The sequence below is a fragment of the Macaca mulatta genome, chromosome X (assembly GCF_049350105.2).
Source record: "Macaca mulatta isolate MMU2019108-1 chromosome X, T2T-MMU8v2.0, whole genome shotgun sequence".
NCBI classification, from domain to species: Eukaryota; Metazoa; Chordata; class Mammalia; order Primates; family Cercopithecidae; genus Macaca; species Macaca mulatta.
Genome location: NC_133426.1, coordinates 146,575,178 through 146,647,266, shown reverse-complemented (window position 1 = coordinate 146,647,266; position 72,089 = coordinate 146,575,178).

Sequence of the window (72,089 nt, the reverse complement as noted above, 5' to 3'; positions counted from 1 at the left end):
CAGAGAACAATATAAGTAATCATGAAAAGAAAAAAATATATATGGTGATGGAATGCTTAGAAGGGCTAATAAGAGAAGCTCAAAGTGAAGGAAGTGAGATGCTGTGCCTTGCTGCCATGACTTTTAATTCCCTCCTGCCCACCATACACACATAACACCATGACCACTGCCCACTTTTTGTTCAATTCAGTACTCATCTGAGTCATGTGGGAAAAGTAACCATCTTTTCAACCTCTTCATATTAGAATCAACCACTAGCAAGCAAAAGCTTGCAGATTTTGATACATCAATTAAAAAGCTAGGTCTTTCTGCATTCCTATAAGGACCATTACAACGAACACCCATACAAATCTATGTCCTTCAGTTGGAGTTGTTTCAAGTAAGAGTTAAAATGTAATATTTCAAGACAAATTCCTTATGGTAGGTAGATATTCCTCCCCTCTTATAGGTCTTGCTTTGGCAGAGCAGCCGAGCACTAGTTCTTTTTTTTTTTTTTTTTTATACTTTAAGTTCTAGGGTACATGTGCATAACGTGCAGGTTTGTTACATATGTATACTTGTGCCATGTTGCTGTGCTACACCCATCAACTTGTCAGCACCCATCAACTTGTCATTTACATCAGGTATAACTCCCAATGCAATCCCTCCCCCCTCCCCCCTCCCCATGATAGGCCCCGGTGTGTGATGTTCCCCTTCCCGAGTCCAAGTGATCTCATTGTTCAGTTCCCACCTATGAGTGAGAACATGCGGTGTTTGGTTTTCTGTTCTTGTGATAGTTTGCTGAGAATGATGGTTTCCAGCTGCATCCATATCCCTACAAAGGACACAAACTCATCCTTTTTTATGGCTGCATAGTATTCCATGGTGTATATGTGCCACATTTTCTTAATCCAGTCTGTCACTGATGGACATTTGGGTTGATTCCAAGTCTTTGCTATTGTGAATAGTGCCGCAATAAACATACGTGTGCATGTGTCTTTATAGCGGCATGATTTATAATCCTTTGGGTATATACCCAGTAATGGGATGGCTGGGTCATATGGTACATCTAGTTCTAGATCCTTGAGGAATCGCCATACTGTTTCCCATAATTCTTTACTAACAATTCACCGGCATTCTCAAAATCTTGCTGATTTTGGTACATAATTTACAAATCTGTAAACCCTTCAGAAGGGAGTTCTCTTGATTCTACTAAAAATAAGCATAAAATGATTCTTGCTCATTGATACTGTTAATTCCTACATAGTGATCTTCTGTCACCAGTTCTCACAAAGGAAGGTCTACACAGAGAGCCGTTAGAGCAAAATCTATTGGTATCATCTGATGGCTACAAGTCTTTTGTATTATAAATTGGTCACATGAAAAAAACAAAAGATTAAACTCTTCTTTAAAAAACAGGTTTTCACTAAATAACTTACCCATGTAAACAAATACCACCTGTTCCCCCGAAACCCATGGAAATTAAAAAGATAAAAATTGAAACAGGTTTTCAAAATACTCTTCTCAATATTATTAGAATTTTATATCATCCTAGAGATATAAGCACCGGAGTTAAAATAGCTTCAATATGTTTTGATTTGAAAAAAATATCATCATGCAAAGTTAACTTGAGGGGGAATTCATGCTAGCATGTTAAGAGAGGATTACTGCCCAATGTTGTGATAAAGCAGGCAGGTACCAAAATTCCTGACCCAGCTCAGCCCTAGGCTTGTCATTAAAGTAAATAATTGCACAGCCATCTTCACCTTGATGATGGAGACTCAGATTAAGATTTTTCCAACTAAAAATGACTGGGCACAGCTGTCCCCTATTTTGTCTAGTCAACATTAAGCATGGCAGATAAGTGAATATTACTGCATTAATTGGAATTAATCTTTGCAGAACTTAAAGAAAAAAGGCTAAGCTCTATTTCTATGAAGATGAAAGCACAAGGCAAGGACAAAGTGGGACCACTTGGAAGGCCAAAATCTGAGAGTTTGTGGAAAAAGGGCAGGATCTATATTTTTAATTAATAGCTTTTAGGCAAAGGCCTCTCAAAGACCTTGCATAGGAGAGGGTGGTATTTGGAGTTCACTACTGAGGTCAGTAAGCAATTGGGTTTTTTTGTTGTTGTTTGTCTATTAACTAGGTGTGTAGCAGGACATAATGAGGAGGGAAAATGGAATACCATCCAACAAATTCCCTTTCCTTTGAGACTAACTTTAATTTCCCATTGCCTCTACTTATATTGAAAGTCCCAATTATCCAACTAAATTCCAGTTAAGCCATGCCAAAACAACCCTCCAGCTCAGTTATTAAATATAGTAAATATTCAATAGAAAGTAATAGAATTCCTCATTTGAAGAAGTTGATTCATTAACAAATTCTAGTTGTACTTGTACAGTGTATATTCACCTTCCTTTGTGAAAGATGGTGAACATATACACCCTGAGACAAGTACTGATTGTATCATAATTGATAAGACCCAGTCCTTTCACACAAGGAACTCATATTCTATTGAGGAGAGAGACAAAGTGTCATTCAAATATTCCACAATAGTGCAGTGATAAAGAAATGAACCTGTGCCATGGAAGCACAGATAAAGGTCACATAACACAGACTAGAGATGACAGGGAAAGCTTCCTGGAGGAGGCAAAGCAGGGTAACAGCATAAACAAGGGTCCAGAGGTGATAACCAGCAGGATAAGATTAAGGCGAGATTAGGGCATTTTGATTTGCTAGACTACAAAATGGAAGCAAGAAGTGGCAAGTCATTAATATATATAAAAACATTTATAAATATATGTATATATACATTATTATATACACATACATTTCCTGGCTCTATCAGGTGAGAAGGCCTAGAAATAATGACACCCCAGTAGCAAAGAACACTTCCTGCATGCATATTTTGGATTCTATTACCATTCTCCAATAAAAAGAATCAGGGATCCTTGGAGAAATGGCTGATTCTAGGACTGGGGCAGGAAATACTGAAGATGAGCACAGAGTATCCTATAGTGCCTGAAAGTAAGGAATTACTCAAAAGAACAAAGGAAGGAAGCAAAGAGGGAAAGAAAGAGGGGAGGGGAGGGGAGGGGAGGGGAGGGGAAGGGAGGGGAGGGGAGGGGAGGGAAGGGAAGGGAAGGGAAGGGAAGGGAAGGGAAGGGAAGGGAAGGGAAGGGAAGGGAAGGGAAGGGAAGGGAAGGGAAGGGAAGGGAAGGGAAGGGAAAAGGGAAGGAGGACCAATAATGATGGGATGTGTTAAAGGGATACAAAGACAACTGAAAAAGAGCTCCCAATGGCCAAAGCTGGAATGCTTTGAGCAACAAAATAAAGTAATATCAGATTATATTCTAAAGTATAAAAAGTTATCCATGAGTCCATATTGGTATAACTCAATGAATGAATGAATGAATGAATGAATGAATGAATGAATGAAGAAAAAGAAATAAATATCCCAGGCAGAGAATTCCAAATAGTTTATATAGATATTTCACCCTAAATGAAGTGGAATATAACTGTCTGACTCCATAAGTGTGACCTTCGTGTGGTGACTTTCTTCTGAGTAAAGTATAGAAAGGGGGAAGAGTAACTTTACGGAGGAGAAACCTAACAAACACTGTCTTAGCCAGGTTCAAGGTCAACATCAACAGTGCTCTCGTATTGATAGTAGGTATCTTTGATATGATGTGATGAAAGAGCACTTTACCTCTATGGTCTTCCTCCCAGAAACCCATGTGTGTTAGTCCATTTTGTGTTGCTATAATAGAATACTTAAGGCTTGGTAATTTATGAAGAAAAGAAGTCTATTTAGTTCACAATTCCACAGGCTTGGAAGCTCAAGAAGCATAGTGCTGGTGTCTACTCAGCTTCTAGTGAAAGTCTCATGCTACTTCCACTCATCATAGTGGAAAACAGAAGGGGAGTGGACAGGTACAAGGAGATCACATGGTAAGAGAAAAAACAAGAGAGAGAGAAGCCAAGGCAGCCAGACTGTTTTAACAACCTGCTTTCATGGGATCTAATCCATTCCCATGAGAGGGAGAACTCACTCACCACTATGGGAGGGCATTAATCCATTCATAAGGTATCCACCCCTATGACCAAAACTCCTCCCACTGGGCCCCACCACCCAACAGTGCTACACTGGGGAATCAAATTTCAGCATGAGTTTTGGCAGGGATAAACCACATCAAAACTACAGCACCATAACTCCAGTCTAATTACAAGAAAACAATTAGATGAATCTCAGTTGAAGGACATTTTGGAAAATACCTGACCAGTGCTCCTCAAAACTGCCAAAGTCATCAAAAACAAGTGAGAAATTGTCAAAATCAAGAAGAGCCTAAGGAAGCATGATAACTAAATGGAATATAGTATTCTGGATGACTTCCCAGGTTAGAAATAAACATTTGGTAAAAACTTTAAAAATTTGAATTAAGTGCGCACTTTCGTTAATAATATTAATATTTGTTCATCAATTGTAACAAATGTGCTATACTCATCTAAAGTGTCAATAAGAGGGGAAACTGGTTGCAGATTATATGAAAACTCTGTAATATCTTCACAATTTTTTTATAAATCTAGAAATTTGTTATATAATTTTATTAATAGTTTATTATATTTATGTTGCTATTCATATTTTATTACTATTTTAAAATTAGTTGGCTGAACTTGTGTGGTGCTATATTTGGGTTCTCTATTGTCTTCCACTGATATATAAGTCTATCCTTCAGTCAACACCATACAGTCTTGATGACTGTACCTATATAAGAAGTTTTGAAATAGAGTTACTCCTTTTACTTTCTTCTTCTTTTTCAAAATTGTTTTAGCTATTCTCATTTACTTGCCATTTCATAAAAATCTTTTCTATATTTAGATAAAACATTGCAGGGATTTTGATAAGAATTGGGCAAATTTTTATAACAATTTGGGGAGAAATGACGTCTTTACTATATTGAAACTTCCAATCCATGAACACATATGCCTCTCCATTTAGATATTCTATTATTTTTATTACTATTGTGTACTTTTAAACATACATGTTCTGTATGTCATTTTTGAGTAGTTTCATATGATCTTGTACTTTTAAAATTTAACTTAAACATCTTCATTGCTGGTATATACAGTATATAAAAATGTAACTTCTTTTTGTAAGTTTATTTTGTATCCTGTGACTTTCTGAACTCACTTGTTAATTTTATCCATTTTGTGTAGATTCCTTTGGATTTCTTATGTAGATCGTCACGTCAACTGCAAACAGAGATGGCTGATTTTTCTTTTCCGATTTGCATGTCTTATTTTTATTTCCTCTGGCATTATTGAACTAGGTACATCTTCCAGTCTTACGTTGAATAAGAGTTGCGAGAGCAGACATTCCTGCCTTATTGACAATCTTTGGGGGAAAACATTCTGCCTTTCACTATTAAGTGTAATGTTAGTTGTAGATTTTTATAGATATCCTTTATCAAATTGAGGAAGTGGTACCCTATTTCTTGTTTGCTGAGAGATTTTATCACAAGTAAGTTGAATTCCGGGAAACTTGTCCTGCATCAGTTGATATCATCATATAATTTTTCATCTTTAACCTGTTGATTATATTAATTGATTTTTTAATGTTGAACTAGCCTTACATTCCTGGAATAAACCCCACTTGGTAATGGTGTACAATTCTTTTTATATATTTCTGAATTCTATTTGCCAATGTTTTGTTAGGGATTTTTGCATCTATATTTAGAAGGAATCTTAGTCTGTAGACTTTTTTTGTACGGTCTTTGCCTGGTTTTGATATCAGAGTGATACCAGTTTCATATGAGGAATTGAGAAGTGTTCTCTACTCTTCTATTTCTGAAAGAGATTGTGAAGAATTGCCATTGATTATTCTTTAAACACAAGGTAGAATTCTCAAGTGAAGCCATCTTACTCTGGCGATTTATTTGAGTTTTAAATTATGAATTCCATTTTTAAAATAATTATAAGGCTTTTAAAATTATTTCATATTGGGTGGCTTGTGAAAATTTGCATTTTTCTAGGAATTAGTCCACATTATCTATGTTGTCAAATGTATGTGTTCGTACTTCTTTGTAATATTCCCTTATTATCCTTTTGATGACTGCAGGTCCTGTAGTGAAGTTCCCTATTCCATTCCTGACTTTTGTGATTTTTTTTTTTTTTTTGCCTTCTCTCTTTTTTCCTTGGTCAGTATTGCTAAAGAAACTTTATCTGTAGGGATAGAGTGGTAGAGAATCAAGAACAGAAAGCTCAGATTTTAGAGTCATACAGACTGTGTAAGACAGATGTGAAGTGCCTAGCTCATAACAGGCCTCTGATAAATGGAAACTGTTGTTATTATGAATGTCTAATGATGCTTAGATGCAACTGCCCAAAAAAATAAGATAGCTCCAAAATCCTGAGCAGGCTCAGGGGGATGGAGTCAAGGAGGTTAAGGAAGGCTGAGACACTCCTGATTTGTAGTCTCAGCTCCCACCAGTTACTCACAATATTGTCTCAGACAGAAAGCCACCGACCTCCCCCAGCCTCAACTGGCTCATCTGCAAAATGGACATGGTAATGGCTACCTACCTCTTTAGGGTTGTGGTGAAGATAAAAATGAGAAAATGTATGCAAATCACCTGTCATTTACTGAGTGCTCAATAAACTGTAGTTATTTTGATTACCCTATCAAGGTGAAACCATTTCCAGCCAAAGCATTAATATCAGTGATTTTCTTTATTTGATGAACCAATCTACATCTGATTTTCTTTATAAGTATCTCTTGGGGTAGAATTGCAATGTGTCCTTCACTTTCTCTCACAAGGAATATTTGGCTGGAATTCTGTGCGGAGGAAATTAATTACCTCCACAAATCCATTTAAATAAGCACTTCTATCACAGTGATATTAAAGAATGCATCATGGTCTGGTCCTTTCAGCACAGAAACAGAACTGCAGGGATGAAAGCAGACTCAAGACCTGGCCATCAGTTGTTCTGAGCCTTTTTTCTCCAGAAGTCCTTTTACCTGCCTTATTTTGCTGAGATAGGCTAGAAAGCTTTTGGAAGCGAAGTGGCTGTGGAGAAAGAGCACTTAAGGAAAGACTTCCCGTTCCTGAATGACAGAAATTCTGCCTGGGGACAGGAGACAAAAATCCAGCATCTCACTGAACACTGCACAAACAGACTCCAGCCTCCCTTCTTGGGACTGTGATTTCCCTTGGCTAAGTGGACACCCTTGCTCCTCAGGAGGGATTTGACCTTCTCAAGAGCTGCAAGACACAGCTGCCCACATCCAGTTGGCCAGGTCCAAACACAGGGCACTTAGGACCTTGACTGTATTCCCAGTTCATTTTCCACTGTCTGCAGAAAGCAAATGCACACCTTTACAAAGGTCAGGCCTAGCCTTAACCTCCAGTAGCCCAAAGGTATACAGGCTAATCAAAGTCTAGTGGCACTGTAGATAAGAGTCCCATGCTGAACGTAAACGACCCATTCTGCCACATCCTGGCTGTGTGACCTTTGGTAAATCTCTCAACTTCTCCGTACTTAAATTTCTTCATTTGTAAAATGGAAGGAGTAAGAGTGTCTGCTAATAGCTCTTAAAAGTTTAAATGAGACAATGTTTAGCAAATACTGAATGCAACAGATGTTCTTAGCAATTAGTAGCTATCATGTTGATTATTAACCCAAGTTGTGTTAAAGTCAAATGCATAAAGTCAAAGCATTTTCTTAGTCAGGTCTCTGGCCTTGAAGGAGAATCTACTCAAGTATTTTCAGTGCTCAAAATATTTCCCAATTTGGGTCAACAAAGAGCTGACAAAAAATTGAAGGGTTATCCTAATTTTGTTTTTTTTACAAAAGTGAATGTGAACATGCTGGAGAAAGTATACTCTCATATATTGGTGGTAAAAATATAAATTGTTATAGCCTGTCTGGAACGGAATCTGGTATTATCTGCTAAATTAAATATATAGCTACACTTTATCCTAGCAATGCCACTCTTGGGAATCTACTCCACAGAAATAAAAGCACTGGAAATGGAAGGTATGTTTGTGAGAAGGGGTATGGCCGAGTGAACTGCATATCCAAACCATGGCCTTTCATGCCAGCACTTAAAGGAATGAGGTGGTTTCCATGGTGCATTATTAAGTGAAAAAAGCAAGATGTAGTAGCATATATATGATACTTGGATGCCACTGTTGTAAAATCAAATAACCAAAACCTCCCTTTTGTATATATAATATAAATGCTCTCTATAATTATGCAAATATGGAAGAAGACATGAAAAGATACTTACCAGGTTATTCACATTGGTTACCTTTTGGGAGCAATATAAAGGGTAGGAAAAAAAGGCTTCACATTTTTTTAAAAAGGTATCCACAGTGAAAACTTGTATTCTGTAGTACTCTTTAGGTAAAATAGCATGTGTGTGCGCACAGGCACACATGCGCAGGAAGATGTGATAAAGGATGGTTGCCAAGATGTTACTGGTGTATATTTCAAGAAAGTGAAAAATAGGAAAATACTGATTTACTTATTAGTTTACTGATTTATGTATTCATTTATTTCACACAAACAGAACCCCCAAACTTTCCTTAGTGTAAATTTTCCCTTAAGAACTGACAATAGTGGTCCTTTTAGGAAGGAAACCGGACTGGCAGCTGCAGGGCTGACTGGATGGAAGAAAAATGCACTTTTCACTGTCCTTCGTTGCTTTTGAATTTCACACAATATGCATGTGCTACTGACTCAAAATAAGAAATAAAACTTAATTTGTGTTGTATCCCAAGAACCACAGACTCTCTTAGAGGCCAGTGATTTACCATCAGTTTCTTCAGTGGGCACCACCAGTCTTCTCTTGTTCCTTTAGCACATCCTTTTCTTTTCCACTGTAGGGTCTGGGTTCCTGCAGTCCACTCTGTCCAGATAACTTCCTTCATACATGGAGGGAGGAAAGGAAACATATTTAGTTGCCTTCTTACCTGCCCTTTTGATCTTGGCTCGAACACTATCTTCTCACCCATGCAACTAAAATAAATCTGCTGTTCTATCTCCCTGTTGTGCACTGTATATGTATGATTTGGTTTGGCTCTGTGTCCCTACCCAAATCTCATCTTGAATTGTATTCCCATAATTCCCATGTATTGTGGGAGGGGCCCAGTGGGAGATGACTGAATCATGGGGGCAGTTTCCCCCATACTGTTCTCCTGGTAGTGAATAAGTCTCACAAGATCTGATGGTTTGATAAGAGGAAATTTGTTTCACTTGGCCCTCATTCTCTCTTGCCACCGCCATGTAAAAAGTGCCTTTTGCCTTCCACCATGATTGTGAGGTCTCACCAGATATGTGGAGCTGTAAATCCAATAAACCCCTTTCTTTTGTAAGTTGCCCAGTCTCGGGTGTGTGTTTATCAGCACTGTGAAAATGAACTAATACAATGTATATTTTAATAAAGTTCCGACAATGCTCAACACTCACATGATTTCTCTCACTCTAGATCATATGTGTGCAGTTTCCCCTATAAGAGTATTGCCCTTTGCCTTGGGGTGGACTTAGGAAAGCTCAATTCTGATTGGTTTCAGCAGAACCATACAAAAGCCCAGAAGCTGCATAAGCAGCTTTACCATTCATCCCCTCATTTAGCAGAAATGTAATAAGCCGGGCACAGTGGCTCATGCCTGTAATCCCAGCACTTTGGAAGGCCTAGGTGGGCGGATCACCTGAGTTCAGGAGTTTGAGACCAGCCTGACCCACATGGAGAAACCCCATCTCTACTAAAACTATAAAATTAGCTGGACTTGGTGCCACATGCCTATAATCCCAGCTACTTGGGAAGGCTGAGGCAGGAGAATCGCTTGAGCCTGGGAGGTGGAGGTTGTGGTGAGCCAAGATCATGCCATTGCACTCCAGCCTATGCAACAAGAGCAAAAAACTCTGTTTCAAAAAAAAAAAAAAGCATCTAGAAGGGCCCTGGCTTCATGCTGTGTCTTAGAACAAGAGTGAGCACAAATTAAGTTACTCCTTGATATGGTGGCCACAGTTCAGTGGGAGAGACAGGCATTAAAATTAGTTAACAAGTAAATAAATAATTATTTAAGTTGTGCAACTGCAAAGAGAAAGGAGTGCAGGCCGGGCGCGGTGGCTCACACCTGTTATTCCAGCACCCTAGGAAGCCAAGGCGGGCAGACCACGAGGTCAAGAGATGGAGATCATCCTGGCCAACATGATGAAACCCCGTCTCTACCAAAAAAAAAAAATACAAAAATTAGCTGGGCGTGGTGGCGTGTGCCTGTAGTCCCAGCTTCTTGGGAGGCTGAGGCAGGAGAATCACTTGAACCCCGGAGGCGGAGGTTGCAGTGAGCCGAGATCGTGCCACTGCACTCCAGCCTGGCTACAGAGTGAGACTCCGTCTCAAAAAAAGAAAAAAAAAGAAAGGAGAGGAGAGGAGAATGCAGGGAGCTATCACAGCAATATACTAAAATATGTCTTGCTCATATGTGTGCTATATTTTTAATATACATGTAGCTATGATTGATTCACTTAAAGTGCAGTTGAATTCATAGGTTTATTCACCCATGTACTTTTTCCTCAGTCGCTATATTCTAATAGCACAACTATTATTGATGTGGCAGTTGGGAGGGTGGGACAGGAAGAGGTACCTCATGAAAACTGCAAACATTAAAAAGGGGTCTCTACACATGTCCGTACTTTGAGAGAAACCTTGGGCTAAGTGAATGTTGGATTGCTATGCCACAGATCCCAAATGAATTTGAAAATTATTGTTGATATTTAAATGTCTTTATCAAGCTCTCCCAAGATCAGCTGTTTGATTTGCTCAGTAAAAAAATGATGGTTATTTTTAAAGGAATCTTCATACTCCAAAGAATTCTGAACCAACAGCCTAATAATGCTCTGGAGCCATAAGATGCATTCATTCATTCATTCATTCATTCATTCATTCATTCATTCTCTCTCACACACACACACGAGCACCTGGCAAGTATTAGTAAGCAGCAACAGTCTATGAAAGGAGATTGCAAGCTCTGCTGCTGCTCCCATCTCTCATCTCGCAAAGACAGCTAGGAGCAAGATGAAGGGAAGACCACCACCCGTCCACGCTCAGTGCTGGGCTAGTACCTGATACAGTTGGCAGACGTGTTCTGTACTGGGGACAGGGGGAACTGCCCCCGGATTTTAACCTGGGGAATGATGACCCTAGGACTAACAGTTGTGTGCTTGGCCCCAAACTGACTCTGCAGGAGATACAGAAGAAATAAAACATTCTGTCTGTGCCCTCAGAGAACCTGCAACCTACATGAGAGTCAAGATTTGCTTGCAGGAAATATTTCGGACTGGAGTACCTCGTTTAACTGGACTTGCAGAACCAAAACTTCCATTTAAATTAATTTATCCAATTAACTGATAATTTCTGTTAAGTGTTCAGATTCTTTTTATTTAGATTCTTTTTATTGGAAAGCCTTCTAAATGTATTACAAATTTGTCTTATTCGACAGAACATCCTGGGTATAATTTAACCTTTTTCTGATGACTCAGGGTCATTTTTTGAATATCCTTTATTGTACCTCATCTGCTTTCGCATTATTGTGAATTCTCTTTCTTTCCACATCTGGCTGTCACCTGTCACTGCTCATCCACAGTTAATGAGCCTGTCTCTTCCAACCCCCTCAGCTCTCGGCTAATCACTGATAATAACAGCAAAAACCGCATTGATCCACTGTTATATGCCAGGCCTTGTGCTAAGTGCTTTGCATGGATTAATTAATTAAATCCTCAGAATAACCCTGGAGGCAGGTACAATTATTACCCCCAAATTGCAGATGGGGTAACCAAGGCCCAGAAGGGTCAAGTAATTTGCCTAAGGTTACAAGCAAGCGTGTATCAGAACTAGGATTTGGACTCTGATGTGCTGGTCTCAACATTTTAAGTTCTTTAGCACCACATCAGTGCTTTTCAAACCTTTTTGACAGTGAGACACAAACAGAAATATATTTTTATTACCATCCAGTAGACAGACACATATGAAACTGAATAGAAACTCCCAACGACAACACATTTATTACGTAGAACACACTCTGATATTCTATTCCATTCTATTCCATCATTATCATCACTAATGTTGGTCGTGACCCACTAAAATGATTTCCCAGCCCATCAATGAGCTACAATCCACGGTTTGAAAAATGCTGCAGCACATTTTATGCTAATCTACAATGAGTACAGGGTAACCACTATCCATGACACCTTGATGTGAACTAGAAAAAGGTGCCCCTTCCTCAAGATGCTTAATTCTATCTGCCAAAAATTATCATAATGTGCTGACTTTGTTTGAGTAAGACACTACTGTTGTAAGGCAGAGAATGGTTAAAAATAAATCAGTAAATCTTGGTGTCAACATTATGAATGGTGTCCCAAATAAACAATGATGTTGTAAGCACCCTATACACAACTGTACATATATGCCCTGGTGGACCGAGAAGCCAGATGACAAAATCGTTTAGGAGGTATTTCTTCAATTGATAGATGATGTCAGAGTACCTGTGTACCGGGGATTTGTGACAGCCCTTTTGCCTTCTTAGGGCCTTTCTGCTCATTTCCCAATTAGAGTAGCCAGATAAAATATAGAACACCCATTTTAATTGGAATTTCAACTAAATAACAACAAAAAGGTTAGTGTAAGTATATTTGGAATATTTGGAATATACTCATGCTTTAAAAAATGTATTATTTTTGGAAAATAATATTTGGAATATACTCATGCTTTAAAAAATGTATTATATATTTCAAAATTGCTAAATAGTATATCTTAAATATTCTTAACACAAAAAACAAGTATGTCAAGTGATGGATATATTAATTAGCTTAATATAATTATTTCACAATGTTTGATACATGTAAATATATCAAAACATTACATTGTACTCTATAAATATATACAATTATTATTTGTCAATAACATTTAAAAATTAAAGAAAATTCAAAAACATTCACTGTTTATCTGAAATTTAAATGTATCTGGGCACCCTGTATTTTTATTTGCTAAATTTGGCAAACCTATTCTCAATGCGTAGTTGAATTGATGTAGTTCTTGCTGCTCTCTCTCATGCATCTGGAGCAGTCATCAAATGACACAGGGGTTTGATGGTAATTCTGCTGTAAGAGCTCTAGACCAGTCACATGGTATGACATGGTTCAGGGTCAAGTGGGTAATCCTGAGAGGAAGAGGAAGGACTGGAATTGATGAAGGGTATCAGTTATACAAGCACACACAAGCATTGACTGCTGGAGTGATCAAGAGAGGCTCCCTGGAGGAGACAGACTTAGAAGGATGGGAATAACAGGGAATACATTCGAGAGCTGTTTGTTTCATGAGAAAAAAAAATCCTGAAGCTGAGATGGATTACAAAGTACGTATCATGCTCATGGAGAGATAATTTTGTGTACAGCAGTGTTTTGATTAAAGATCGTTTAGAAAGGGGCACGTGAGGGCAGTCAGGAGTACTTTAGCTAGCATTTCTGTAAAATGTACAGAGAGTACTAGACCATTACAGGAAAATCACAATAGTACTGAACTTATACTAAATACTGGGCATCATACGAAGCGTTTTATATGCATCATCTAGGTTGATTTGCACAAGAAAACTACAAGACAGACACCACTAGCATCCTCATTTAATAGCTGAAGAAACTGAGGCTCAGAATGGATGTTAAGTAACATACCCAGAGTCACACAGTTTATACATTGCAGACCTGGGATTTGAACCTAGATCTTTCAGACTCTGGAACCTGCACTCCTCACCACCACACTACGCTATTAGAAATAACACAGAACAATATACAGGAATGTTGTGGAACAGTTTCTGAGGTGCTCAAGGTACTTTTATGTTAGTGACAGAGGGACATGACTCAGATTAACAAGGTGTCCTTTAACCCTGTGTCCCTCCTACTTTGACAAGGGAAAAAGCAAAACATGTTGTGAAGTGACAAGTCTATGCCATCCCTAAGGGTAAGCACATTTCCTTGGCCTTCTTTCCCACTCTTTCCAAAAACTACAACCTGATAAGAGAAGAAGAAAACCTGACTGAAAAAAGAAGAATCCGGAAGTGCTGTTCCTAATATATGGTGTTGCCCCCACAGGTTTAAAGTCCCACAGTAAACAGAGCAAACACTTGAGGATCACAGGAGCCATTCTCCTGGTGAACATTCTTTCTCTGACAGAAACAAAAATCCTTGGAAAGCCAAAATGCCAGTTGTGTTCTTTTAGACTCTTCTTGCTAGCTTTGCTACCCATCTGCAATCCATTCAATCTGAACCTTGTTACTAGGTTAACAGATAACACAGCTTTAATTTATTTGCCAAGACACTTGGCCTCCAAAACCTTCTTATTATTTACTTACACATGATTGTTAAGATACAATGCGTGCAGTTTGCAATAGGAGCATTAGCCACGAATGGATCTATGTTAGCAAAGTTTGAGAACCGGTTGTTACTGTGATTATTTGTTGTCAGTTCCTTTTCTCCCATCCATCCACCCTCATCAGACCAGCTGTGCTAGGCAAAGTGAAGCCAGGGAATGAGCTGAGGGGCTCTGTATAATGTGCTAGTATACCAGTTCCTTGGGAGAAAAAACTAAATCCCCTATTTGGAGCATTTGCCAATTTCCACAGTGTAAATGCACTCACCACGGCCAATTTCAAGCTTCCAATGTGACCTCACTGAATGTGAAGACGGGAAAAGATGCTAACAATAGCTTTCCAGAGCCAGTGCAAGCCAAGTAGGCTCTAGCAACACACAGTCTGTGCACAGCATCAAAAAGGAGTCGGGACTTTCAATAAGGGAGAGGGCAAACAAATGACAGTTTATCCAGACTATAGGCTACTAAGCAGTTGCTAAAAATCTGATGTGGATCTATATTTATTTATTTATACATTTCTTTTCTAAAATAAATATATCTATATTTATTGACATGAAAAAATCTTCAATATACTATTATTAAGATTTTCTTAAAGTCACCAATCAACATCAGTATATCATTGTAATTTTTTTAAATGTGTGTGTGTCCTCATAAACAGAAAAAATGATTTAAGCATATATACCAAGATATTAACAGTTATCTGTAGGTGGCAGAATTATGTACATATTTTAATTTTCCTTTTTCAATTTTTCTATGTCACAGTTTACAATGGGCATATATTATGTGTATATGCATTTTTTTAATTTAAAAAAACAGGAACTTGAACACCTTATTTCATGAGTTCTCTTCCATTCCTTCAACGCTTCTCCAGGTTGAAGTGGTAGGGCTAGGCTAGGGCAGGACTCAAGCAAACCAGGAGAACAACCCCACCATGGGTCTTACTCCACTTTCCCGAATGCCACTCAAGTAAGGGTGGGGGTCACACGTCCAATATTACAAAGCAAATGAGTGTCAGTATCCTGATCATAGAATTATCAAAGCTGGCTGTTCAGGGCAGGTCTCCCTACAGCAGCTGCCTCATGGACAGAACTGTACCAGGTTATTCCAGTTTAGACCTTTACAAATGAAGAATAATATGGGGCAAATTGAATTTGGGGGATTTGCTAGCAGGTTCTGCAATCTAAATCGCAGCACTAACATAGATTCCTTACCACTGTCTTCTGAGAAATATGGGTCTTACTTCTCTATTTCGTTTTTTAGGCTAATTGGCCAACACCGTTGTCCTTCAATTACACCATGATTTAAATAGACTTGTAAGCTAATTCATGGTATAATTGAAAGGCAATAGTGTTTGCCAGTTAGCCTAAGAAACTAATCATCATAAATAATATTGCTTCTATGGTGAAGCATGCCCCAGGTTTCCAACTGACTTACATACTAACGTCTGGAACATGACATGATTCATTTGTAAATTGGGGGCTGCCAATTGGGGACCAGGTGGTCTGATCTAAACAGATCAGAGCCTTATGCTTCTCATATGGAAATGTCTTTACAGATGTGCTATTGTGATCAATGAATAATTTTAAGGCATTTGGGAAATGTTAATTATTGATCCTTGCTTGCCTGACCAAAGGAGGATCTACAAAATATCACACAAATTCAGTTCAGTTTATGCGTTACATTACCAAATAACTGTTCTGGTTGTCTTTTTCTCTGTGTGGCTGTTTTCAAACTGTTATAGTTACAGTTTCAGATTCATTCAAGGACAGCTTAGATAAAATCAGAGATTGATTACTATCTCCAGAAAATGTATATGAAAAACTCAATTAAAGAGAAACACAGCTTCCTCTTAGGCAACAGAAGGGACTGAGTTATTATAGTTTCCCAGTCATAATCTACATTCTGCAATACCATTTCTTGTACCTAGTTATTACTGTGCCTCCCCCTCCTCAGCTCTCTGGTTTATTCTTGCAAAGAACTTCAAAAAACATTTTCAGGGTATTTCCACAGGAATAATAACAAACCACTAACTGTTTTGGTGGGAAAGTGTTATTTTAACTTATGCTTCAAATGTTTATCTTTCGGTACGAAAGCTCTCTAACCTGAAGATAACATAGTTGATTTCTAGACCCTCACTAGACATGCTTCTGTTCTTGGTAAATGATGGCTATACTCTACTAGAGACCCTATTGAATACAGTTCTAGACCAAAGAGGAGACTGTGAGGACCCAAACTAAGTCTGAAGGCAGGAAGAAGCTTCACAGTATGAAACCAAAACTTTTAGCCTAGGAATCAGAAGACACAGGGGCCAGTTTTGCTTCTGTGACTAACTGGGTATATTTCCTACAGCAAGTCCCTTCTTTTCTCTGAGCCTCAATCAAACTCCTCATCTAGAAAGTTGGCGGGATTTCAAACTGAGTTTAGGAGGAAAGGCAGGAGCCAGCACACCTTGAAGGTAATCTAATGGGAGGGCCATCTGGTTGAGCAAGATTATCCATCAAGAGGTTCATCTTCCCACCTGAGGGCAGGCCATCAGATTCGCTCTTGGAGGAGTAGTCATCAAAAATTCACAATTCCTTTTTGTCCTAGATGGCTGACAAAAGCAAAAGGGGCAGCTGACAAAGTGCAGCCAGTTCTTCCTTGAAGGGAGGGAAGCCCAGAGGGTGCTAACACCCTGAGCTCAGAGGTAAAAAGTGGAAAACAAGGAAGAGATCACTGCCCCCATCTTGCAAAAGGCTAAACTTCTGAATTGGGGCAAAGGATGGAGGAAAATTGAATATTTTATATTGTTTTTCTTCTTTTTTCAGGTTGTATTGGAAGAGATTTAATCTCTGGATTATTTTCAAGGTTTTTTTTTTTGTTTTTTTTTTTTTTTTTGAGACGGAGTTTTGTTCTGTCACCTAGGCTGGAATGCAGTGGTGTGATTTCAGTTCACTGCAACCTCCGCCTCCCGAGTTCAAGCAATTCTCCTGCTTCAGTCACCTGAGTAGCTGGGATTACAGGCGCCCGCCACCATGCCTAGCTAATTTTTGTGTTTTTAATAGAGACAGGGTTTCACCATGCTGGCCATGCTGGTCTCAAACTCCTGACCTCAGGTGATCCACCTGCCTCAGTCTCCCAAAATGCTGGGATTACAGGTGTGAGCCACCTCGCCCAGCCTATTTTCAAGTCTTTGAGAGGAAAACTTGGTGGTAATTTTGTCTTACCTGTCTCGAATTTTGTTTTACCTTGGCTCCTTGAAAGCAGGAGCCAAGCACAGAGATGCTCTAGAAGGGTTTGCTAAATAGTAGCACAGTTCCAGCAAAATTGCAAAAACATGATCTTAACAGAATATAAATTAGCACTAAAGTGAATGAATTGCCTTAAATACTTTCTGAAATGAGGTAGAGAATAAAATAGTCAAACCAGATTAATTTCTTCACAACGGTTTCTTGACTTTTTAAAGCGCAATGTCCCTAAACTAGTATTACCCTTTGAGTGAGTTCTGGAAACCCAAAGCACTCTCTTTCTTCCATTAATCCACACCACAGATATATAAGTAGCCTGTGAGAGCACGGCCCATGTTTTAAATTGATATATTTCTGTATAAAGTCAGTAATTTATTAAAGGAATTCAGCAGAGTGGCTAAAACTTATACCTGAGTTAGATGCCAGAATTAGCCAGAGTCCAACAGGAAGTCAGGAGCTGACCACAGTGCCTGGCCCATAGTAGACCTTCAACAAATAGCAACTGCTGCTGCTGCTGCTATGACTGTTCTCATTATTAATTACTCCTCTCAGAAAATAATCCTAAAATCTTCTTTACATAAAGGCAGTTCAAGGAACACTATAAATGTTTTTGATCCTGACTGAAACCGTGGAGTATTCTGGACTAATCACCTTTAAAGTTCTGTAGTCTTTTCTAGTCGCAGCAAAAGAAATCCAAACATGCCTGGTAAGCTCTTGCAATCCTTCCTAATTGCTGCCTGGCTCTCTGCCACAGCTGGAGGACACACTGTTCCAAGACTCCGTCTGCTGCTGTATGATTGATCACAATATGTAATCATCAAACTCAGAGAATGAAAAAAACCATATACCTCTTTATGCAGGATTCTGATATGATTTGTAAAATAGACTAATAGAGATTCTGCTGAAACATACTCCTTTCCAGTCAGTTGCCCATTAGTAACAGGCTTACTTCAATTGATCTGTGTGTTAAGAACAATTGCTATTTGATCTGGTGGCTTCATGTCATGGGAAAATAGGAGTTATTTACTAGGCTTGCTGGATTTAGAAAATAAAACTATAGGATGCCCAGTTAAATCTGAATTACAGATAACGATTTTTGTTTTTAGTGTAAATGGATCCCAAATATTGCAAGGGGAAACTTACACCAAAAAGTTATTTTTTGTTGATCTGAAATTCAATTTAACAGAGCATCCTGTATTTTATCTGGCAATCCAATTTTTATACAACTATTCATCTTTACTTGTAACATGCCAAATATATGAATTTGATGACATTTTATTTATTATCTAAAAGGTATCAATTTAGCTGTCAGTACTATTTTCCATCACAAACACCGATTACATCTTTGAATGTTATAGGAGTTGACTCCTTGTTTTAAGAAATTTTAACAAAATTTCTATAAATCCATGTGATACGGCTTTTATTAGCATCAGGCATAATTGCATCACCAAATCACCAGAAACTACCAACAAATCCACGGTTAAGTATAAACTCTGGGTAGGCCACTTTGAAATGAATCTCATGTCAGAAACCAGAGCTCCAAGCCATCCCACTGAGGAAGGCTTCTGCCAGTTCACAAAGGTCATATTTACCTGTAGCTAGTGGCATTTCCTTGTTCCTAGATAAGATACAACAAAGGGAAGTGTTTGGTTCCAGGTGAGTGGGAAAGGGTGTAAGAAATAAGAAGATAACAGTGTTTGGTTCAGGTGGGAATGTATCAACCAAACTACTCTGCTACATGCTCAAGAGGCCACTGACTGACTATAATGCTGCTATTATCACCCATTAAAATCTAGTCATTTTCAATTCACATTTATGTATAGAAAATTCTGACTGCACAAGCACCATAACTTTCCTTTTCCAGAGGGGGAGGGGGCAAAGTGAGGTTGGTATTTATCTTTAATGTTTACAACAACTAGAGAAGTTCAATAGCATATCCTGGCTGTGTCCTGGGTGGAGTCTCTAGTTAAGAATCTGCAAGGCAGGAGTTAAAATGGGTATGTGCCACTAATGTACTCCTGCTCATTATTAAAAATCAGACAGACAGCTTTGTGGCACCATCCACAAGGCAGAGAATAACTGAGAAAGGCAAACATAAACTTGTAAGAAAAACATTGAAGAGCTACAGGCTTATCCCTCTTCACACTATCACAGTGCTCCTAAAGAAAACTGTCAAGTGTTTGTGAATCAAATCGTTTTAAAACCAATAAAATGGAGCCTGGTTTTTAAAAGTGGAAATGTGAAGTTTCTCAAACCTAGATCTGCTGTTCCTTGATCTGCTGTTTAGATACATCTGGAAAAAAAAAAATCTGTATTAAAGAAGATTTTAACCTCCCAATGTCCTTCCCACTTTTTTGTTGGGGGAGGAAGGACAGGAAGATGAGCTAAGTAAGTCAATACTAATGAAGGTCTTCAAACATCTTATGTGAATAGGCTCTATTTTTTTCTGCATGTCACTTCTTAAAAGCCCCAAAGTGTGTGTGTGTGTGTGTGTGTGTGTGTGTGTGTGTGTGTGTGTGTTTTAATGTAATTGTGAGGAAACTGAACGATCATTAACTGTGGTCACTCGTTTACCAAATTAAACTTTGGGCTGTGAGGTATCAACTTCTTCATCCCTACTTTTCACAACTGTCTTTAAACCTTTTCTCCAGTTCCCTTGAGACAGGAAGACATGGTATCCTTTAGCTTGGAGATTTGTCAACAACACACACCCATTGGAGAAGTAACGTGTGTATGCTGGGGAAAGAAAAGGATTTGGGGCCAAAATCCTAGATTTCAGTTCTGGCTTCATGACTTACTGGCTCTGCAATCACTGACAGGTTACTTATTCTCAGATAGACTAAATAGCCTTATCTGTAAAAATGGATTGTTCAGTTCTAATGATAAAATGCATGTGGAAGTGATTTGTAAATGGTAAATCAGTATAAAAATGTCGTTGATCATTCTTATTACAGGACTCAAAATAGAATTTCCACCTTGTGTTAACAGGGTGGGAACAGGGCAAAGGTGACCTTTGAAGAGGCTCCTGGTGCTTTGCTGAAGGCCATGGTCTGGAATGTTAAGCATCATTCTGGCTTTGAAACTGAAGGACTGACCCTGCAACCCTTATTTACATGCGTCCCATCAATGACTTTTCATGAGTCTAAACTAAAAAGTCAGCGCCTTTTTGCACACAACTCCTTCCTGTGCAGTTGAACCTCCCCCTCTTCTGACAAAAGATGCGTCTTTCCCAAAAGAGGACAAGGAAACACAGACAGCCTGTTCAATTTTATGTAGACTGCATCTTAACTGCCACCAGATCCCACTGGCCAAATATTCGAGGCCATCAATGGCCTATGCCAGTTTCAAGAACACATTGTTGTAACTGCTTACATCTCACTGGTGAAAAACTGTTTTAAATAGATGAAAATCACCATCATATCTAGGGAATGAGATTTTCTCCCAGTTTAAACAAACAACATGATTACAGGCAAAGAAGGAGTATATTGTATGTCGTACTATCTTTTTTTTTTTTTTTTTTTGAGATGCAGTCTCACTCTGTCACCCAGGCTGGAGTGCATTGGTGTTACCTTGGCTCACTGCAATCTCCGCCTCCCAGGTTCAAGCGATTCTCCTGCCTCAACCTCCCCAGTAGCTGGGACTACAGGTGCCTGCCACCATGCCTGGATAATTTTTGTATTTTTAGTAGAGACGGGGTTTCACCATGTTAGCCAGGCTGGTCCTCATATCCTGACCCCAGGTGATCTGCCTGCCTCAGCATCCCAAAGTGCTGGGATTACAGGTGTGAGCCATTGTGCCTGGTGGTGTGCGGTATTATTTCTGAAGTATAATAAAAAAAAATAGCTAATGCTAAAAAGTGAAACACACTAATTGCATGAATGCAGTGCATATTTGGGAGCTATTACTAGAACAAGTCTGAATATAATTTGGAGCTAGAATTTTATTTTTGAAATCACAATTAGCAGTGCTAAGGGATAAATACATGTATCTGTTTGTGTGAAAGGCATTCATTGTATTCCCCTAGTTGCAGAAAGCAAAGAGCTCATTGCTTTTGCAGTCTCGAGAACTTGATCATGTAGCAAATCTACACATGTACTTCCTGAATCTAAAATAAAAGTTGAAAATATTTTTTAAAAAAGAAGAACTTGGTTAAGCATAAGGCTTACAAATTTCCTCTCCTATTCAGGGACTTGTAAGCACCTAAAATAAAAGAAGGCACAATTGACCACGGGATATATGCAGTGAGAATATTTTAGATTTTGTAATCTAATATTGGATTGCAAAAGTCAATATTGGATTGACATTAATCCAACATTAACTTCAAATGTTTCTATCTAGGCAAAAGACAAGGCATTTGAAACTATGACATGTATGTTGTATAATAATTGCCATGATTGTACCTGTCAACCCCTTGCAGATATTTGAGTAATATTTTATTTGGCTTCTTAATTTTCATCCCAGAAGGAAGTATAAGAAACTTGAATGCATGTAATTTAATGTGCTTCTATAGTACTTGTTACCAGTTCCTTCACTGAATGCCTATTAGTTTGTCTTCATAGCCTCCCCTTTCCCTTCCTTTCCTTGGAATTGTCCCCTCCCTCTTCAATCCTCTTGCAGCCATGTTTGTACAACACGGCTGCCTTCTTGACCACATCCAACTGGTCTAGAAGTGGGCAGCTGTCCGTGAATTTGGAATTGAGACTAAGGGAGATTTGGTTTCACTCTGGGTAGCTGGGCCTATAATACGAATACAGACACGAGGTGAAAATTCCATTTTGAGTCCTGTAATAAGAATGATCAACAACATTTTTATACTCATTTACCACTTACAAATCATTTCCACATGCATTTTATCATTGGAATTGAACAATCTATTTTACAGATAAGGCTATTTAGTCTATCAGAGAATGAGTAATCTGTATTCATAGAGATAATAGAGATAGCCATCTGCCGTCATATAGCCTGGGGAGCAGAGAAAGAAAGAATCAAGCTGACATGCAGAAAGGGGCACAGATGAGATGGAGTGAGACACGGAAAAGTCCTGACCAATAACACAGTGTCTGGTTCCAGGTCAAGCCTAGCTGCATTCTTACCCCTGGGTTCCTTGAGAACCCCAGAGTCTTTAGAATAAAATTTTCCTTTTTGCCTAAGCTAGCTAAAGTAGGTCTCTGTTATTTACAAGCAAAAGTCCAGGTGACTGCACGTTCCAACTTTGACAGTCTTCATTTTAAAACAGATACACTCACCCTAAAGCGAAAAGAGTTTGCATTCAATAATCCACTTAGGTAGGAGAGATCCTGGTGTACTGCAGTGTCTAGCATATACTTGAGTGGTAGGTGCTCATATAATGTTTGCTGAATGGATGAGTGAATCAATGAATGAACGAATAGAGGCATGTGTTCCAAATAACCTGGAATGAACTTAAGCTGACATTCAGATAAGTCTCAGTGCCCATAAGTGTATGACTATTCAAATTTTAAATCTTATTGACCATTAACCTATGACTTTCAAAGCTGGTTGAAAGGCAGGGCTACATAGTGGTTACAAGTAACGGCACTGGAGTCAAACTGATTACATCCCAATCATTGCTTTGCCCTCAGGTCTCTCCAGACCTCAGTTTCCTCATCTGTAAAATGGGGATAACTTCAATATATATCACAGATATTTTGAAGATTACAAGAGATAATCCATGAACTGCACATGGTACATAGTAAGTGCTCAAATGTTAATGACTATTATCATGATCTGGGGGCAACTTTTAAAGACAAAGCAGCAACATGTTCAAATCTCACTTGATACACTCTTTTTGATGAGTTGCTCTTCTTATCATTTATCCAACTTTTCTTTTTGACTTCTTCTCAGCTGTAGGCTGCAGGACAACTTAGTGGTAGACTTCTTCCAGAATATTCACCTGGGTGCCAGTACCTTTGCTTCATCTAGTGACAGTCCTCTGAAGACCCCTAAACATTCTGCTCCCTTCTGACCCCTCCAGTCACTTCTTTAGATTTTAAAAGTTTCTGTAACCCAAAAGTGTGATACCAGGAGAGCTGACACTACTCAGGATGAGATTTCTCTCTCATCACAGTATTTTCTGCCATACTACACATCTACTTAAAGTGTTTTTGAAGTGTTAATGTTGTAGGAATATCTATTAAAGTATTCATGCATGGAATGACACATCTTAGGTTTGTTTCAAAATAGTCAAGAAGCAGGGAGGTGAGTTGAGAAAGCGATGAAACAGAGAAGGTGTGAAAACTGAATGAGAGGAACCTGAGGGCTCGTGATATCAATCTAGTTTTTTACATGTCAGAAATTTTTCTTAATAAAAAGCTATGTCTAGAAATATTCTTGAGCACTCATTAGCCCTTCCTTCTGACACTTCCTTAGCCTGAGCTGTGTATAATTTTATTCATAAGGGGTATAGTTCTGCTTTTCTTACATCTCTTGCTTCAGGCAATGCCTTGAAATCATAAATGGCCGCCAAAAGAAGCAGAAGGTCCATATCCTGTGCACACAGAAGACATTTGAGCACAATTTAGATATTTTTTTTGAAAAGTTTTAAACTGGTTTCATTTCTGTTTTGATACTAATGAATGAAATAGGTAAGAAGTCCTAGCAGAAACTGTCTCTTTACTGGGGACCTTGGCTGATAATTTTCTGTTTACAACCAAAATGATAAAACGTGTGCTGCTCCGTGATACAGGTGTAGTGTGTTAGCAAATACCCTTTAAAAGACACATGCAACAGAAGCTAAATCAAAAGCCGGATGAAAAACTGTCTCCACCTTGGACGACAGAGGGTTTTTGTTAATGCCTTGCCATCAATACACCAAATGTATCATAGCAACAGTAACCGGATGCTACTAACAAGAACCTCTTCCCAACGTTTAACCTTGTTGCAACCTTCACAGAAGGTTCTTGCCATGGCATTGCTGACAACAGCAGGCATCAGTTATGTTGTCCTAAACAACCAAGGACCATGGTAGAGTATCAGGAAGTGGCTGCCACTCTCTGACGGGGTCAGTCAGGGAAAAGGGGATACATTAGAAAGAAAATAATTATAATCTGTACCGTGATCATTGCCTTTATATGACCATCAGTGCCAATCATCTGTCTTCAAGGCCCAGTGGAATTGGGGATTGGTTTTCATGTGCCACCTTTTTCATACAAAGACCCAGGCTTTCAGCTGTTGCTAGTAGCGAGGGTCCACCGCCACACTCCTTCCTTCTCACCCCCCTGCTTTAAAACAAACACGTGGTGGAAAGCCAGCTGGTAGGGTTAGGGAAACAGGGTATGGCCAAAGAAGGGAGCCTAGCTAACTGCTCCCCACGGGGATGCAGCCCTGACCTTGGCCTCATTAGCTTTGGGCTCTGACTGAGCTAAACCAGCCCAGATGGCTTTAGGAGTAAGGTGAAGACCCACTTCAGAAAAAAACTGGAGAAACAAATTAACAGCTTGCTAGCCTTAAAACGATGGGGAGGCATGGGAGGAAAGATGTTCTAGTGGATTTTCATAGCGAAAACTTCAAAGAACTTTTCAAGTTGCATGTGTTTTACTATTATTAATATTATTATTTTCAGTGAAAGATGATGAAATCTAGTTTATTTTCCCCAAATAGAAGTGAGTTTTAGATTTCTAAAATATCAGAACAACACAGCTTTTACTTTTTCCTAATACACTTTTCAAGGGAAAGAGAGACCTACTATTGCTTTTAAATCTCACACCAACGCTACACCCTGTTAGGTAATATTATCATCGCCATGCCTTGAAAATTGTGACCTGGAGATGTTAACTAATTTGCCCAAGGTCATACATCTAGCAAATAGTGGAAGCAGCTTGAATTTAGGTCAGTCCACCCTTGAGGCCCTCCAGCTTTCCACAGCACCCCATTGCTTACTAATTCTGAGTAGCAGCAAGCAAGCACAGGAGTGTTTTATAAGAATATCTGTGAGGTTTAAAACCAAGTTGACACTCCTTATCAAATCATTAACTCACGTCAGAAAAGATACGCTGGAACACTTGATTTGCAACAACTGATTGTGTCTTCCGGCAGCTCCAAAAGTTATGTCAGTGGCAGTCTTCAGCAAAATGGCTCCCAAATGTATTAGGCTGATTTTCTTCAAGGAGATTTAAAACATATTTTTGTTGTTGGAGGAAACAAAACCCATTCTACACTTATAGTTGGAGCAATATGGTGCACTGTTTTCTGTGACCCGATGCAAGTGCAGTTCAATGACCTAATTAATGGTTAGTGGACAACTCTGATGCTAGAGGGCAGAGCAGCCTAGTGGCTCCCAGGGTGGGTATGACAAAAGACAGATCAACACGAACACATGCGCAGCAGTCTGTAGATTAGAGTAATAGTTTAGTAAACGGCGGCTATTATTATGGTTTGTATTATGTGCTTCCCTTTTATTCTCCCTTTGCCCATCCATGGGGAAACTTCTTCCAGTACTTCAGGCCAGGGTTTCTCAACCTCAGCACTATTGACATTCTGGACTGGACAATTCTTAGTTTCAGGGGCTATCTTATGCACTGTAGGCCATTCAGCAGTAGTGTTACAACTAGGGTGAAGTGAATGAAGCACTTGCCCTGGGCATGAAATTTAAGAGGACACCAAAAAAACTCATTAATCAAGATAAGTAATATCTTTAAGTATTTTGAAAACATCTAAATTAGTGCCCCATGATGAACAAAATATCAAAATTTTAAATATAGGTAAGATCAATATTCCTAAATGTTCCTTTTGTTTCAGGCTCCAAAATGACTCAGCATGGCACTGTAACTGATCCTCTGTTTAGCAGCTTCAGGGACTTCTACTATAATTGATCCTCTGTTTAGCAGCTTCTGGGACTTCTACTGTAATTGATCCTCTGCTTTAGCAGCATCTAGTAGCATTCCCCACCCCCACCTCCGTCCCCACCCCCACCCCCAGTTATGACCAGCAAAAATGTCTCTAGACATTTTCAAATGTCTGCTGGGTGGCAAAATTGCCCCTAGCTGAGAACCACTACTAAAGGCATAGAGGATTAGGGACACTCTCCCACATTTAAAAAAAAAAAAAAAAAAAAACCATAAAAAAGCTAATGGGGTACGACGACAGTATGACTAAGGACAGGACTCTGTATCACACAGACTTGGGTTCAAATCTCAGGTTTGACACTTGGTAGATGTGTGACCTTATGCGCTACAGTCCTGTGCTTCAGTTCACCATCTGTAAAGTAGAGATGATCATAAAATCTATGCCATAGGGTTGAGAACATTAAATAATGATTTGTGTAAATCGTTCAGGACAGTACATGATGCATGGCAAGACCTCAAAAACATTAGTCACTGTTATTACTGAGAAGTAATCAGTGGGCTGGGCACGCCTCTGCCATCAGTTTTTGTGCCAGAGTGACAGGACTGCTCATTTTTCTGAGCAAATGGAGACTGGTTCCAGAGGAAAGGACGTGGTGTTTCCAATGGCTTCAACTTCAGGTATACGAGTGCAGGTGATTATTCTCCTTACGGAAGAAAATATTCAGTTTGTTTCATGATTAAACATGTTCGTATGCTAATCTTAGTGTCTCTCATTGCCAATCTAGAGCTTTGAAAAACTTGACTGCCATTCAGTGAAACTGTTTGTTGTTAAGGCTGAAAAGTTCAACCCACCAACATATCCTTATACCATTACTTTAACCGATAACAGGAAAACTTACAAATCCGAGATACAACTAGAATTCAGCAGCATCACAAATACTATTTTGAGCATAACTTAAAAACGAATATGGGCTGAGTTGTTTTCATCTAAATGCAGACTAAAGGAAAATAACAAAAATATCGAGCCACATTCAAATGCTTTGGCCCTTTAATGCCCATTTCAAGGAAAATCGTACATGGCTCTCTTGCTTTTAGCTTATTTTAGTTTTTCTTATGGTTTTGAATGTGGTAGATAAAATATTGCTTCTCTAAGTCCAAAGTCATAGTTTTAATTTCTTAACCACTTCTTTGAAATATAATTCACACACAATACAATTTGCCTATTTAAAGTATGCAACTCAATGGCTTTTAGTATATTTGCAATTGTGCATCCATCACCACAACTAATTCTAGGATATTTTCAGAAAAGAAACTCTACATCACTTAGCCATCACTCACGATAACCACCACCATTTTCTACTTCCCCCAGCCCTTGGAAAACACTAATTACTGTCTGTACAGATTCACCTATTCTGAATATTTTGTCTATATGTACCCTTTTGTAACTGGCTTCATTCACTTGGCATAATGTTTTCAAGGTTCACCCATGTTATAGTACATATCAGTACTTCAATCCTGTCTGTGGCCGAGTCATACTGCATTGTGAGGATATATCATATTTTGTTTATTCATTTATCTATTGATGGACATTTGGGTTGTTTTCCTCTTTTAGCTACTATGAATAATGCTGCATAAACATGTGTATAAGTTTTTGGGTGGACATAATATTTTCAGTTCTGTTTGGTATATGCCCAGGAGTGAAATTGCTGGGTCATATGATAACACTGTGTTTAACGCTTTGAAGAACTGCCAGACTGTTTTCCAAAGTGGCTGTACCTTTTTACATTCCTGCCAGCAGTGTAAGAGGGGTCCAATTTCTCCACATCCTGGCCAACACGTGTTATTGTCTGACTTTTTGATAATAGCCATCCTAGTAGGTATGTAGTAATCTTTCATTGTGGTTTTGATTTGCATTTTCCTAATGACTAATGATGTTGAGCATCTTTTTATATGCTTGTTGGCCATTTGTATATCTTCTTCATTTGTATATCTTCTTTGGAGAAGTCATGGTTTCACTCTCATACTCTAAGAGGTGTTTGGGAAGTATGATGCAGTAAGTAGGACCATCTGTAATAGAAATAGGGACGCTGATAAAATATATATTTCCATCGTCATTCCAACACATGACTGAATTAATTAGCTTGACTGACAGAAAAAAAAAAAAAAACATTCTTCTAATGGCAACAAAAATTATTCTATCTGTGTGGCCTTAGCTGAAGGTGAACAGAAACTAGGTAATGGGGAAAGTCTGTTTAGCGTGAAAAACAATTTATATTTATCTAAGCCTCAAAACTGCAGAACATCTCATTGAAGACTGTATTCTGCCAGTACCTGTCAGGTCATTGGCATGTATGCTTGTGCACCTCAGGGTAACAGCAAAAGTCTAACTCGGGTGCTCTTTATTTCTTTCTCAACTTAATTGAGTCCATTTCACTGCGCTTTCAGTTGATCTCATAGAAATTTTTTCCTCCGTGTTTGGAAAAATAATTCATGTGTTTCTTTCCTCTGAAAATAAACTCACTAGAAGAACAGTATGAATATACAGTCCATGCATACTGGATTATCATATCAGGATCATTTAGGAGGATATGTAGTATTACAATTAAAGGTCGAGGGCTGAGATGACTACCCATCTCTGGAAGAACTCTGGATAGCCTGATAAATTCAGACATTTGGAAATACTTGTTCAGCAGTCTGTGACAAAGAGGGAAGGCAAAGGAAAACAGAGCTCCAAGAGTCATTAATCTAAATTAATTAACCCAGTGACATTGTCATAGAATTTTAGCCCCACTGCAGAACTCAGATGAATACAACGTTTCAGGTAGGTAAGCTTTTTTTGTGTGTGGTTGTGGGATGTTTATTTACAATGGACTGTGGAAGAGGGTTAATCTAATGGGATGCAGGACTGCATTGGATGGTGAAATGCTTTGTGACCAGCATCCATTTGAGGTATCAATTAACTTTTAATTCTTGGAGGGAAACAAAAGCAGCCTTGCACAAAGCCTAAATTGGGGGTGGTATAAGGGGCACAGAGCTCATGGAACCTTAGGCCTGCTACCTTTTTGTAGCAAGGAAAGGCCTCCTTATGTAACACAAAGGGATTGAAGAGTAGGGAGGGAGAAGGGTGAATTGGTGTGTGGCCTGTTAACTCAATGATGTTTCTAAAGCCTGAATGGAAGAGTCAAAGCCACCCAAGTCACAACAGCGCTAAGTCAACAGCTTGGCCGAGACAGCATGACCTGAATGGAAATGCAAATGGTTCAGTCCAATAACTTGTTGGGGTGTCACTTGGTCCACCAGCTCTTGCATCCCTGCAAATTTTCAACTGCATACAAGACAGCAAATCACCTGAGTAGACCCCGTATCCAAACTCCAGGGAAAACCCAGAAGATACCAATCCAAATTAAGAAAACAAAAAAACTTGTGTGGTGGTAATTCCCAATATAAAAAGAACATTTACTGTGCTGAAGGTTTCCCTAAAGGATTCTTTTCAGCTATCCACCATGTGATTTTCAAAAAGCATCAGCTGTGGTGCTAAAGAAGCGTCTCATGTTCAACAGGGAAGAAAATTCTTTCCATGAAGTGCTCTTGTGGACATGCCCGGCTTCCAACCACCAGCCAACATAGGAGTACATAATTAGTTTGTTTTCCAAAGAGAGCGCTACCTCATGCTTTTCTTCAGATTCAATCAAAACATGTACGTTCTAAATAGAAACATGTTCATTTGGAATCCCTCTGCATGAGCAGCTGTCTGGACCAGGCCTGGCCGAAGAGCCATTCATCCCTGCACTCCAGCCAGTAAATGCTCAGCTTTGTTCACCCCTACCAGCAGAGGCAGTCAGACTATGTCACTTGGACAGGGGGTTTTAATGATCTGAGGCAGGTGTCCTCAGAGGCTGCCCAGGTGAGGGGGGTCAGCCTGTGTGCCATGACTCACTCACTTGTCCTCAGTTTACAAAGCCCATCTTCCCCATTAATTACTGCCACTAGTGAGTTCATACACACAAGTGAAAGGAATCCACTCAAGCCTGCTTGGGGCCTCTGCTACTATTTAAGAGCTCTGAAGACAACCAAATGTCACTGTTTTCAAAGATGGGCAGGGGGGTGGGTGGTCAGTAAAGCACTCTACAGAACTTCTACAAAATGAAATCATAATAATATGAAAGAAATAAGCAGCTGCTAAGGCCTAATAAAGAAGCTGCCCAAAGCACAAAGATGTCCTTTCGGCAAATGCTCAGCAAGGCTAAAAGAATCATATTGACAAGTTCCCAAAAGGTAAGGAAAAGGTTTTGTTCTTGCCCTTAGTGAGTTTTTCAAAAGTCAATGCAGGAGACAAGCCAAATTGATGGAGAAGAAAAATCACCTCTTATTTTGTTTCACGTTTTTACATTCTCAAAACCCCACCCTACGTAATGCCTTATTTTATCCCCCACAATCCAGTGAGGGAGGCAAGGTACTAATAGCTTCACATGACAGATGAGGAAAATAAGTTCAGAGAAGTTAAGGGACTTACCTATAGTCACACAACTAATCACTGTGAGAGTCAGGGCCAGAATCCAGGTGTACTTACAAATGGAGCTGAAGTCTCAGCCACAATTAGAGTCGCAGAGGTGGTCTCACAAATCGCAGGGGAATGCAGCTGGATGCAACCTAGGTTAACAGTGCAAGATTTGTCAGGAAGGAAATTGGCTTTTGATGGCCTGGAAGGAAGAGTGAGCTCTTTTGTACAAAGAGCTCACCACTGGCACTGGAACCCAATTTGTGATGCTCTGTTTACTTTGGCCAGACGGGAATTTAGTGTTTCTACAAAAACATTGCAGGACCCTGGAGTTTCTCATGAATGCAGAATAACATTTTCTGAATTCTCTTCACTTCTGCACAGACAAATTCTTCTCCAGGAATAACCAGTTTTCACCTGTCTGCTGACTTCAGGGTCCATTTGGGCATGTGTTATTTTATTATGACCCACCTTATTTCAAAAAGAATTTTAGGAGGCTGAATTAGTGTCCAGGGAAACTGACCTAATGTGAGATCATTTTTCATTGTGATATAGTCTGCCCAACAGGCACAGAAAGAAAAAAGCTGCCTCTGACTACAAACCACTGCTCAGTGAAATAAAAGAGGACACAAACAAATGGAAGAACATACCATGCTCATGGATAGGAAGAATCAATATCGTGAAAATGGCCATACTGCCCAAGGTAATTTATAGATTCAATGCCATCCCCATCAAGCTACCAATGAGTTTCTTCACAGAATTGGAAAAAACTGCTTTAAAGTTCATATGGAACCAAAAAAGAGCCCGCATCTCCAAGACAATCCTAAGTCAAAAGAACAAAGCTGGAGGCATCACGCTACCTGACTTCAAACTATACTACAAGGCTACAGTAACCAAAACAGCATGGTACTGGTACCAAAACAGAGATATAGACCAATGGAACAGAACAGAGTCCTCAGAAATAATACCACACATCTACAGCCATTTGATCTTTGACAAACCTGAGAGAAACAAGAAATGGGGAAAGGATTCCCTATTTAATAAATGGTGCTGGGGAAATTGGCTAGCCATAAGTAGAAAGCTGAAACTGGATCCTTTCCTTACTCCTTATACGAAAATTAATTCAAGATGGATTAGAGACTTAAATGTTAGACCTAATACCATAAAAATCCTAGAGGAAAACCTAGGTAGTACCATTCAGGACATAGGCATGGGCAAAGACTTCATGTCTAAAACACCAAAAGCAACGGCAGCAAAAGCCAAAATTGACAAATGGAATCTCATTAAACTAAAGAGCTTCTGCACAGCAAAAGAAACTACCATCAGAGTGAACAGGCAACCTACAGAATGGGAGAAAATTTTTGCAATCTACTCATCTGACAAAGGGCTAATATCCAGAACCTACAAAGAACTCAAACAAATTTACAAGAAAAAAACAAACAACCCCATCAAAAAGTGGGCAAAGGATATGAACAGACATTTCTCAAAAGAAGACATTCATACAGCCAACAGACACATGAAAAAATGCTCATCATCACTGGCCATCAGAGAAATGCAAATCAAAACCACAATGAGATACCATCTCACACCAGTTAGAATGGCAATCATTAAAAAGTCAGGAAACAACAGGTGCTGGAGAGGATGTGGAGAAATAGGAACACTTTTACACTGTTGGTGGGATTGTAAACTAGTTCAACCATTATGGAAAACAGTATGGCGATTCCTCAAGGATCTAGAACTAGATGTACCATATGACCCAGCCATCCCATTACTGGGTATATACCCAAAGGATTATAAATTATGCTGCTATAAAGTCACATGCACACGTATGTTTATTGCAGCACTATTCACAATAGCAAAGACTTGGAATCAACCCAAATGTCCATCAGTGACAGACTGGATTAAGAAAATGTGGCACATATACACCATGGAATACTATGCAGCCATAAAAAAGGATGAGTTTGAGTCCTTTGTAGGGACTTGGATGCAGCTGGAATCCATCATTCTTAGCAAACTATCACAAGAACAGAAAACCAAACACCTCATGTTCTCACTCATAGGTGGGAACTGAACAATGAGATCACTCGGACTCAGGAAGGGGAACATCACACACCGGGGCCTATCATGGGGAGGGGGGAGGGGGGAGGGATTGCACTGGGAGTTATACCTGATGTAAATGACGAGTTGATGGGTGCAGCACAGCAACATGGCACAAGTATACATATGTAACAAACCTGCACGTTATGCACATGTACCCTACAACTTAAAGTATAATAATAATAAATAAATTAAAAAAAATAAAAAAATAAAAAATAAAAAAAAAAGAAAAAAGCTGCCTCTGTAGTCTAGTGATCAAGAATCAGACAATCTCTGGGTTCAAATCCCAGCTCAGCCAATTGCCATCTATGTGGCCTGGGACCGTAACTTAAATATCTTTCGACATCAGTTGCCTGATCTGGAAATAGGGGGTAATAATAAAGATTAAATTAGATAGTACACAAAACCCACCCATACCAATGCCTGGTGTGTGAGGTGAGTTCATCAAATTTTAGCTGTTAAAATTATTAGCTTTCTTGTTTTGACATTTAAATGAGTTATTAACTACTAAATAGTGAGCACCGTGCCAAATACATGGTAGGTGCTATGTTATTATTAGCTGCTATTGTTATTCTCATTTTCTCATTCTGCTCTCCTCCTCACATCTTACACTATAGGCCAAACTCATCTCCCACCTTCTTGCCTTTGTACGTGCTATTACCTCTGATTGGGCTGAATTTCCCTTCTTGATTTTGTCTGACAACTTGGGTTCTCTTTCAAGACTCAGATCAGGGGGCAAGTCCTCTAGGAAGCTTTCTAAAAAGTCCCAAAGAAGAGAATGATGCCCCTCCTCTGTGCTCTTACAACACCTAATATGCTTCCCCAACAACAACACTCACCACACTATCTTATATTTTCAAGTCTTCTATACTATACTGTGTGTTCTTTCAGGAAAAGACGATCTCTTTCCACCCTTTAATTCTAACACCTAGCAGAGAGTAGACATGGATTCACATAGTGAAGAAATGATTTGTGACAGCAATCAGGATTACGATTACCAATAACGGAAAAGCCTGCCATTTTGACTAAACTACCTAAAGACCCCTAAAGGTAAAAGTGATTCCCAGTAGGGCCCTGTAAGTGAACAGGGAGCACAGGTTTGCTTCCTGACTCATCAGGATGACTTCCACCCATTGTCTCCCCAGGCAGCAGCTGAAGTGCAGCACTGGTGAAATCTGACCTGTCCTCTTGGACTAATGGATAGGTGAATGAAATCAAACAGATCCGAATAACAACAGAGTTATGTACTATTAAGTATACTGAACCTAAGTAGACCAGTTGATGACTAGAGTTAGGAAGTCATTACTATGAGGCTCAAGAATTAAAAACAATTTAAGCACTATAAGCAGCCAGCTGGAGTAGTGCCTCCAGTGGGTCCAGGACTCTTCCACCTGCCCTATGCAAATAATCTCAACAAGAGTGTCTTGAGGCGTGATAATCCAAATCTCAGCAACTATCATTTGCCAAGCACCAAACACGCTGGTCAGCTATCATCCTTGCAACTGAGTTAGAAGAGAGTTATTATTTCCACCCATTTTACATGTGAGGTCACTCATATATTTCCACCCATCACACATATGAGGCTCAGGTTCAGTGACTTGCCCAGGGTTACAGAACCTGTCAAAGCCAGGAGGGATTTCCAATGTGGCGTTTTTGAAGCCAAGAGTCAAGCCTTGTTGACCTTGTAGCCCATATTTGTAGCCATGCCACAATACTGCCAGCGAAGTGACCTAAGAGTCAGGCACTGGAAGGCTATGGCTTTTTTTCTCCAGGGGCTCCTAGAGGGACACATAAACATATTAACAGATAACCACACTGAAAAACAGATAGTGATCAGTGCCAGAATAGAACTGTCCATAAAATGAGACAGGACCATAGAGAAGGGAGTGATTAAGTGTAACTGGCAGGAATTTAGAAATAGAATTTTTTTTTCCACAACTAAATCTCAAAAGCTGGCCGCCTTCCTTAGACTTTGCAAACCCTATTTATTTTGCTCTCACTCAACCCCCTTTCTCATTTCATTTATTTCCTTTCCTTTAGTGTCTATTCTTTCTGAAGCAGGCGTAACATCCTTAAGCCGCCCATCCCCTCATGGTTCTTACTGGCATTTTCTCTGCCACATTCCACTTATTGTTGGAGAGCAGATTTGAAAACGGGGTGGGGGTTTGGATTAGATGACTTCTAAGATTCCTTCGAACTCAGAAAGTGGAAGATTCTCTGAATAAAGTGCTCAGATGCACAGAGAGCCTCCAGAGCAAATTGCAGAAATTAGCAAAGGCCCACACTCACCACAGCCATGAGCTCATTTATTTAAAAACCTCCAAAATTCCTTCATTGTGTTATGCACAGCAAGATCCCAAACTAGAGTTGCCAACAACTTTCTCTTGGCTTTTGAACTTTTTCAATTTTTAACTAACATTTTACATTTTCGCAGTTTAAAATGTTGGTTAAAAGTTTTTAAATGGAGGCTCTTTATTTTCAAATGGGAATTTGATTCAAATCAAGGTCAAAGGATTAAACAGTGAGTTAGAAATCAGCCCTTGAATTCAAAGCTGATTTTAAGCACGGCAAAATGCCCTTGCTCTTGTCCAACCATCAGGTTTCTACGCTACTCTTGCAATCCCAGGCCATTGAAAATGGAGACCCAGAGGTGACAGCCTTTTTATTCTAGTCCAGGCTTCTATCTACACCATGTTAACAACAGAATTGTTGGCAACTAGATAATGATCATTTAATTCTAAAACATTTTCTAAAACCCAGTAATAGGATTAAAGATAATTCACTCTTTCCAGCCTTAGGATTCCAGCCACATGTTAACCTCTAGCAGACCCCAATGGCTAGTGGTCATTTCTATGGACTATTCTTTCATTTAAAACAGCCTCCCCATAAGCAACCAAGGAAAAAATTAGATAAATTGGACCTTTCCAAAATTGAAAACTTTTGTGCTTCAAATGGCCCCAACAAGAATGTAAAAAGTCAACACACAGAATCACAGAAAATATTTGCAAACCAAATACAATAGTTTCCCCTTACACATAGTTTTACTTTGCACAGTTTCAGTTATGGTCTGAAAATACTAAATGAAAAATTCCAGAAACAAACAATTCATAAGTTTTATATTGCACATAGTTCTGAGTAGTGATGAAATGTTGTGCTGTCTGATCCATCTCACCCAAGACATCCATCATGCTTTTATCCAGAGTATCCATGCTGTATATGCTACCCTCCCACTTACTCGCCATCTCAGTGATCAGATTTTAAAAAATATATGTGTGTGTGTATATGTGTGTGTGTGTGTGTGTGTGTGTGTGTGTGTGTATAGGGTTTGGACTGAGATTTCAGGCATTCACTGGGGGTTTCAGAATGTATCCCCTGCAAATAAGGGGGGACTACTGTATCTGATAAAGATCTAGCATACAGAATATACAAAGAACTCTTTTAACTTAATAATAAAAATACAAATAACCCAATTAGAAGGTGGGTGAAACACCTAATCAGATATTTTCCAAAGAAGATATATAAATGGTCAATAAACATATGAAGAAGTTCAATATCATTAGTTATTAGGAAAATGACAATCAAAACCACAATTAGATACTATTTCCCACCTACTAAGAAAGCTATAATAAAAAAGACAGATGATGACACGTGTTGTGAGGGTGTAGAGAAATAGTGTATTAATCTGTTCTCATGCTGCTATGAAGAAATACCCGAGACTGGGTTATTTATAAAGAAAAGAGGTTTAATTGCCTCACAGTTCCACATGGCTGAGGAGGCCTCAGGAAATTTACAATCATGGCAGAAGAAACCTCCACACAGGGCAGCAGGAGAGAGAATGAGCGCTGAGCAAAGTGGGGAGCCCCTTATAAAACCATCAGATCTCATGAGAACTCACTATCATGAGAACAGCACAGGGGAAACTGCCCCTATGATTTGATTGTCTCCACCTGGTCCTATCCTTGACATGTGGGGATTATTACAATTCAAAGTGACATTTGCGTGGGGACACAGAGCCAAACCATATCATTCTGCCCCGGCCCCTCCCAAATCCCACGTCCTCACATTTCAAAACACAATCATGCCCTTCCAACAGTCCCCCAAAGTCTTAACTAATTCCAGCATTAACCCAAAAGTCCAAGTCCAAAGTCTTATCTGAGACAAGGCAAGTCCCTTCCACCTATGAGGCTGTAAAATCAAAAGCAAGTTAGTTACTTCCTAAATACAATGGAGGTACAGGCATTGGGTAAATATAGCCATTCCAAATGGGAGAAATTGGCCAAAACAAAGGGGTTATAGGCCTCATGTGAGCCCAAAATCCAATAGGGCAGTCATTAAACCTTAAATTTCCAAAATTATCTCCTTTGACTCCATGTCTCACATCCAGGTCATGCTGATGCAAGAGGTGAGCCCCCTGGCCTTGGGCAACTCTGTCCCTCTGGCTTTGCAGGGTACAGTCCCCCTCCCAGATGCTTTCACAGGCTGGTGTTTAGTGCCTGTGGCTTTTCCAGGCACACAGTGCAAGCTGTTGGTTGACCTACCATTCTGGGATCTGGAGGACAATGGCCCTCTTCTCACAGCTCCACTATGCAGTGCACCAGTGGGAACTCTGTGTGGGGGCTCTAACCCCAGGAGAGGTTATCCATGAGGACTCTGCCCGTGCAGCAGACTTCTGCCTAGACATTCAGGCATTTCCATGCATCCTTTAAAATCTAGGTGGAAGTTCCTCAACTTCAATTCTTGACTTCTGTACACCTGCAGAGCCAACACCACATGTAAGCTGCTAAGGCTTGGGGCTTGCACCATCTGAAGCAATGGCCTGAGCTGTACCTTGGCCCCTTTCAGCCATGGCTGGAGTTGAGGTGGCTGGAATGCAGGGCACCATGCCTTGAGGCTGCATAAACCAGGGGGGTCCTGGGCCTGGCCTACAAAACCATTTTTCCCTCCTAGGCCTCTAAGCCTGTGATGGGAGGGGCTGCCATTAAGGTCTCTGATATGCCCTGGTCACATTTTCCCCATTGTCTTGGTAATTAACATTCACCTCCTTGTTACTTATGCAAATTTCTGCAGCCAGCTTGAATTTCTTCCCAGAAAATAGGTTCTTCTCTTCAATCACATCAACAGGCTGCAAACTTTCCAAGCTTGTATGCTCTGCCTCCTCTTAAACACTTTGTTGCTTAGAAAATTCTTCTGCCAGATACCCTAAATCATCTAAGTTCAAAATTTCACAGATCTTTAGGGCAGGGGCAAAATGCTTCCAGTCTCTGCTAAAGCATAATAAGAGTCACCTTTGCTCCAGTTCCCAATGAGCTCCTCATTTCCATCTGAGACCACCTCAGCCTGGACTTCATTGTCCACATCACTATCAGCATTTTGCTCAAAGCCATTCAACAAGTCTCTGGGAAGTTCCGAACTTTCGCATATCTTCCTGTCGTCTTATAAGCCCTCCAAACTGTTCCAACCTCTGCCTGTTACCCAGTTCCAAAGTCATTTCGACATTTTCAGGTATCTTTACAGCAGTGCCCCACTCCCAGTACCAATTTACTATATTAGTTCATTCTCACACTGCTGTAAAGAAATACTCGAGACTGGGTAATTTATAAAGAACAGAGGTTTAATTGACTCACAGTTCTGCAGGGCTGGGGAAGCCTCAGGAAACATACAGTCATGGCAGAAGGTGAAGCAAACACATCCTTCTTCACATGGTAGCAGCGAAGAGAAGTGCTGAGTAAAAGGGGAAGAACCACTTATAGAACCATCAGATCTCATAAGAATTCACTCACTATCATGAGAACAGTATGGGGGAAACCACCACCGTGATTCAATTTTTCTCCACCTGGTCCTGTCCTTGACACATGGGGATTATTACAATTCAAGGGGAGATTCTGTGGAGACACAGATCCAGGCCATATCAAATGGGAACCCTCATACATTTCTGGTAGAACTGTAAAATGCTTCTGTTTTCTGTAGAAAACAGTTTGGTAGTCCCTCAAAAAGTTAAACACAGAGTTACCACATGACCCAGCAATTCCAACTGTATGCTCTAGAGAAATAAAAACATATGTCCACACAAAATGAATGCTTATAGCAGCATTATTCATGATAGCCAAAATGTGGAAAGAACCCAAGGGTCCATCAATTGGTAAATAAACAAAATGTGATATATCTCCATACAATGAAATATTATTCAGCAATAAAGTATTTATACATGCTACAACATGGATGGACCTTGAAAGCATTATATTGAGTGAAAGAAGTTGCACACAAAGGCTCCATGTTATATAATTCAATTTATAGGCAATATTCAGAAAAGTAAATCTATAGAGATGGAAAGAAAGTAGATTAGTGGTTAGCCTAGGAGCTTGGAGGACGGGAAATGAAGTGACTGCTAATGAGTACAGGGTTTCTTTTTCGGATTGATAAAAATGTGGGGATATTAGATTGGGAATTAAATTGTGGTGAAAGTTACACAACTTTGTCAGTAAACTGAAAACCACTGAATTATATACTTTGAATGAATGTTATGGGGTGTGAATTGTATCTCAATCTTTTAAATGTGGAAAAATAGCACCGCATTCAAGTATCAGAGATCAGAGGGGCAAAACTGCACTAGGGCTGCTGCTAGTCTTTCCGTGTGATGAATAGACTCACATTTATATGTGTTCAGTTGGAATTTATTGAGTACATACTGAGACAGACCGATGCATATCATAGAGACCTGAAATACAGTTCATCACTTCTGAGTTCTGATTTACTGGGGGCTGAGTTAGGTCCATCAAGCATCTGGTTGGATCCTTCCAAACTGTATAGCTATACATTCCAAGACCTCCAAATTCCCTGGCCTTTAGACACTCTGAACTCTTTTCCTTCTGTGGAAACTCCCTCCATTTCTCCCTCCTGTCTTTGTTCATGCTCTGCCCCTTACTCAAACTAACAAGATTCTACTTAATTTTTAGGCATCACCAGGTGCAAATTCTCTCTCTCCTATGAAGTAGTGCATTGGTACCTAAAAAGGGACTTAATAAAAGTTTGTTGGTTGAGTGAGCAAATGAATGACTTCAGTTATGCAGCCCTCTAAGTAGATGTGAAGAAATAAAATTGACCATAGTTAGTGGAAGCCCTTGCTTAATTTCTTCAGGAGTCATTGAAGCAGTAGAGCGGATGAGTGAACAGGCCTGGAAGTGAGGTTATGTTCCTGGATGGGGGTTCTAATTCATATCTGAGTTTCTCATAGAAACAATGGAATAGCACGGCCATTCTCAGGCTTACATCCACCAGGACACACATGATAGAAGCAGCTCACATACAGGGCTGGTTCCCAGAGGCTTAATCAAGATTATGCAAGTTTGCACCTTGTTGTCTCAATCGGGCAAGCATTTCAGAACGCAAGTGAATGAAAGCAACATTTTCATAAGAGCAAACTTGAACTAGGTCTAATTTACTAAAACAGGCAACCATTTACAAACTTCAGATCCTTACTTATTAGTAGAAACACATCATTTGGAACCCAACTCACAACTGATTGTGACACAACAATGTGTGACTATACTGCAGATGAGGACCACTGGTGCCCCAGGAAGTCATATTTCTGTAGAAAGGCTGGAATGGCAAACTTGCTAAGGAAATAACCATAAACTACAAATGGTATCTTGGTGCAAGGAAATGCTTTGTGAAGTACACGCATAGCATAGGTTTAACAGATCACATAGAACCCAACACAGTAAAATTGTATTTAATCTGGTGTTGTATATAGCATATCACAGAGCTCTCTCGTCCTGCCTTATAATTTATTTTCGTGTTTGCTACAACAAATCCAGAGGAGAAGAAACACTACTGTGGTTATAGATTCAAAAGGACTTCCCTGGAGAAATTTGCCCAGGAACCCAAAAAGATTTTATAGAAAGATGGTCATTTGAATTTTTTTTTTTTTTTTTTTTTTTTTTTTTTTTTTTGAGACAGAGTCTTGCTCTGTCGCCCAGGCTAGAGTGCAGTGATGCGATCTCGGCTCACTGCAACCTCCACCTCCTGGGTTCATGCCATTCTCCTGCCTCAGCTTCCCGAGTAGCTGGAACTACAGGTGCCCACCACCACACCCGGCTAATTTTTTGTATGTTTAGTAGAGACGGGGTTTCACTGTGTTAGCCAGGACAATCTCAATCTCCTGACCTCATGATCCACCCACCTCGGCCTCCCAAAGTTCTGGGATTACAGGCGTGAGACACTGCACCCAGCCTCATTTGATATTTTGTAATATGATCCAAGGATAATTGTTTTGCTGCCTTTCCCCCCTGAACTTTACCAGCCTTCCACTAGCAGAAATAGGCATTAACCAAACATGCTATTTACTTTTCTTCCTGCCTTTAAAGCAAAGTTCTGCTTTTTTGAGCTATCTCATCAGCACTAGCTTTGGGCATAAGGGGGTACAAGTCAACTCCCTCACTTTAAGTGTATAAACCCACCCTGTTGCACAGAATTTGTCATCCTACAATTCTTTGAGACTTGTTTCACAAGGTTGCAAAGCCTTAAAGCTCTGGCTTGATGATGGCCAAAGTGAAAGGTGCACCAGCCCAAGTTTAACCCCAGATCCACAATATGAAAAGTATTCTACACTGACCTTGTAAGGGAGGATGACAACCATCATTAGAGCTCTGTTTGTTTCCCTTTTATCGTCAGTTAAGAATTGAATATAGAATGATTATGAAATAATAGGACTAACCCTTATTTAAAAAAACACAGCAGGACTCACTCCTCCAAATGTTTATATTCTTATATCTTAAATCCTTTGAAAGCCCTTCCAGCCTCATTCCTGATGTTAATCTTTGACCGCTACCACATGCAAGGCACTAAAGTTAAAAAGCTGTGCATCCTAGTCTAATTATATGTATGAAATGCGTTTTTGTTCATCTTATATACTCTTATGTAATATATAAAGTTAAATGAATAAGACTTGAAATGTTTTCAGGCCAGGCATGGTGGCTCATGCCTATAAATCCAGTACTTTGGGAGGCCAAGGCGGGAGGATCACTTGAGGTCAGAAGTTCAAGACCAGCCTCACCAACATGGTGAAATCCCATCTCTACTAAAAATACAAAAAAAAAAAAAAAAAAAAAAAACAGCCAGGCATGGTGACATGCGCCTGTAGTCCCAGCTACTCAGGAGGCTGAGGCAGGAGAATAGCTTGAACCCAGGAGGCAGAGGCTGCAGTGAGCCAAGACTGCACCACTGAACTACAGCCTGGGCAACAGAGCAAGACTCCATCTCAAAACAAACAAACAAACAAACAAAAAGACTTAAAATGTTTTCATATTATTCAAAAGTAATTTTTTTCTTTGGAAGTACTATGGCATCTGACTACTTCATCTTCTTTGTCTTACAAGGCTTGGTAATTAGCTACTGAAGCATATCTGTATAACAACACTGTTACAAACCAGAAGAAGCCAGAAGAAGGCCTAGATTTCTTACATTTTCCTGCTAATCTCTGTGTTGTTTTCTCTCTCTTGAATTTTACTCAATATATTTTCAAAGTCTTTTAAAATTATTTCCCCTTCAATTACTCCCCTTTACAAAATATAGCATTTCTGTGACTCTATAAGTTCCTAAGATTAGCTGCTTCTGTTGACATTATAAAACAGATGTTTGTCAACATTCACTCATTCCTCTGCTTTTTACTGTAGGCATGTGATTAGTACCTAGTCTAAAGGTTTTCAAATTGTTTGCATATTTCAAGGTATTAACTGTGCTGAAGATGGTTTTTCTGCCTCCTATTCCTTCAAACGATGGAGAAAGGGCCAAAGGAGGATTAGAATGATTCTATTTGCTTAAGAAATCAGGCAAGCACATCATGCCAGGATGACATAAATCAACGAGCTCTGGATTTGTGAAGCATCTCAAGTTACATTTTAAAAAGGACAACTTTGAAAAAGCACAGAATACATTTTATTAGGAACCTTCCCCCTGGTTTCCTAGACCTTAATATGATTTGGATTTATCTCTGGTCATTTATTTAACCATCCAATAAGCAGTAACTGAAGGTTTCCCATGTGTAAATTACGTTGTCAGTCTCTGTGTGGGACACAGAGATAATTAAGATGTGGGCCCTGCTCTCAAACAACTTGGTATAAAGAGGTTTAGATGAAAATAACTCTAATATGAAGGAAAATTTGCTAAATGCTATAGTAGAAATGTATTATATATTGCCAACGGAGAATTGGTAAAGAAGAGATTAATTCTGGCTGGCTCTGTCAGGCATTGTGAAGGGTTTAGCATGTAAGTGGAGCCTTAAAGTTTAGTTAGGACTTCCTTTGTGATCCATGTTGGAAGGATGGAGGGGTAGGATTCAGTGGTGACAACAAAATTCAATTGAGGGAGTAGAGTGGATCCTGAAATGCTGGAGATCTGTTCCTTCCCATCTGTAACCCACTCACTTAAACAGCAGCAGCTTCACTTCCGCTGCTGTGGTTATCGAGGCTCCCTGTATGTTTTCCTTTGACCTGTAGGCTGTGCTGTTAAAAAGAAGTTTGAAAACCACTAGATAAGATTATCATAAAGGGCCCATCCAGCACTAACCTTCTATGAATCACAAAATAGATGAGGCGTCACTACAAAAAGAAATATTTTGTTTGACAAAACATAGCAGCAGAAAGGGTGAGCATAGGTGAGCACTTACTATGGACCTAGGATACTACAAATATTACCATTTAATTCATGCAGCAACCCTGTTTGGGTAGATAGAATTATTATCCTCATTTTATAGGCAAGAAAACTAAGATTAGAGGAGTTAAATAACTTTCCTAAAGGCACAGAGCTAATAAAGTGGCAGAGCCAGGATTCAAATACAGGAAGCATGATGCCAAAGGGCAAACTCCTATTACCATTATATGCCTCCCTAAGAATGGTGGAGCTCACATATTATTCAGGGGAGGGTTGGCCCCTGCAAGGTTGTCTTTTTGTTTTTGTTTTTGTTTTTGTTTTGGTTTATTTTTTGTTGCTTGTTTGTTGGTGAGACCAAGTCTTGCTCTGTTACCCAGGCTGGAGTGCAGTAGCATGATCTCAGTTCACTGCAACCTCTGCCTCCTGGGTTCAAGTGATTCTCCTGCCTCAGCCTCCCAAGTAGCTGGGATTATAGGCATCCACCACCATGCCTGGCTAATTTTTGTATTTTTTGGTAGAGACGGGGTTTCACCATGTTGCCCAGGCTGGTCTTGAACTCCTGACCTCAAGTGATCCACCTGCCTCGGCCTCCCAAAGTGCTGAGATTACAGGCGTGAGCCACCACACCCACCCAAGATGGTCCCTTTCAAAATGTACACATCTATGCCAATTATGGTATCATAGCCATTTGGCAGAAGAAACACTTGTTTTAGAATCATCTCTAGAATTGGGAGCACCTTCTTCTGAATGTCCTAAATTTTGGCAAATCCTTTTTGTTAGAAGTTGGCGATTTAAAAACAAAACAAAAAAAAGTCAAAAGTGACTGGGAGTCAGGTCTTCTAAAAAAGTACATGACCCAGCTGCGCAATGGCAAGAAACAGTACAGCGCCAGTAAGAAGGCAGGTGACAGATGTTCCCACATAGTGCGTGTGTCAGCTCAGAAGTAGCATTCCAAAGACAATTATAGCTGTGATGTTGGAAGGTACATCTGGGCACCCAAGGTAACTACTTCAAAGGACAAAACTCTTTTGGTTTTGTAAAATCTAGTGTGCATATTTCAAGTAATAAAGTCTCAGTAGCACGCCATGGAGGAACAGAGAACCGTTTTTACTGATCTGCTCTGCCTCTCAGCAACTGAACACACATGGTCAAGTCTTTTAACATCTGTAAGCATCAATTTTCTCCTCTATCTAATAGAGACAATAAAACCCAACATGGAATACCATTGTAGGAATTTGAAGAGAAAAACAAAGTGTAAAGCAGCCAGTACCATGCCTGAACCTAAGTGGGTACTCCAGAAAGGAAGGTATGATTGTTTTTGAGCCGTTTATTAAGTGTTCTCTGCAGATCTGGGGGTTTAACATGGCTTTTACTTCAAACCACACATATTTTGGAGTTTTTTCCCTAAATGCCATAGCCGGGTAGTTTATTCTAATATGATGTGGCACATTTAGGCGTGGAGAGTAAGAAATGAGTGTGTTTTGAAAACCAATCAAGCTCCTGGAAAACATTTATTGAAAATGCAATCTGCCACCACGGTATTTAACTCATTCAGGCTGCTAATAAACACTCTTCTAGTATCTCAGAAAGCATGGTTTAAAGAGAAATTTTCTGACCACAATAATTGCATCCCTTTTATAGCAGTTGTCTTTCAAAAAAAAAAAAAAAAGACAGATCTACATTGCTAGGAAAGCAGGTGAACTTGGAATGAAATGTAAAGCTTTGTGCACACAGCTTGTTTTCCTGGCATGGGAGGTCTGCTTTTGAAAGCAAGCAAAGTGTTCATTTATTAAGAAAAAAAAAAAACAGTTCTTTGGGCTCCTGCTAAGTGTTTTGGGGCTCAGCAATTATCCAAAATTCAGGTTATAGATTCAAACCTCCCTCCCACCCACTCCCCCACCTCCCTGAAAAACAGGAAATCTTACTGTGCCTGCATGATGTCTTCATCCCTGCAATCTTGCTGTGAGTTGGGCTGAATCTTATGTGAAGCAAGCCACAAAAGAGAAAAGCTGAAGGCAGGTGCAGGAACAAGACGCTGTGCTCCTTGGAGAGGGCCTTAGGTAAGTAGCTACAAGAGTTGTGCATGCCAATCAAAGACGGGCAAGGGTCAAGCTCCCTTTTGTGCACAAACAAAGACTAATTGCATGTTCATAGCTGTAGAGTCTGCAGGCACTAATTCGAGAGAAGAACTATAAAAACCTTGGACTCCCACCTCCCAACAGTGGCTAAGGCAAAGCGGAGGGCTCAAGTTGCCCAATGACTGTCAACCAGCTGGGCCTCTCCCGGCCTTCTCCACAGCAACCCAGGGGCTCCCACGTGGCTACCATTTCAGAAATGAAACTAAGCCATTTTGTGGAAACTGAAAGGATAGCTGTGTGTACATAACGTCAAGCCAATGAGCAGCAATGAAAAAGGCTCTGAGCCACTTAGCTTCCTTTGAGGTACAAGGCCCAATACTGTTGGCCTGGCTTTTTCAATGAATCGACCAAATGACCTGGCTCTTTAGACATCTTATAGACACGACTGGTCAGTGTAAGTTTTTCTTTTCTTATATTTGAAAACAAAGGTCTGTTAGGGCGGTTTGTTCCATTTTGTAAGGAACCATTTTGAATCAAGTTACCATTAAGGCTGAGCGACTGTAGCAGCAGCTTTTGAATTTGTTATTAATCATAGCTTACATTCATAGACCACTTTCTCATTTCCAAAACACTTCCATTTATTCACTCCCTAAGCAGTTTTTGGTGCTGCTACTACAGGTAAAGCACTGTGCTTGGCTCTATAGAGAAAACAAAAATGTTAGCCAAATAGGAACCATGCTCATTAAGCAGGATGGGCCTGATTATGTTCCTTCTACAACCAAGGAAACTCACAACAGCAGTTAATGACTTGCTCGTCACACAGCCTCTTAGTGACAAAGACAGGAGAGAATACAAGCTCCCCAGACCCTGCTCAGTATTAAGCCCACTGCACCACACCGCCCTTCCACAGGTGTGTGTAAGGAGCCCTCCATTGGAGGCCAATGAGTGTGGTAGAGTACAGGAGTCTTCAAGACTGTACTCTTTTTCAATGAAAAACAAAATAAACGCATCTTTTGCCGAACTCCTATATATAAAGCAGACGAAAGTGGAGTTACTCTGGGTGAGGTGAGGATGGGCACACTGGTAGGGCAAATCCCAGCTCTTCCACTGACAAGCTATGTGACCCTGCAGAATCACTCAATCTCTGGGTCCTATATTCCCCATCAGAAAAAGCAGGGAACTGGACTCACTAAAATATGTGAGTCCCTAACTTGGCAAATTATCACTGACCCAGGGAAATTGGTTAAAATACGGATTTTGAGCTCTTCCATAGACATTATAAATTATAACTCTGAGGGGAGAAGGTCCAGAAATCTGCATTGTAACAAGATCCCCAGAAGATTCTGCTTCAGAGCCAGGATCAAAAGCCCTGCATGAGATGATATTTAGTGACTAAGCTGGTCCCATGAGAATCCACACACATAAGAAAATACCACATACGATTCTGGGATAGAATTCAAATGAGAAGGAGCCTGAAGAAGTGACTCATTTGTTTATTCATTCATGCATTCCACAATCATTCTAAACTGTCCTGTCTTTCTTGATTTATATACTGAGCTCTGGAAACAAATGTGACTAGTGTATAGTCCTTGTTCTTAAGACTCTCAAAGTCCATTTGGAGAGACAGGTGTGTAAGGAGATTAGTATCAGGAAAGTGGTAGGTGCTTTAACAGGGAGAGGAAGAGTTCTGTGGGAAGATAGATCAAAGAATATATTAGGACATACAGGCCAAATCACAAAGTAGTGAGGAATGAGAGGTTGTTCACCATGATAAGCCTTGCCTAAAAAGTTAAACTTTATCCTATAGGAAGTGGAAGGCCCTTGAAGAGTTATAGGCAAGAGAACAATATGATACAATGATGTATGAAAAAGATTCCTCTTTGAGTAGATGAAGAACAAGCTAGAAGGAGCCAGAGCAAAGACAGGAAGGCCAACAAAGAGAGAGATACCATTAAATGACATGAGAAACAATTGGGGCCAGAACTAGTGCATTCCCGGTTTACCACTATATACTGTAGAGCAGTGCAGGGCACCTTGGAAGAGTTTGTTAAATGAAATAGATATGCCAGTCACTGTTCCAAGCATCTTACATATTGCCTTGCTTAATTCTTTTAACAATCCTACAAGATAGGTAGCATTATTATCATAATGCTTCGTGGTTTTTTTTTTTAACAGTTGAAGAAACCAAGGCCCAGAGAAGCCAAGAAACTCGTTCATGTGACACAGAAACTAGTGCACATGGGATAAGAACACCCCAGGCATCTGACTCCAAAAGCCACACTCTTAACCACTCTACTCTGCTGACTCCCTAACAGGAAGCAGAATAGGCAGGGTTTGTCAACTGCTAGATGTGGAGGGTAAGAGAGGAAAGAATCAAGGATGACAGCCAGGTTTCTAGAGTAGAGAGCTGGGTCTACAATGAATAAATATGTTTATACATTTTCTTGATGAGGTGGAAGCCAAGACTAAATGTTTGGTCAAGGGCACTACGAATTTGAAAAGTGTGGTAGCTGAAGGAGTAGAATAAGGCCTTGAAGACAGTGTAAAAAGGGGCTGCCAGGGTCCAGCAAAGTGAGTGCTCAGCAGCTCCTTGGCCTTAGGATTTTGTTCCAGCTGTGCTCAGTCAGCAGAAATGGAGTCAGGGCATAGAGGGAGATGTCAACAATATTAGAAAACTTACTCTGGTCTTACACTTCTGAAAATGAGCTCAATTACTATCTGTGGTAGAAACACACATGGGGCAGGAGCCAGAGAAAAAGTACACTTCTGACCAGTAAGCATAATGTTATATGCTACCTTCTTAAAGCTCAACCAACACTTTCTTCTCCCTGCCAAAGCACCACCTAGATGTTCTGGCACATTCCCTTGTGGTGCTCACCTAAGTGACTATGGCGCAAGTGGAGGAAGGAGGAGGGTGGGCAGGATATCTATTTTTGAGTCCAAAGCAAATGCTAGTATGCCACATTTGGCTTGGAAAGTCAGCTTTCCCACCATCACCCATCAGCAGACGTTAAGGAACTATGGACACTGATCTGTAAGGGGTTGGGAGTAAGACCTGGAGTTCTGAAAGGTTAGTGAGGATCAGCATTACCTGGAAAGCTTGTTAAAACAGAACGTGCTGGGCCTCATCCCCAGAGTTTCCAATTCAGTAGGTTTAGAGTGGGGCCTGAGGACTGATGTTTCTAACAAGTTCCCAGGCATGATGATGATGATGGTGGTGGTGGTGGTGTTGGTCTGGGGCCACTCTTTGTGAACCATTGGACTAGAGTAGCAGTTATCAAACATGTTGGTCTCAGGACCCTTTCACACTCTTAACAATGACTGGAAATTTCAGAGGTTTTGTTTGTGTGAGTTGTATCTATATATACTATATTAAAATGTTTGAGAACTTTACAGTGTATTTATTAATTTGCTTAAAATAAACCTATTACATGTTAGCATACCATATTTTATGAAAATTACATATTTTTAAAACAAAAAAGTGGGAAGAATGGCCTTGTTTCACATTTTTGCAAATCTCTAATGTCTGGCTTAACAGAAAATAGCTGGATCTTATATTGGCTTCTGATTTCAATCAGTTGAATTATGTGGTTATCATTGATATATATAAAAAAGAAACCCAGCCTCACACAGATATGTGTTTGGAAAAGGAAACATTATTTTGATAGCCTTTTCAGATAATTGTGGCTATTCTTCTTGGACCAAAATTCTGCAAGTGACAGGTTTTGTTGTTGTTTGTTTTGAGACGGAGTTTTGCTCGTTGCCCAGGCTGGAGTGCAATGGTGCGATCTCGGCTCACGACAACCTCCGCTTCCCCGGGGGTTCAAGCGATTCTCCTGCCTCAGCCTCCCGAGTAGCTGGGATTACAGGCATGCGCCACCATGCCCGGCTAATTTTGTATTTTTAGTAGAGATGGGGTTTCTCCATGTTGGTCAGGCTGGTCTCGAACTCCCAACCTCAGGTGATCCGCCCATTTCGGCCTCCCAAAGTGCTGGGATTACAGGCATGAGCCACCATGCCCAGCTTGCAAGTAACAGTTTTCAAGTTAAGTTGCAATGTGGAATTGGAAACCATATCAGTGTACTTTACTCTGTTATACCAAAATCCATCGATCTATCTTACATTTTGATCTTTGATTCATGCATTATGTAATAACATCATGCATTGATCATTTCAAAAATATTGATTTCTGAGTTGCAAAAATCTTCCAAATATTTACTTTTAATTATACAAAATCCAAAAAAATCACATGTGTTAATATCATCACCAGACTCACTGGCAGAGTCTGTAAGTGTTGGAAAACTGTCAGGCTCACAGTGGCAGATACAAGTTTTCCAAATTCCTAATTTTTGCTTAAAAGCTCAAATTCCATCATTGGCAACAAATACTGTCAGCTGTTTTCCTTGAAGTGACAGGCTCATTTTGCTCATTTTTGAGAAAATGTCTTGTCAAATACCCAAGTCTGAATAACCATAGTTTGTCAGTCATTCTTTTAAATTAAAAAAAGAAAAAAAAACTTCCATGGGGAAACAAGTGGCCAGTTCAGCATACAATTCAAACAACTGCACAAGTGCTTTCTGTTAAGATAACTGTCGTACTTCAGTGTGCAGAAGTGATTTACGCTTACAAGTACTTAAAAGTTGAGATATAATAAAAATTATATTTTTAACTGCTTCATCAAGAACATTTTTAAGTAAAAGTGGCATTTTAAATTCTTTTCTGTGAGTGCTTAGTGGGGAAGAATATGATGACTGCTAGTACAGCTTTGTGCCACTGCCTTAATTCATGCCCACAAGCCAGCAGTGTTATCCACCATTGCTTCTGCACCTTCAGTGCAAATGTCAACACAGTGAAAGGGACACATCATGTATTCGCATTATGATTTTTAAAAAGTTTGGCCTCATGACCTCCCCAGAAGGATCTTGGGGAACCCCCTCCCAACCAGGGTTCATGGACCATGTTGGCAAAACTGCTGGGCAAAAGCATCCTGCATCCAAAGTTTTATTTCATTCACTCAGATGCATTCAATAAATCCCTGCTATGTGCCAGCTTCCCTCCTTCATTACAGTCTGCTACCTAGATCAAGTGGAAGGACTAGAACTTAAACAGAACTCTGCCTCTAAACTTGTAAAGGGAATCCACTTAGGTAACCCCAAAGGTGGTATTTCCCAAGGCGCTTTGCTTTGTCCAGACCCAATACAATGTCATGACATTTTGCACTGACTCAAAGATACCAAGCTACTCACCCAGGTACACTGTATAGGCTTTAGCAAGTCAGCTCACAAGGGCATCCATGCCTGAAGCCACCCACAATATTACAGACTTGATGGCTTTTAGGGAGATGAGTGGAGTAAGCCACAACACTGACCTTCCATCCCGCCTTATTTTGTTTGGTAAAATAAGTCTACATACTTTGTACATACTATGTATGTATGTATGTATGTGTATATATATGTATACATATATATACACACACAGAGAAATACCACATATGGATACTTCTAAATACCTTATATATGCTATATGGACTATGTATGGATAGTCTATATACTTTAAATCATGAAAAAGGGATTAGTTTTATAGCAATTACAGGTGTCAGTCACTACACAGTATTTACTTGTTTTCTTTTAAATCAGCACATAGCCGGGTGTGGTGGTTCACACCTGTAATCTCAGCACTGTGGGAGGTCGAGGCAGGAGGATCACTTGAGACCAGAAGTTTGAAACCAGCCTGGTCAACATAATGAGACCCTCGTCTCTGCAAAAGAAAAGAAAAAATTTTTTTAGTTAGTTGGGTGTGTGTTAGTGCACACCTGTAGTCCCATCTACTCAGGAGGCTGAGGCTAGAGGATCACTTGAGAGTAGAAGGTCAAGGCTGCAGTGAGCCATGATCATGCCACTGTGCTCCAGGCTGGGTGACAGAGAGAGATCCTGTCTCTAAATAAATGAGTAAATAAAATAGCACATACTAAGTACTATGTAAGAGTCATAAAACAAAATACATATATTCCAGGGACTAATCTAATGACCAAACTTAGTTTAGTCTCAGTCTTCTCAGGCAGATTTGACATAAAAGCCATGTGTCTATTAATGATAATATGCTACATTTAATAATATATCAGAAAATAAAAAGCTGGAGAAGGTTTTTCCAATTAGTGTGGTGCAAGGCTTAAAACATATCATAGTAGAAGTTGCAACCAGTCTTTATTATAAGAAATACACTCCCAAATTCCAGATTCTTCCGAAGTTTCAATGACTGGCATTCTATGCTTACTTCTGTACTAAAATTTTTATTTTATTAGATTTCCCCTCCCATCCGCCTTGCCTCACTCTCCATATGATGCAGCTTGACAAAGCCCATCCAGATAGTTATTATTACATTTATAGTGAATTATATTACTTTCAACAAATGGTTGGGTTTTTCATTTAGTGCAAATGTGTATCTTGTATATTTTGTGAGTACTCTCATTATTGGTATCTACTGTTCTATTAAAATAAAGGGGAAACATTATGTACAAATTTAGGAAATGCTATTCTCTGAAGCAATCCTCTATGGTCCATTTGTTCTGGAGTGGAATCAATGCTGAAAGTTGCAAGGTATCATCAAAAGTTTATTTACATTCATCGTCTGCTTGTTTCCCACACAAATATATTCTGTGTTTAAGATGTATAAAGCCGAGCCAGGCCTTCTCACGCTGTTTGCAGTAAAATACGGCTTACCACGTCTCTCGGAGGAACCACTGACAAATAGGCTCTTGTTGTCCAACTTTCACTCTGCTGAGGGTAATGATTCAGTGGTTCAGAAGGTTAATTCCTGGAGATAGTGTTGTCTTTGGCTTGAACAGATGTTGGTAGTGCTTTAATGTGGTTATCAAACTAGGCTGCCCTTCATTCTTTGCTCTCGGGAGCCTAGGGCTTTGTTCCACAAGGCATTCCAGCCCCCCTCTATGGAGATCCAGCAGAGCTGAACATACCACGGCATTACTCCTGCCAGCACAGGCTCCTCTGGGGTCACTGTGGATACTGACAATATACAGCACAGAAACTGATAATGACAGACTTGATCTTTAAAAGATCTGTAAATATTTGTAAATGCATAATGATTTGAAATGCCTTTTGACACTCTGATTCAATAATCTGTAAAACTACTTACGCATTAGATGTTCAAATCCCTGAATAGCTCTATGGACTGGCCTCTCAATGGCTTACTACATATCCTAATATCTTCTTGGCCATATCAATCGTCAAAATTGCTTGGAATAATTGCTTATATAGTCAGGGTGTTCATGTCTACCAAATGGAATCGACATTGGGCAATAATCCAAATATTCAGCAAGTTCAGTTTTGCTACTCATATGTAATGATGAAATACACTGCAACCAGCTTAGTGGAAGAAAGAGTTCTCTAGACTAGAAGAGATCATTTCCACCAAAGCACAGTTTCCTATTTTTCTGCCAAATTACTATCAGTTCAATGCCATTGAAATTGTAGCATCCCAGTAACACAGTCCCATTTCAAAAATCAAACTATAGTTGTTGACAACTTATTAAGTGTCTAAGCACAGAACAGAATAAGAAAAAAATATAAGAATATCCTGCTCTTATGGAACTTAGTCATTTTGGAGAGGCCACAGTTACATGTATGAAATAATCGGAGAGCAATCACCACCAGAAGGAAGATGACTTAGTAATAAAATGTATGAGATTGTCTGAACAGCAAAAGCCATGAAAGTCACAAAAGAGAGAAAGTGATTATGATAATGATTGATGGTCATGTTCAATACAGTTTTACTGACGTCTTACTCTGAGCCAGCCCTGAGTTAGGCCCTGTGGATACAAACATGAATAAAACAGAGTCCTGCCCTCAAGGAGTTCACAGTCCAGTAGGGGAAAAAGAGCTGTGAACAGATCATTTCAATAAGATGGGGTACCACTTTAGTGGTCTTGGATATGATCCAGAAGAATTCTCTGGATTACCAGCCTGGGACTCTTGTCTCTTCCCTTACTTTCTCCCAAACAAATGGAATCTCTCTGTGTGTCTCTGTTCTGAACCACCTGGAGCTGGGGGTGGGGTAACACAAGCACCCATGTGGCCACCACCAGTGGGACTGTACTGGGTAAGACCTGAAGCCAGCACAGCACTCAGTCTCACCCAAGACCTGCTGTAACCAGTATCTGGCTACTGCTTACATTCGCTCAAGGTCCTAGGGCTCTACAATCAGCAGGTTGCAAAGCCAGTCGGGTTTTTTCGCTTCACTTCAGGGTAGTGAGTTCCCTCAGGTCCCAGGGAGTTTCAGAGATGCTATCCAGGAGCCATGGACGGGATTCAAAAACCTTACAAGTCTACCTGGTGTTCTAGTCTACTGTGGCTAAGCTGGCCCTCAAACCACCGACACAGCCCTTCCCACTCTTTCCTCCCCTTCCCACAGGCAGAGGAGCCTTGCCCAGTGACCATCACCACCACAGGCCCTTGGGAAGTATGGCCAGGCTACTGCTGATGTTCATTTACGGTCCAAGGGCCCTTCAGTGGTGAATGCTGCAAGGCCTGAGACTCACCTTTCAGGGCAGTGGGCTCCCCTCTCACCCAGCGCAGCTCTAGAAATGCCATCCAAGTGTGAAGACCTGGAATTGGAGGTCCCAAGAGCCGACTTGGTGTTCTGCTCCACTATGGCTGAGCTAATACCTAAGGTACAAGTCAAAGGCCCCTTTACTTTTCACTCTGATTTTCTCAAGCAGAAGGATTCTTTCACCACAGCCACCACAGCTAGGAATGTTCTGGGTCTCACCTGAAGACAGCATGCCTCAGTCTCACCCAAGGCCCCTGGCATCCTACCTGGGTATCACTGCTGGTTTTTGAGGGTCCAAGGGCTCTTTAGTCAGCAGGTGATAGTTTCTGTTGACACTGGCTCCTTCCCTTCAAGGCAGCATGTTCCCTTCTGGCCCAGAGCATGTCTAGAAATGTCCAGGAGCTAGGGTCTAAACTGGGAGCCTCACAACTCTGACTAATGCCCTATCCTGCTGTGACTGAGCTTATATCAAAGATGCAAGACAAAATCCTCTTTATTCTTCGTTCTTCTCTTCTCAAGTGGAAGGAAGGGGTCTCTTTTGGAACTGTGAGCTGCACTGCCTGGAGTTAGGGGAGGGGTGGTGCAGGCACTGCCTAAGCACTCCCTTAGCTGCCTTGGCTGGTGTCTCAGCAAGTTGCATGACCCCAAGTCCACCTGCTCTGAGCCCAGCTCAGCACTAGGATTCACCTAGGAGCTGCAGTCCTTGTGGCCTAGACTCCTGTTCAAGTTTATTTAGGGTACCCCAGAACACTTCAGCCCACAGTGATGAGGCTTGCCAGAACTCACGTTGCAACTGATGGAACAGAAGATTTCCCTCTGGTTAGGGCTGGTCTAAATGCTCGGTGTCTGCTGTAATTCTCTTCATCATTGCTTTATAATTTTTAGTGTATAAGTCTTTCACCTGTTCTCTTATTTCTAAGTATTAAGTCGACTGGTTTCAGCCCAGTTTGCTTTCTGCTGTTACATGGTGGCATTGAGTTCAATGCAAAGTCTGACAATTGCTTTGCTCTCCCCTCCCCCAAGCACACAGATTCTCCACACCACACAGCCACTTCTGAGGGGTTGGGGAAGTGTGGCACCAGCAATTCAAGACTGTCATTCTTACCCTTTTCAATGTCCCTTTCAGCAATATGACACTAAAAACAGGTACTATAATTGCTCACCTGACTTTTGGTTCTTATTAAGGTGATTTTTTACATAGATAGTTGTTAAATTTTGTGTTCCTGTTGGAGGGACAATTAGTGGAGCCTTCTATCCAGCTATCTTTCTCTTCCCCCCATTGCCATTGCAATTTTTAGGAATTGCATTCAATCTATAGATCACTTTGGGTAATATGGACATTTCAACAATATTAATTCTTCTACTCCATCAACACATTTATCTGTGTCTTCTTTAATTTTCAATGTTTTATAATTTCCTAAGTATTTTATTCTTTGTGTGTGTGTGTGTGTGTGTGTGTGTGTGTGTGTGTGTGTGTGTGTATGGGTAATTGTAAATGGGATTGTTTTCTCAATTTCCTTTTCAGAGACTTTAGCATTAGTGGATGGGAGCAGCACTTTTGATTATTACACAGACTGAATGAGTCACTATTGGCATTTAGTAGTTGAAGACCTGGAATCCAGACATACCTCACACAACAAAGAATTGACTTATTTCAAACATTATTATTATTGTTGCTGTTGTTGTTATTATTATTATTATTAAGATGGAGTCTTACTCTGTCACCCAGGTGGGAGTGCAATGGTACAATCTCAGCTCACTGCAACCTCTGCCTCCTGGGTTCAAGTGATTCTCCCACCTCAGCCTCCCGAGTAGCTGGGACTACAAGCATGTATCACCAGGCTGGGCTAATTTTTATATTTTCAGTAGAGATGGGGTTTCAACCATGTTGGCCAGGTTGGTCTCAAATTCCTGACCTCAAGTGATCTACCCACCTTGGCCTCCCAAAGTGCCAGGATTACAGGCATGAGCCACCGTGCCCGGCCTTCAGGCATTATTTTTGAAGGCCCCACCAAACTTCCATGTGGTAAGAAATCATTTTTATAAGTATCAGAACCTTGAACCTAGCTCCATCTTACATTTACATTGGTTTTAGCAGATACTGCATTTTCCAGAAATGCAAATGGTGCATATATCCAGGAAAGATCACACTGTGCTTTTGTTTTTAGTTTGCTACTCTATCTAGGGCTGTCCATTTCAGAAGATCATCAGCTATGATAATGCTTATGAAATTTCGGTTGGTGACACAAACCAGTAGTATCAGCCTGTATGCGGAGCTGCTACTTTCACACAGATTCTACATATAGGTGCAAACATCTACTATAGTTAAGTGTGAGCCATTGTGTATGAAGAAAAATGTATTACAATTACTTTCCTTCTATTTCCCCTTCATATTACAGTTAGGGCATTTTGTTTCTTAATGTTTAATTATGGGTGTAAGTGTGTTATAGCAATTAATCTCTAACTTTACTGCATGTATAGACCACATGTGAATCTTATTGAAATACAAGTTCTGATTTAGCAGACCTGAGAGTGGAGCCCAAGATTCTGCATATCTCACAAGCTCCCAGATGATGGCCAACATGCTGCTGATCTGGGATGCTATTACACTTTGAGTAGTAATGGGCTATAGTAACTGCACATTTCTTTTCAGGATAGTAAAGAGGCCATTGTCAAACAGGTATTCTATCCAAGGGACAGAGGGTCTGATGTGGTTGAGGATGACTACATGAGGCAGAAATTCAGAGCTCTAAAACTACTTGAGGAAATAATACCCCCACAATAGACAAGCTGAGAGCTAAACCATGAGTGAACTTCCATTCACAAGTGCTACAGAGAGAATAAAATATCTAGGAATACAACTTACGAGGGACGTGAAGGACCTCTTCAAGGAGAGCTACAAACCACTGCTCAAGGAAATAAGAGAGGACACAAACAAATGGAAAAACATTCCATGCTCATGAATAGGAAGAATCAATATCGTGAAAATGGCCATACTGCCCAAAGTAATTTATAGATTCAATGCTATTCCCATCAAGCTACCATTGACTTTCTTCACAGAATTGGAAAAAAACTACTTTAAAATTCATATGGAACCAAAAAAGAGCCCGCATTGCCAAGTCAATCCTAAGCCAAAAGAACAAAGCTGGACACATCACGCTACCTGACTTCAAACTACACTACAAGGCTACAGTAACCAAAACAGCACCATACTGGTACCAAACAGATATATAGACCAATGGAATGGAACAGAGACCTCACAAATACCACCACACATCTACAACCATCTGATCTTCGACAAACCTGACAAAGACAAGAAATGGGGAAAGGATTCCCTATTTAATAAATGGTGCTGGGAAAACTAGCTAGCCATATGCAGAAAACAGAAACTGCACCCTTTCCTTACACCTTATACAAAAATTAACTCAAGATGGATTAAAGACTTAAATGTAAAACCCCAAACCATACAAACCGTAGAAGAAATGCTAGGCAATACCATTTAGGACATAGGCATGGGCAAAGACTTCATGACTAAAACACCAAAAGCAATGGCAACAAAAGCCAAAATAGACAAATGGGATCTAATCAAACTAAAGAGCTTCTGCACAGCAAAAGAAACTATCATCAGAGAACAGGCAACCTACACAATGGGAGAAAATTTTGGCAACCTACCCATCAGACAAAGGTCTAATATCCAGAGTCTACAAGGAACTTAAACAAATTTACAAGAAAAAAAATCAAAAAGTGGGCAAAGGATATGAACAGACACTTCTCAAAAGAAGACATTTATGTGGCCAAAAAACATATGAAAAAATGCTCATCATCACTGGTCATTAGAGAAATGCAAATCAAAACCACAATGAGATATCACCTCATACCAGTTAGAATGGTGATCATTAAAAAGTCTGGAAACAACAGATGCTGGAGAAGATGTGGAGAAATAGGAATGCTTTTACACTGTTGGTGAAAGTATAAATTAGTTCAATCATTGTGGAAGACAGTGTGGCAATTTCTCAAGGATCTAGAACCAGAAATACCATTAGACCCAGCAATTCTATTACTGGGTATATACCCAAACGATTATAAATCGTTCTACTATAAAGACACACGCACACGTATGTTTATTGCAGCACTATTTACAATAGCAAAGACTTGGAACCAATACAAATGCCCATCAAAGATAGACTAGATAAAGAAAATCTGGCACATATACACCATGGAATACTATGCAACCATAAAAAAGAATGAGTTCATGTCCTGTGCAGGGACATGGATGAAGCTGGAAGCCATCATTCTCAGCAAACTAACACAGAAAGAGAAAACCAAACATTGCATGTTCTCACTCATAAGTGGGAGTTGAACAATGAGAACACATGGACACAGGGAGGGGAACATCACACACTGGGGCCTGTCGGAGGGTGGGGGGTAAGGGGAGGGAGAGCATTAGGACAAATACCTAATGCATGCAGGGCTTAAAACCTAGATGGCAGGTTGATTGGTACAGCAAACCACCATGGCACATGTCCCAGTCCACTGATTCACATGTCAGTCTCCTCTGGAAACACCCTCAGAGACACACACCCAGAAACAATATTTCACCAACCATCTAGGCATATCTCAATTAAGTCAAGTTGATACCTAATCATCACATATGGTCTCATGTAATCTTCATAGCAACCCTGTAAGACCAGAATTATTCTTTAGATTCCAGATAAGAAAACTAAGACTCAGTGTAAACTGTCACACACTTTACAGGTGAAAGGCAAAGCCTGAAGCCAAGAATGAACTAAGGTCTTTTCAATTCCAGAGCCCTCACAGGGCCCTCAAGAGAAGCTTCTTTGTAATCCTGATCAAGGATTCAAGCCCCTGTACTTTGTCCAATTGCAAACTCCACAAAACACTAAATTGCCCAAACAGTATTTTTCCATTCAGAAAGTTAAGAATTCATGGTCTCGGCCAGGCACAGTGGCTCACACCTGTAATCCCAGCACTTTGGGAGGCCGAGGCGGGTGGATTGCCTGAGGTCAGGAGTTCGAGAGCACCATAGCCAACATAGTGAAATACCATCGCGACTAAAAATACAAAAAATTAGCTGGGCGTGGTGGTGGGCGCCTGTAATCCCAGCTACTCGTGAGGCTGAGGCAGGAGAATCGCTTGAACCTGGGAGACGGAGGTTGCAGCGAGCTGAGATAGTGCCCCTGCACTCCAGCCTGGGCAAAAAGAGCGAGATTCTGTCTCAAAAAAAAAAAAAAAGAATTCATGGTCTCCCTCCACTGCCCACCTGCTGGGCACTGGGCTGGGTTGGCCAGACCTGGGGCCAGCCAATGCAGCCATTCTCCACCTCTGGGCCTGCCACCCACGTTTTGCCTAGGTAGGGCAGGCTGCTCAGTCCACCATGGTTATATGTCTTCTTCTTGTTTCCATGCTTCCTACCCATGATGTAGCAAGATCTTTTCAGAGGAGGAAACAGAAACCTAAAGAACTTATGCCATTTGCCTAGCTCAGAACTGGCTGAGCAGAGACTGAAAGCAGATCAATTTTCCTCCAGAGAAAAGGCTCCCCAGCCACATTACACATACCCATGCTGAAGCTGGGGGCAGAGACAGAAGCTGGGGCCTTGCGTTGAAACAAAAACTTCCTTTCCAAAACCTAAACTTGTCCTAGTTTCTCCTTTGTTAACTTGCCAAAGTAGGTGAGAGAGACTACTGCAGTGTCTACCTGATGTCTAACCCCTTAAACTGTTGTTGTTGTTGTTGTTGTTGTTGTTTTTAAAAAAGGCTCTGTGATTTGGGGTGATTCCATTTTTCTAAGATCAAATACCTGGTGTAACTTTGGTTTCTTTTTTTCATTGCCACAGAACTAGCTGATGGCTTGCTGGCACTGTTCAGAGTGACCCATGGCTCTTGTGATTCTGTGCCTGTGACTCAAAGGCAAAAAAGACATAAAGGAAGAGAGATTTTGAGGAAAGGTTTTTCAGAGTTCAGTGTAATAAACCATCTCCCAACCCCTGAGAGTGGTTGAGAAGCAGAATGGTGGAGGGCTGCCCATTGCACAACTCCAGAGTACACCAGATCCTCTGCACTGTGGCCCAGGGGTGCCAGCCGTGTACAACACATGGCAATGGTGACCCCTGGAGTTGTGCTATGCAATAGCCTCTGATAAATTTCAATCACCTGGCTTCTGGACAAGGGTAGATCCAATTGAGGGTGGCCCTCTTACAAGACTATGAAAATGTATGAATTAAAACTAAGGTATGTGCATGTGTTCACCAAAAGATGCATGTCTGTCTGGGCTGCTATAACAAAATACTATAAAGCATGTAGCTTATAAACAACAGAAAGTTAATTTTCACAACTCTGGAGGCTGGAAAGTTGTAAGATCAAGGCATCCACAGATGTGGTATCTGCTGAGACCACTTTCTGGGATGGTACCTTCTAGCTGTATCCTCACATTGGTGGGAGGAGCAAGGCGGCTTCCTCTGGCCTTTTATAAGGACAGTAATCTCATTCATGAGAGTCCCACTCGTGACTTAATCACCTTTCAATGGCCCAGTTTCTAATGCCATCACATTCGGGATTAGGTTCACAATATAGCTTTTTTTTTTTTTTTTGAGGTAATATAGACTTTATTTTCTATTTTTAACTTACACATAATTGTACATATTTTTATGATGTTTCGATACATACGGTATATAGTGATCAGATCAGGGGAATTAGCATATCCATGATCTCAAACATTTATCATTTCTTTGTGTTGGGACCTTCAATATCCTCTCTTTTAGCTATTTGAAAATATATATTATTGTTAACTATAATTATCTTACAGTGCTATAAAACTCTAGAGTTTATTCTTTTTATCTAGTTGTAATTTTGTGTCCTTTAACAGATCTCTCCCTATCCCCCCTTCCTCCTATTCTTTCCAGCCTCTAGTAACCCTTCAACATATGGCTTTTGAGGGGATACGAACATGCAGATCATGGCAATGGACTAGAATGCATAGAGTATATATTTCTGATACCCCAAACTGACATACACTCAAACAGACAAAGTGTAGTAGATTCATATATTAGAATACTAAACAGCAACAAAAAATAAGCTACTGATACATGCGTCAATGAGGGAAGCTCATGGACATACCTTTGAGCAAAAGAAGCCAGACGCAAAAGAGGACAAGCTGTATGATTTCATTTACAAACATGGACAAACCAAATCTATGCTGTTGGAAACCAGGCTGGTGATTAACTTTGGTGTGCAGCCACGGGAAGGGAGCAAATGGGAGATTTTCAGGATGCCAGTCATTTAAAATGTCTTGATCTGAATGCTAGTTACCCAGATGTACCAATTTGTAGAAATGCTTTGAATTGTATGCTTATGACGTGTGCTTCTCTTCAATTTTTTCAATTTTTAAAAAATAGGTAGAGGGCTTTGGAAGGCACCTATGTTCTAATCTTCCACATCCCTGGGACAATGAGTAAGAGAATGACAGCTGTCCCTTCTGTGTCCACCTCCTACAGCAGTCCCAGGAACAGACTCCACTGGGATCCCACAAGCGGGCCTTTGGGAGAAGGCTTTGAAAAATCAGCTCTGTCTTAGGCTCCCTGTAACCTAAGGCTTTCAGCTAATGCATCTTATAGGTCTTCATTCCAAGTTTTCTGAGCTCTGTCTTCATTCCTTCTCCCAGCCCTCTAAGTCCAAAGTTCATATGTCCTATGGCCCGTTCCCTCAGGCCTCTGCTTTCTGCTCCTGAGCTCTCTGAAGACAAGGCTGTAAGTAACAGTTGGAGTTAATGGTAGGAACTCAGGACTCTCAGCTGGCTGATAAGGGAGTTAATTCAAACACCACCAACAGCAATAGCTAACACTAAGAGCTTACTATATGTCACACACTGTTCTAAGTGTTTCATGAGTATTCACTCAATTAATACTCATAATAATTCTAAGGCAGTTGCTATTACTATCATCTTTTTTCCAAATGAGAAAACTGGGATTCAGAGAGATGAAATAATTTTTCCAAGATAACACAGCCAATAAATGAGAGAGGTGGGATTTGAACTAGGTTCTAATGGACTCCCAAATGTGCACTGAGAGCCACTAAGCTATGCTACTACAAGCACTTAAAGGCCCTGCTTCTGAGCCAAAACTACTCCTTCATTCCCATTTCCTCCTGGATTTCAAGAGGCTCAGCAGTCTGCTCTCATTGCAGCCCCAGATGCCCCCGGCCCCCATTGAGGCAGGAGCCCAGTGGTTGCTATGCACTGGAAAAGCCCCCATCCCATCAGCCTGGTAAACATAAGCAGAACGCAAATCTAAATCTAAAATAATTTCAAAATATAACAAAAGCATTCTCAAGTGCTGTGGTGCTATCATGGCCTCTGTGTGCCTGTGAGTACCTGTATGTGTGTGGTCTCAATGTGTGCATGAACATGTGTGCATGCATATCTGTGGTCAAATGTGTGTATGATTGGCCACAAATCTTTTGGTGCCTTAATCTGTGTGTACGTGTGCATTTCTACGTCTGTGATGTGTGGATATAAGTGTGGTATGTGTGTCTAGGTGTTTGGGTATATGTGTACTTATGTGAACATTCTACGATTATACATGTGTAGCTATGTGTATGTGCATTGATGTGTATGTGTCCATGAGCATACGCAGGAGATGAGCACACACGTGGATGTTAGTGTGCTATTGTGTAAGCACATTCTCTGCATGTCTCTCCACATGAGGCTGTCTGTACATCACCATATCTCTACGTACTTGTCTGCATATTTGCCTACATGCTTGCATGCATTTATGTTTGTGGATTTCTATGTATGCCTGTGTGAGTGCAAGTCTGTGCATTTGTGACTTGAGTTCAGGGGTACCTCTACATACCTGTATGTGTATGTGGATTTAGGTGTTGAACTGTATTTTTGCATGCTTATATGAATTTTGCATGCTCGGTGTATCTGTGTGGATCTGTAGTATGTCTGTGTGTGTGCACATATCTGTATTTATGTATAAAACACATGTAGGGTTTTATATATGTCTGTATGTACATATATAAACATCCAGCTACATAAAAATCTCTATCTTAGAATCTCATTTCATCAGACCATACTGCCCCAAATCACTCCCACTTATTTCTTGAAGACGTTCACTCCTGGTACACTATTGTTCCCCCCAACACTATGCCTGCCTCAATCCCCGGCAGTTGTAATATAAATATAGATTATCTACCCAACGCCCTGGCTTCTCAGTTCTTTGAACTCCAACAATGGCATTCTCGACCCCGCCACAGTCACTAATTCCCACAGTCGCATTTTAATGTGTTATCTCTTGCTGTACAACATACCACTGCAACACTGTAGCTTCGAACAACAAACACATGTATTATTTCTAACAATTCTGTGAATTGGCTAAGCGGTTCTTTGTGCTGGTCTCACCTGGGCTCACTCATGCCTTTGGTGGTGAGCTGGCTGGGGCCTGGACTAGCTGGGCTTCTCTCTCCAAGTAGTAGTTCATCCTCAAAGAGTTGTTTTGTTTTTTAATGTAGTGGTGGCAGCTCAGCAAAGCAGAAGCTGCCAGGCCTCTTGAGGCTGAAACTCAGAAGTCATACATCACTTTTTCCTCTTTCTCTTGGTCAAATCACAGGGCCAGCTCAGGTTCAAGAGGCAGAGAAACAGACTCCACTGTGGATAGAAGGCGCTGCAAAGAACTTGGGGTCATTTCTCATCAACAACACTTAGGCCTGTGTTAGGTCCAGGGTCAGGTTCCAGCCCATGCTGAGGTCCAGAGGGAGTGGGTAGATGAGTAGCAAATAGCTGAAAGAACACTCGGCGGGGCACGGCGGGGCGGGGCACGGCGGGGCGGGGCACGGCGGGGCGGGGCACGGCGGGGCGGGGCACGGCGGGGCGGGGCACGGCGGGGCGGGGCACGGCGGGGCGGGGCACGGCGGGGCGGGGCACGGCGGGGCGGGGCACGGCGGGGCGGGGCACGGCGGGGCGGGGCACGGCGGGGCGGGGCACGGCGGGGCGGGGCACGGCGGGGCGGGGCACGGCGGGGCGGGGCACGGCGGGGCGGGGCGGCGCAGGTAGGTGAAAGATGATGTTATTCAGCAGCGGCTCTCAGCAGCAGCTCTCTTACACTGCCTGCTCTGTCTCAGCTGCTTGAGCGGGCCGCCCCCATGACAGGTGCGCGGCCGGCTCTCCTTTGCCTTCAGGGTCAGCAGCTTAACTCTTTCTCTGTCTGGGCACAAGCAAGCCAAGTTGTGTCCTGGTTCCCTCCTGTCTGTCTGCAAGACTGACAGTTTTAACTCTCTCTCTCTGAGCACAAGCGTGCTTGTACAGTGTCAGGAGGGCAATTATACCTTTTACAGACAATAGTGGTATAGAGCCAAGTGATGGCCTTCCCATGTTATGGCTACATGGCTGTGATAACAAGTGAAGTTATACGCCCGCACTCTAAACTCAGAGTCACTCTGGATGTTTCCCTCGGCCTATCCTTGACCAAAGCACAGCCATGTTTCTTACACCTTGCCATGACCAATAACTGCAAATCTCCCATAATCTCAATTTCATAATCACCCTCTCTGACCATCTCCTATCTTTTCAGTTCACTCCTTCTTATATTGCAAATCTAGTAGTCCTTCACCGTGCTGGGACATCCATTTTTACTGATACTACCTCCTTTGCACGGTCTACCTACCTGGTATCCTTTCTTCTTTCCTTGTCCAGCTTAAATTATGTCAGTCACTCATTAGAATCTCTTGTGGCACTTATCTAAGCAACACTCCTGGTTAAATCAACTCTCCACCTCCTCTGTGCTTCCACCTGCCTACCTGAATGAAACTGGGGGCGGGGGGTGGGGGTGGGGCGGAATACATGAAATACATGATTCCAGCTGGTTTCACTTTCAACTCATGAACCAACCCCAAATCAGGTGGGACACTAACCCCAGAATCATATTACAGTCTCCTAGTCTATTTATTGTGACACTCCTTGAAGAACATATTATGTTTTCTTCTCTCTCTTCAAACTTCTAAGTTAACCCCATGCTTAGCTATGAATTTGCTTCCTGTTTCTCTAAAAATATGTCAGCATCTTTGCCTACATATGCTAGTTTCCTTTTACTGGGGATAAAAAGTTGAAGCTCCTAGCTAAGATCAACCTCTTCACCTGTGCATGGAGTCTCATTCCTTCCACCTGCTCAAGCACATCCTCTGGTAATTCTTCCCTCTATTTTCTGCACCACAAATCTTACTCTCTCTATGGGATCCAGCAATTCTGGATCATTCCTATCATCATGGGAGCACACCAGAATTTTTTCTTTTTTCTCTCAAAAAAAAAAAATCTCAAGTGACCCTTGAGCTCACTTTCCCCCCAGCTGTTGCTCCGTTTCTTTACTCCCCTTTATTGCAAAACTTGGGAGTTACCTATATTTACTGTTTCCAACTCCTTCCCTCCCATTCCTTTTTGAACCTATTTCAATCAGGCTTTCTGTCCCACGGCTTCACTCTAAACTGCTGTTCTCAAGGTCGCCAATGACCTCCACGTTTTCAGATACAGTAGTCAATTCTCACACCTCATGTTGCCTCATCAGCAACATTTGGCAGTTGATGAACAGTGGACGATGATCATAAACACTTGATCTTCCTACAGACTCTTCACTTGGCTTCCAGGATACCCACACTCAACCATCCCTGCTTTCCTAGTTTACTGACCATTCTTCCTCATCTCCTTTGCTGAACTTCTCACCTTTCGACTTATTAACTTAACAATGCACCAGGGCTCAGTTCTTGAAGCTCTTTTTCTTTACTTACACTTACTCCCTTGGTAATCTTAACCAGTTTCACGCTTTTATCTATTCTCCAACAATTCACAGATTTTTATCTTTAGATCAGATCTCTTCTCTGAACTCCAGACTTCCACATTCAACTACATACTTGTATCTCTATTTGAATGTCTAATTGGCATCTCAAACTTAACATGTTCAAAACCCCATTCTTGATCTCCGCATACCAATCAGCACTTTCTATGGTATTGGCCATCTGTTAATGGCAATTCCACACTTCTGGTTGCTTAGGCAAAATGTCTTGGTGTCATCTTGACTTCTCTTTTTCTCACAACTCTAACCCAATCCACCAGTAAATTGTGTTGACTGTATTCTCAAAATATATCCAAATATCTCTCACCATCTCCCTTCATATCAGTTTAACCCAATCCACCATCATGTCTTGCTTGGACTTATGCAATAGCCTCCTAACTAGTATTTGAGATTTTTTTTTCTTTTTTTTTTTTTGAGATGGAGTCCCACTCTGTCGCCCAGGCTGGAGTGCAGTGGCACAATCTCGGCTCACTGCAAGCTCTGCCTCCCGGGTTCACGCCATTCTCCCACCTCAGCCTCCCGAGTAGCTAGGACTACAGGCGCCCACCACCACGCCCGGCTAATTTTTTGTATTTTTAGTAGAGACGGGGTTTCACCGTGTTAGCCAGGATGGTCTCGATCTCCTGACCTCGTGATCCACACCCCCCTCAGCCTCCCAATGTGCTGGGATTACAGGTGTGAGCCACCGCACCCGGCCCAGTATTTGAGATTTTATCCTTAATTTGCTTCTGCTTGTTTTCAAAGAGAATCCAGAGTGATCTTGTTAAAACATAAATTAGATAGACAATTATTATGCGTCAATTTTAAAAACATAAATTAGATCATGCCATTCCTCTGCTCAAAATCTTGCCACGTTTCTATATCACGGAGGAAAATCCAAAGATTACAAAGACCTACATGATCTTTCCCATCCCCACTTATCTACCACTGTCCCTTTCTTTCAGCCCACTTCAGACACACTGGCCTCCTCGCTAATACTTGAACATGCCAGGAATTCTCCAATCTCAGGGCACTTGACCTTGATGTTTCCTCAGCCTGGAAATCTCTGGTTTCAGGCAGCCGCATGCTTGCTGTCTGCCCTCCTTTAGATCTTTACTCAAAAAGTATCTTCCTTATTGTACCTTCCCTAGCCACCCTTAAGTAAAATATCAACCCCCTACCCAGCATTTCATACCTCTCTTCTCTGTTTATATTTTCTCCTGAACACTTTTCACTATCCAATTATATAGTATTTTAAAATCTTGTTTCTCTTCTTTCTCGTGCACTAGAATGTTGGATCCACAAGACCAGGAAATTTTGTCTGTTTTCTTCAATGCTGCATTTCCAGCGCAGAAGCCCAGAAGCGCTTCAGGCAAATAATATAATGTTTACTCAATAAATGTCATTGAATTCACTGATGAGTAAATGTATCTGTGTGTATCTACGTATGCATCGGTGTACTTGAATGTGTGTGCACACATATACATGTTAACCACTGTCTGTGCCCACAGATGTGTATTTGTGTAGACCCAGTTAGTAAGTGGCAAAGTTGAAATTTGAGTAATAACAGTTGGTTTTTACTGTCTATGGTGTGCATAGCACTGTGCTAAGCACTTTGCAGGAGGTATTGCATTTAATCCTATCCATGAGACAGGTGCAGTGTCCTGTTTAAGATGAATATCTAGAGCCAGGCTGCCTGTTTAAATCCCAGTTCTTCCACTTCCTAGACGTGTGAGCATGGACAAACCACTTATCCTTCCTGAGACTCATGTTTTCATCTGTGAAATGAGGATAACAATAGTACCTTTATAAGGTCGTTGTGAAGATTAAATGAGAAAATACATAGGTAGCATTTAGAACAGTGCCAGCCACCTAGTAAGTACCGTATGAACATTGCTATTGCTCTCAATTTACAGAAAATTAAACTGAAGCTCTGGAAGGTTGAATTTGGCTTAATAACAACAATAATAGAAGGATAATAGCTTCCATTTACCAAGTACTTACTATATACTAAATGGACCCTTTTCATACATTATAATACAGATATTTACATATGTAGGCATATATATACATTATTCATATGTTTATGTATATGTTTTTTAAATGACAAAATTAAAAATTAAGCAACCTTTCCAGGGTTGCACAGATCTATATAGGAGATGCACAGCTGGTCTGAGGCCAGAGTTTGTACCCTCAACCACCTTGCACTCATGTAGCTATGTTATGTAAGTGTATGCTTGTGCATGTCTTTGTGTGTGTGTTGTATGCAAAGGCATGTGAGTATATGTGGCTCTCTTTCTGTAATTGTAGGTGTCTCTATGCCCCTATGAGCATGTGCATGTTTTTAAGCGATCATTCCAATTTAGTCGCCTGTTCTTCTCCAATACAGCCAGCAGAGGGGGCGCAGGAGTTTTTTCTCCTCTTGAGAAGGGAGTGCGCATTAAATGTTTTTCCCATCTTGAGAAGAGAGTGCACATTAAACAGACAAAATTTAATTTAATAAAATTAATAAAACAGAGTGCATTTTCCTTTAAAAATGCTAGTTCTTGAAGGGGATAGCTGTGGTCTATAAATGGCTTTTCAAACCCTGAAGACAGAAAGCAGGCAGCCACTCAGACTGAAATCTCTCCACCGTTTCTGAGAGCAGGCTTCCAGCTCCCAAAGAAGGCTAAACCCCTGAGCTGCCCAGCATCGCTTCCATCTCTTCTGTGACATCACACATGGCTCACTCACAGCCTTCTGACTTTCCAAAAAGCCCCTCTGCAGCTACCCTACAACCAACCAAGTACCCCACTTTGCTGTTTTCCTTTGGGTAGCTGTTCAGATGCAATTCAGCTGACACTGATAGAACACCCACGAGGCCGGGATTTGTCTCATTTAAACCTCCCAACAAGACTAGGAGACAGGAATCACTATTTTACTCTTCTCATTTAGCAAAATCAAGGCTTAGAGAGGAGAGTGTCTTGCCTAGGGTCACACAGTCAATAAGAGGCAGAGGTAGAAAGGAAACCCAGATTCCTCTGAATCTAGAACCTACTCTCCCTTCTACTGCGCCATGGGCTATGGAAAATGGTGGGGCTATAATTGGAACCCAGGTGGTGACTGACTCCTTATCTTGACTAACCCATATGCCAAAAATTCTCAAACCTGAATATGCACCAAAATCACTTGTGGGTATTGTTTAAGAAAAATGAAAATGCGAACAAAAATACAAGGCACAGGGAGTCTCAGTTTGCAGCAAGCCCAGGAATTTGCCTTGGTAATAAAGACTCCATGAGACTCTGATCAGGTGGTCCCCTGGCCACACTGAACATCAGGCATCTTACAAGACCCACTCAGCTTCACTCAAGCACCACAAGTTCTTGACCAGCCAACTCAAAAAGCCTCAGAACGCTTCCAAATACCCACAGTGACCATTGATGGAGCACCTGCCACATGCTGGGAAATTTACATTTAGGTCTGTGATCTATTATGATCTATTTCAAGTTCATTTTGAGGAAAGATATAAGGTCTGTGTCTAGATAATTTTTTATATGAATGCCCAATTGTTTCAGCATCATTTGTTGAAAAGACTCTCTTTGCTCCATTGAATTGACTGTGCTTCTTTGTCCAAAAATAGTTGACTATATTTGTGTGGGTCTATTTTCTGAGGTCTCTATTTTGTTCTATTGATTTACTTGTCTATTCATTCACCAATGCAACAGCATCTGATTTCTGTCACTTTTTAGTAAGTCTTCAAATCATAGTAGTAGTCTGAATCCTCCAACTTTGTTCTTCTTCAGTATTTTGTTGGCTATTTTAGGCCTTTTGTCTTTCCATATCAATTTCAGAATCGGTTTGTGGATTTCTCAAAGAGCTTGATAGGATTTTGATTGGGATTGCGTTGAAGCTATAGGTCTAGTTGGGAATAATCAACATCTTAACAACGCTGAGTTCTTCAGTCCGTTAATGTGAGATAACTCGCCATTTATTTAGGTCTTCTTTGATTTCTTTCATCAGAACATTGTAGCTCTCTACCTACACATCCTGCAAGTATTTGTTACATTTGTACCTAAGTATTTCAATTTTGGTGCTATTTTAAATGGTATTCATTTTTAACTCTTAATTTATTTCCAATTGTTCATTGCTGTTATATAGCAAAGAAATTAACTTCTGTATATTAACCTTGTATCCTGTGACTAACCACTTATTTGTTCCAGGAGAATGTTGTGTCAATCCTTTGAAATATTCTACATAGATATTAATGTCATCTGCAAAGACCCAGGCACTTTATATACATCATACCATTTAATTCTCAAGCCAAGTGTACAAGTCAGGTTCTATTTGTATCACCATTTTCCAGAGAAGAAAACTGAGGCTGAGCTACCTTAATTCAATTCTCCAAGGTAAAAAACTTGGAAATGGAGGAGCTGAGATTAAACCAAGGTCTACCTTTATCTACCACTTGTGATTCCTATACTCCACCACAGTGAGCTGCTTCAAGAAGTGTGCTGCAGCAAAATACAGCAAAAGTCCCATGGGGAGAGGGGACGACTCAATCTCTGTACCACATCCAGTCCGTATCATTGGGCAAGTCATTACACATCTGTGGAACCCTGGGCCAGTCCTAGGACCCCGCGAAATATGGATAAGAAAGCTAAGGCTCAGAAATGTGTAATTTAAGAGAAATGTGTAATTTCTCAAGCTACTTGAAATGTGTAATTTAAGAGAACTGTCTAGATTAATAACAAATTAGAAGAGCACATGGAAAGGGTATTTGAAAAAGCAAGGGGGCTTAAATTCTGGACATAATGTACCTTCTCAGCACCCCCTGACACACACACATGCTGAAATGAGGATTCAGCCACCATATCAAGAGGCCCAGGCTCAGCCAAGCCCAATCACAAAACTCTCAAATCCCTAAGTGAAACCCATATCAGACACAATCTAGGTGGTGATCAGAAGCAAGGTGACAAGGAGGAAGGGATCTCACACGATGGAAACAACAGGTAAACACCATAAAGTTCACAAATAACATCAGTCTCCACAGCAGCACCGAGCGTTTTCTAAAACAGGGGACCCCATCTCATCCATCATTGAAGTGCAGCCCAGAACTGGATGTATAGCAGTACTCAAAAAACATGGACAATTCTCCTTGATGCCTCTATAAGAAGATGGATCTTTTAGCAAAGCTCAGATGACACCCATTACCCTGGTTGATGGGTGTGCTACCTCATTTCAGGACACATACCCTAAAGACTACTAGTACTGCCCCAGGATGAGATTTATCCAGTGGCCTTTCATGCAGTCACTACATAGTTATTGAGCCCTGGGCAGGGCCCTGAACTTGACCATGGGCTCTGGGGTCAGTCAGACCTGGGTGCAAATCACTGCTCTCCACTGATCAGCTTTGTGCACTCGGGCAACTTCACTTCTGTAACCCTTGATCTCCTTATCACGAAAAAGGGATGGAAATCCTACCAATTCCACAGGACACTGGGAGGGATGAAGTCAGAGGATAAGGGTGACACTCTGAGCACAGGGTCTGACACCCAGGCAATGCTCCATAGAGGTCGCCTATTGCTACCCAAGACCCCTGCCCTGGAGCCCTGCTGTCTGACCACAGCATGTGGTGGCTGTGGAGAGTCCAGGATTCCTGCACGGTCCCACTTGGCCACTTCCTAATTAGCCAGCAATCCTGGGGCACAGGAGGCAGGAGGTGAGTGAGGAGTGGCTGATGAGAGTCACTCTCAGGGACCTCTCAGCTGCTCTATGAAGTCAGTATCAGCCAATGACCTAGTGGCAGAATGAACACCTAATACACCAGGCTTGGAACATCTGGGAACAGGAAAGCCTGGTTTTCAAAAGTAAGCAATAGGACTGTGGCAAGGATTAAGTAAATTGATTCATGTAGAGCACAGGGCCTAGGTTCAGTGAATATCAGCTTCTGG